General features: G+C 37.2%; 1 protein-coding gene across 1 annotated transcript; it reads left to right on the top strand.

The window, feature by feature from the left end:
- Positions 1-24,413: 24,413 nt before the first annotated feature.
- LOC120530016 (elastase-1-like) lies at positions 24,414-38,283 on the top strand. Its single transcript, XM_039754186.1, has 8 exons — positions 24,414-24,447; positions 27,017-27,126; positions 29,283-29,392; positions 29,678-29,809; positions 30,505-30,641; positions 34,696-34,841; positions 37,446-37,592; positions 38,202-38,283. The coding sequence occupies exons 1-8, from the start codon at positions 24,414-24,416 to the stop codon at positions 38,226-38,228; spliced, it is 843 nt and encodes a 280-aa protein (XP_039610120.1). The 3' UTR covers positions 38,229-38,283.
- Positions 38,284-51,489: the final 13,206 nt, after the last annotated feature.

Genomic DNA, 51,489 nt, shown 5'->3' with positions numbered 1-51,489 from the left:
TAAATCAACTTATTATCTCTCTATTATAAAGGAGACAAGAAAGATAATAAGTTAATTTAATCCTTGCCAAGAGATTTGTTCAAGCCCTGCCCTCCTCTCAACCATTTTCAGCCACACCCATGGTCCTCTCACCTCTCATTCATGTGAATGCTTTTGTCAGACACAGTTCCTGAGCTCTCAGCTCTTATAAATTTTTTACATTTTTCTCACTTTAAGTTCCCAATAAAAGAAGACTTATTATGTCCAAATCTTATTGAAGAAAGTCATCCCGAAGGGTTATTAACAGAAGAAATGAATACACAGGCAAATCTAGCACCGAGAAACGATAAAGTTAAACGAATTAACACGAAAATTGTCAATCGGTTAGACGGCAATGACATGTAAAATTTTAACAGGTGACAAGAAAGGTAATGTAGTACATCTTCCGCAGATAACATTAGACATCTTCATATGCTATTCGTATTAAAACGTTTACAGTTTCCCATTATAAAAGCTTTTGCTGTGACAATTAACATATCACAGGGAAAAACATTAGAAAAAGTCGGTTTATTTATTAGAGAGCCAAACAGAACGAAAATGTATAATGCAACGAATACCCCTAATGCAACATGAAACATAATTTTCTTTCAATTTATTACGTTTTACTATTTTTTTTACTATGGTTAATTACTCACTGTAATGTAAAATATGTAGTCTATTATGCACATGTAACAATTCCCATGAAATGAACAATCTGTTTAAATTGTACATCCGCTTCCCCATACGCGATTGGCAGATTTGTGAACTGGCTAGCGCGTAGCGCCCGCCCTGGGGGTTGGCAAGCGAAGTGAGCAGGGGGCAGAGCCCCCTAGCATTTTTATAACATTATCAAACACCACCACAGATACTGTCTCATGTAATAATGCAGAGACCTGCAGCGATGTCTGCAAACTCCAACCCCCCCTAACCCACTCCACTGAAGATGCTTTACTCTGTCTGTGGTTTTCATTATTCAACAAGCCATCCAATTTATTATAATGGGATTAAACATCCATTTGGGAAACCACACTAAACCAGGAAATACAAAGAACTAGCATTCATGGTTCCAGCCAAGCAAAGAGTTACCACAACTGTGAAATCCAGTCATACATAAAATGAACAAATTGTCCACTCATGAGAGCAGAGGAATTAACACTTATCAGAGAGACAGTGTACATGGCAGATTTCACACTAGCATCTCAATCAGGAATGACAAAACTTTCAACATGTAAAAAACACGTAAATATGTGCTTTCTTACTTTAACCCATTACACAAATATATCTGGACAACAGCAGGTACTTTGGCTAGGTTAATACTTAGACTATGGAAATTGTGATGTCCCCTATTTTAAATCAAAGTACTTAACAGAAATATGTGTAAATAATATTAACTTAATTGCTCAACAAACAGCAAAAAAATAAATAAATGATGCAATGTATTACATCCAGACAACGCATCCTTTACAAAAGCAGTTATTGGCTACCTTTTTCCTTTATCCTGAGAGTTAACATCAGCTCCCTTTTTTAACAAAAATTCTGCCATCTTCTCATCGTCCCTCTTTATTGCTAGATTCAAAGGTGTTTCTCCTTTCTGTTAAGGAAGAGACCAGACAAGTATTTATAAGTGCAATTTTTGGTTATTAACAACACTGTTATGACTTTGAAAATATAATAGACAACTGTCATTTGCTTAAGAAATACATATTGCTATAAAATGTTATACATTTAATTTCTTATATTGATGGAGGCTCATCCAGTAAGTGAAATTTAAAGCTCAGTGATAAACTATACTGAAAATTCATTTATTATTTAAATTTGCTTAATTGAATTTAGGTCATGGGCTGGAGTCTATCACAACAGAATTGGGTGCATGGTGGGAAAACTCCTTGTGCCTATCTATCACAAGGAACATACTTTATGCAAAGAGAAAATTCACCAAATGGGGCAGTGGAAAGGACTTTCATGCAGGTACGTGGAGAACATGCAAATTCCACATAGACGATGACCCGACATGGAACTTGATGCTAGATCAATGACGTAGCATCGCTATGAAACACTGTTACTGCTCCACAATGCATTAATCAATATTCAAAGGCAAAAAAACCTAGATATGTCCATGAGACCAGAAAGGAATTCAAATTTTCAGAAATGGCATAAAGGACATAAATGGGGAAAATACATAAAGTTATGTAATTAAAATCTTAAAATTTACTTCAAAGTATTTGGAGCCTTTCTGTAATTATGTGTTCTATACCTCAGAAATATACTTATTAAGCGTATTTAAAAGAGAGGTGAGATGACCTTTGTAGCAGCATTAATGTTTGCTCCATTTTCTATCAAAAGGTTGACCAGATGGATTTCAGAAGTCAAAGTGGCAAAATGTAAGACCGTTTTCCCGTTGACATCTGCAAGATGCAGATTAGCCTTGTGCTTCAGAAGAGTAACAATGCAGCCCTCATTTTGGCACTGGACAGCCTAGTGAACAAATAAAAAACACATATTAATACATCCGTTGTTTACATGTAATGGATGAACAGCAATTTTAGGCTAGAAATATGAATATGTTGAACGGCATTATATATCAATGTGAATATAGTAATGTTTTCAGAGTAAAATCTTAATAAACAAACTGTTTTGCACTAAAAGATTCATATCTCTCCGCCAGTCAGTTAACAAACCATGCACCATCACAAGGCACTTATTAAACAGAAAATATAAGTATCAGCAATAATAAGTTCTATAACTCAGAACAAAAGTTTGGAGTTGACAAAGTCAAGGAGTAGCTTCCTCATTATCACTATCATCAGTTAGATAATGACTTTTGTTTCTGGGTTTAGCCCAGTTAGCTGATTGACCCCCATTTTACCATTCTTGACGGTTTCAAGCATACTTTGGGGTGAGACCCCATACTTTTCATATCATTCAACACAACCTTTAATCATTTGGCCTCCCTCCCTCTTGGCCTAATCCCCTCTAACTTCATCTTGTTTCAACTCTTCACTCAATCATCCACTGCTTTTCACTCCAGTACCCAACCTACCATAGTCCAAGTTTCTCCTCATCACATTTCCTATCGGCTCCACACCAAGTCCTCTCTCAACTTGTCATTTGTGTTGCTCTCATTATGTGACATACTACACCTAAACATTCTCATGTTTGTTATTCCTAACTTTGCTTCATGTTCTGCTTACATTGGCCATGTCTCACTCTCACAGAGCATACTACTCCCACAAACCTTTCATAAAGCTCTTCCATTCAATGCACAAGGTAGCTCCTTAGAAGCCAGAATAGGGGACAACTGCAAGAATTTACTTCCATTCACCTCTCATCTTCATTATTAATGAACGGCTTGCACCTCCCTGTGCTCAAAATGTCATCTCCATAACAGAACTTCCATAATTTCCCTAAAACAAGTCCATTGCATTCAGCACCTGTCCCACACAGTTTTTATTGTATAAACAAAGGTTGCACTTGACACCGTCAGAGTGCATTTTACACCACAACATCTTTTATACATACTATTTCCAACAAGCATTGAATTCACCATGCACCCACCTCTTCCACACCCTTGCATTTTACCTTTTGAGGTCATTTGATCCCAAAGAAGACTTCTATTTCAGTGTCTTCTTCAATTTCACTTCACTTGTTATCATCAAAACAAGATCATCGACATGTAAGTGCTTCCATTGCAGTCCGTCATGCACTTTTCATTTTACCATCTCCATTATTGTTTTAAGGGTGTTTTTTGTTACTGTCTTGTTTTGTTTATTTAGTGGATATCATTTGACCACATTCCCATTGCACACTGTCACAGGACATGCAATTAGTGATGTCACCAGGGCCTTCCTCTATTAATATGGTGCCAAGCAGCAAGATCAGCATCACAACATTCTCTCTTAAAGGTGGTTGACTTTAAATTCATGTAGGCCTAACCCGAGGATCCAACACTCTCTCCACGAACCTGGTTTTGATTCCTGGCTTACAAAGTTTGCTCTTGCCCTTTTGATTGGTCACTTTTGACTTTTGTGGCTTTGACCTCAGCATACTCCTGACTTCTGGTTCAGCTTCATGTTTTATCTCCTGATTAATCTTGTCTTACATCAATTACTTGTGCCATTATAGTACCCTTAAAACATAGATATGAGATATTCTATGCTTCTCATATATCTCAAAGACATGTTGTGCTAGGTTGATTTGAGCCTCTAAACTGGTCTGGTACTAATTGGAGCCCCATCCAGGACTGGTTCCTACTTTCTTCCACAAGCTTCTTGAATGGGCTGTAGTACTCTACTATTCTTTTGTTTCAGAATTTAGAAGAGTCTTTCGGGGACAGATCTGATATTTTTTTCTTGTATATAAAGTTTTACTATCCTGCCTTTAACTATAGGTGATCATTTTTTAGCTCAGACAAATATTTATGATAATGTCAAGGGGTATCATCTTTTCATTTTATTTTTATTTTTGAGAACTGTGAGCAAAAAAGAAGCTGATAAAGTTAACATTCATTGGAGACTAATATGGACAGAAGTACCTTCATTAAAGGAGTTTGTCCGTCTATGTCAAACACATCAACGTCGGCTTCATTTCTTAGGAGGTACTGAACAACATCAGTGTGTCCCCTAGCACAGGCCAGGTGGAGTGGAGTTCTGAAATAAAGGAAGCATCAAGGAACATGGGTTAGGCAATGAGAAGGAATATAATGTAGAATATGATTAGGTGTTATATTTGACAGAAAGCTGTTGATTTTCAAAATAATGTTTTTTTTTCAGAAAGCTTTTGATATTGTACCATCAGAGAGGCTATTGGTCATACAACAAGAAGTGGGAATCCTAAGTGCAATATGTAAAATGGTACAAAATTTGCTTGAACAAATGGTATTGGTTGCAATAACTTTTATTACTCAAGGGTCCACAGTGCTGAGGCCTTTGCTTATTGAAATATATACAGTGTAAGACACTTGGGGGCACTGTTGCCCCGTTAAACCCAATAGACAGATGTGGACACAGGTAAAAGCACCAAGAAGTATTCTTTTAATTATTTCTTCTTGTACAGTGCTTTCAAAGCATTACAGCCACAATAAACACAATTAAATTGATACCAAAACACAATTCTTCTCTCCACCACACCTCCCAGCAAGCTCCGTCACACACCTCCCGACTCCGGCTCGCCTGCTGGGTTCCCATCAGTCCTTTATATAGTCCTTGACTGCTTCTGATCTTCCTCCCATGTGACTTGCCAGCACTTCCGGGTCAGATGGAGAATTCCAATTCTTTAATCAGCCCGGAAGTATTGTGGGGCTTTCGTCCTCATGACTTCCAAGTACTCCCGGGCTGCAAGGAAAGCATGACTCCCCAGATCCTTTCACAGCTCCCCGTGGCAGCACTCACGGCACCCAACAGGGCTGAGAAACCGGACTCCAAGTCCCAGGATGCCCTGCGTTAGTCTGGGGCACTGCTACACTTCAGGAGAGCTGCCATCTAGCATTTTGGGGGAGGCAGTGTCCTGGAAACGCTGCCTTCCCCCATCCTTCCATTTCAGGGGCATCCCGGCCGGGATAAGCCTCCGGGCCATCTGCCACAACAGTTACATGTTGCACTTCTGTCGCCACTCTCATGTATCTATTCTTACATTTACTAGCTTTTAGGGATATACATGTCACATTTACAATGCATCTGAACGCAGGACTATAGTCTACCAGCTTAAGACTTCAGCAAAGTATAACTGTTTCTGTAGATACTCTATTGGGGATGTTACAGGTATCTTTCCCTCACCTAATTGACCTAGCTGACCTAACCTAACTCTCAGTATTAAAAATAGAACAAATGTACAAGCAGGAAAGTAGGCTTAGTTAGTTCTAATCTTCAAATATTATAAATAGCACCATAAACAAATGTAAACAGAGATGTGGCATTTCATACCATATAACCTGGAGGGTCCAGTAGTTCTAAAAGCAGACGAAGATCAGCGACACATTCAGTATATTTGTATATTTAGTATATATCAGTATATTCAGTATGTGACTCCTACATAGTTTTAATCTTTTTTTTAATCTGGTTTTCTTTTGCCAGCTCATTTCTGGACAAATTGCTAGTCAACTCCCTCTTGTTATTATGTTACTGACATGGATCCCCACCAGGCTGGAGTTTAATTTTATATGTCTGTTTTCATGTTTATGTTACATTTGTTGGTTATTTAGTTTATATGTATCTGCACATTTGTTCAAAAGTACTGTGTAGCTTGAACTTGGCTATTCTATGCAGGCAGGGCTTACAGTCCCCACAGCCCCTCAGAATGAACCCACAGTCCCTTGTGGTTCATTCTAAATGCACTTTGATGGTGGTGAGTTCCTTTAATGATTATTGATGTTGTGCTATTGCAGTGGTCTCAAACTCCAGTCCTAGAGGGCCACAGTGGCTGCAGGTTTTCATTCTAACCCTTTTCTTAATTAGTGAGCTGTTTTTGGTGCTAATTAACTTCTTTTGAATTCATTGTAATTGCCTTGCTCTTGAAGACTCAGAACCCTTAATTGTTTCTTTTTGGTTAATTAGCTGCCAAACAATAGTGAGATACAAAACGAGCCACAACAAGACCAGCAAACTGTGTCAATCATACGGTACCTGAAAATAATGAAAGATGAAAGTCTCAGGAAAGCTGATCTGCTCAGGTCCACAAAACATTTTAACAGTGCTCTTAGAAAAGAGAAAATCAATAATTTAAAAAATTTATGCTATTGCACAATGAGAGCAGCAACAAGCCATGGAATTAAAGAACGGGTTTAATTAATGACAAGAATTGGCACCTAATTAAGCAACTGGTTGGAGTGAAATTGGTTGGAGTTTGAGGCCCTGACTTAGTTGGTCTTCTGCTGGCTCATTTACTTCACATGTCATTTCTGTTTGGGTGCCATTTAAGGAAAGAAATGAAACAATTCAGAGGAATGATGAAGTAATTCAGGGAAACAAATCTTAAAAAACAAGTCAATTAAGATTAATTCAAAAGACGTTAATTAGCAGAAAAAACAGGTCACTAATTAAGAAAAGGGATAGAATGAAACCTGCAGCCACTGCAGTCCAGGGTTTGAGTACCCTGTGCTAATGTGATTTACTGGATTTTTTGTATCTGTAATGTACTGTTTTTCTGACTAAAGCTTACTTTTCTTTATGAGGGAAGATCAACTAATGATAGTTGATTAGCAATGTCAAATAATGAACATGTAGAGTATATTAATAATGTCTTGAGTTAGTGGTGTGTTGGCACAGGCAAAAGAGAGACTGTTGTATTTGAACAAATTTATAATTTATTAAAACTGTAATCCTTTTGATTCCTGTGTAATTGTTCAGTTTAGAACAGAGTAATATCATCACAGGGTTAACAAAGTCTTGGCACTGCCACGTCAGAGTACCCTTTCATGGTCACTTCCTGAAATAGCCAAATACTATTACTCTTCCTGTGCAACAAAGGAGTTGTTTTCTTCCATCTGCTGAGCTGGGCTATTTTTCTTTACCTCCAGTGTGCACTCCAAGGCTTCCAGAATCAAAATGTTGGACTTGGGTGATTTACTTCTGTCATATACGGTACATTATCTGCCAATCTAGTTTGCTCAGGGTGACATACAGAGGTGTTCTTGGCTTAGCAGTGTTAGGTTTCTTGTTTCTTTCTAGGCTCGATTTCCTGCTTTGTTTTGTCTAGGTATTGGGTCAAATCTTGCTTTGTTCTTTTGGCCATAGGAGCAGTCCTCCACATTCTGCATCTCAATGATTTAAAGCAATGAAAGATGTTAGAGCCCCAGGAGTTTCTTACTTTGAATTAAAAATGACCAACTTGTGTAACTTCTAAGTTAACTATCTACAGATAAAAAATGAAGACACTAGTCTTTAGGTGTTTAGTTTTTAAAACAAATCATTTTTGTTATAATATATAACAAATTATTTACTGGGGAAACAGTATGTAAACTACAGCAGTAATAAAAGCAAAAGATACAGTACCTTCAAGAAAAATTACTTTTTGTCTAGTCCATCATTTTATTATTTAACAAGCACAGAAAAGGCCTTCATTACTCCATTACAATATCTGCAGTACTCACAAGGTGAGCAATCAGCCTTGTGAAGACTGAGATTATGATAACTGTGGGCAACAAGGAAAGAAGAACTGCACGTCACCCTTCTTACTGTTGTGAATATTCCAGCTTGCCAGCTTTATAATGATCATTATTCCTATGAATTTAAGATTTCCACAGCTTACAACATCCAAAACATTACAGTATCAAGAGAATAGACGTAATACATGTCTAGCTTATCATTTTCACATGTACGAGTGGCTGATTTATTTGATATTTTGACATTAATTTTCTAGCTGCACAGTAGAATTGCAAGCTTTCATTGCATGGACTTTGACATGATTCCCAGTTGGAGTTACCTAGGAGTCGGTTTGCTTATTTTTCTTAAGTTAACACTACTCCATTTGTGAGTCTTAATGTGTTTGTGTACTATAATGAACTGGTACTCCCAGTTTACTACTGTCATATTGCTACAGTACACATTAAAAAAGGTATGGCGAGATAGAGTGAAGGGCATTATTTTTCATACTGTTTATAATTTAAGGGCATCAGAATGGCTCAATAATCAACACTGCTGTCTCAAGGCTTTGGAGTCCTGAGTCTGAATTCCATCGCAGTTGGTGGTGTTGGCCCTTTGTTGTTTTATTTTTCCAGGTATTCAGGACCTTCTTTCTTAGATCCTAATTAGGTTAAGTAATTATACTGAACTGTCTCAGTGTGAGTGTGTATGTGTGTTTGTGTGCACAGCAATGGACTGACCCGCTGTCTAGGGCTGCTCTAATACCACTGCAGCAGGCAACGGCCTCAAAACTGTGACCTGGATTCTCAGAGTTCAATCATAGATTAAAAATTATCTTCGTGGAGTTGTTAACGCAGCTGTTTCACTGTCGCAGAGAATATAAACCAAACATCAGGATGCTTACTGTCTGTATACATTTTGCATGTTAACACTGGGTCTTCAGAGGTTTCTCTGGTCATTTTAAATTTCCTACCACACTTAAAAGATTTTTGACTCTAAATTGATCTGATATTGGGGGTAAGCGAATGCCTGTACAAGTATGACCTGCAGTTCGACCGTGAGCCCCATCAGAATTGGCTACTGGGGTAGGCTGTAGCTCCTTTCTACCCTGTATCAGAATATAATTAAATATAGCACGTCAATGATCACATTGCTGTCATGCTATGTTACAACAGAATTGTTCAGGATATATTGATTTCTTATTTTTTTCACTATTTGTCACCAATGTATTTACTATCAACAATAATGTCTCTTGACTGTGCCGTTTTATTTGGTTATAACTGAATTTGCAATGATGTACACTAAATTGAGTTTTGCTTTGAAAATGGGAGCTGTACATGTGATCTTCTAAAAGACTCAAAAGTCTTTAAATTAAATAATATTATATATAACTTATTTACCTTTAATATTTCTGTTTTTGTAAATGTTGCAATTTTATTGCATATTAAGAAATAAAACAGAAAAGTAGCTCAGAAATAGCTAGAGCAAACTTGTTAGGAGTCTATAAATGTTTATTGTGTAGAAAATTTTTAATGGAGTACCTAATACTATCCAATGCCACCAAAGGACTCATTTTTGCGAATAGATTTAATGGTGTTTAAATTACAAGTACCTTTTATCTTGGTTCCTCTTGTTAATGTCTATTTCATTCACCATGCTGGTCACCTGGCTCAAGTTTCCTTTTGCAGCTGCTTCATGAAGATAATCACGGCCTTCTGAGCTATTCTCTCTTTTCTTAGCAAAATTAAACCCTTTCATTATAAAGGCTCAATTATGTACTTCATGAAAGAATTAGCATCTTAGATTCAGATAAAAATTAGCAATTGATAATTGAATTCATACCCGTTTTTCTGGCAACAGTTTATTATGAAACATAAGCTGACTGAATGACTTTCATGAGAGTTGCATCATAATAAGCATTCAAACCTGATTGGTTTAGCCCATCTACTCCACTAGCCAATCAGCTGTAGACCTGACAATGAGGTCCTAATGAAAAAAATTCCCTAGGTTTCAAATGGGGATTTTCAGCAAGAAAATATTACAAACTATTGAGATTTGTATTCAAGATCATTTTGCCATAAGTGAATTACAGAATTTTTACTGTGGAGTTTACATATTCTCCTGTATGTCTTTGTAGATTAAAAAAAGCATATATTATTCAAGAAAGTGTTACTGAAGAAGGGACATAAATATCCAGCATATGTGTGCTTTACCTGGGAGTCCTCGAGTTTGTCTTCTGGGTAGAGGGATGGTTGATGACGCTTTTAATTGGAGGGTTCAATGCCAGCATCGCCCATGCACTTTTTTCACATGGCTGTACCCAGCAATATGCCCATTCTCATTGAAACAATGGGCAGACTGCTGAGAACGTGCACATTAAAAATCAAACAGCTGTAAATATGGGGTGTTAATAGAAGGGTGTTAATAGAAGGTAATAGAAGGTCTTTCACTCAATAGTTTAAAAATTACAGTTGCAAGAACGTTGCTTGAAGGTGCAATGTCTATGAGAAGTATTCAGCCCCTTGGAAATTTTCACATTTTATTAATAAAAAAACATTGAATCAGAGTGAATTTAATTTGGCTTTTTTGACACTGTTCATCAGAAAAAAGACTATTTAATGTCAAAGTAAAAACAGATATCTGAAAGTGATCCTAATTTATTCTCTATATATACTGTACAGTCATATGAAAAAGTTTGGGAACTCCACTTAATTCTTTGGATTTTTGTTTAGCATTGGCTGAGCTTTCAAAGTAGCAACTTCCTTTTAATATATGACATGCCTTATTGAAACAGTAGATAAATAGATAGATAGATAGATAGATAGATAGATAGATAGATAGATAGATAGATAGATAGATAGATAGATAGATAGATACTTTATTAGTCCCCAAGGATTTACATCTTGACTGAAGAAGGGGCCTGAGTTGCCTCTAAAGCTTGCATATTGTAATCTTTTCAGTTAGCCAATAAAAGGTGTCATTTTGCTTGGCTTTTCTCTCTAAGACCCAAGGGGAAATTCACATACCCCAGAAGCAGCATACTGATAAAAACAATCTTTTGCTCTTTTGAGAGTTGCTTTGAGAATCCCATGCTGTCACTCTTCAGAGGAGAGTCAAAGGGAAGCACAACTTGCAATTGACCATCTTAAATACCTTTTCTCATGATTGGACACACCTGTTTATGAAGTTCAAGGCTTATTGAGCGAATCCAACCAATTTGGTGTTGCAAGTAATCAGTATTGAGCAGATCTGAAATCAAAGATTGTTCAGTATCGTGGTTTAGGGGAAGGCTACATAAAGCTATCTCAAAGGTTTAAACTGTCAGTTTCAACTGTAAGGAATGTAATCAGGAAATGGAAGGCCACAGGCACAGTTGCTATTAAACCCAGGTCTGGCAGGCAAAGAAAAATACAGGAGCCGCATATGCACAGGATTGTGAGAATGGTTACAGACAACCCACAGATCACCACCAAAGACCGGCAAGAACATCTAATTGCAGATGGTGTATCTGTACATTGTTCTACATTTCAGCGCAATTTTCACAAAGAACATCTGTATGGCAAGGTGATGAGAGAGAAGCCCTTTCTGCACTCACACCACAAACAGAGTTGCTTGTTGTATGCAAATGCTCATTTAGACAAGCCAGATTCATTCTGGAACAAAGTGCTTTGGACTGATGAGACAAAAATTGAGTTATTTGGTCATAACAAAAAGCGCTTTGCATGGCGGAAGAAGAACACAGCATTCCAAGAAAAACACCTGCAACCTACTGTCAAATTTGATGGAGGTTCAATCATGCTGTGGGGCTGTGCGGCTAGTTCAGGGACTGGGGCCCTTGTTAAAGTCGAGGGTCGGATGAATTCAACCCAATATCAACAAATTCTTCAGGATAATGTTCAAGCATCAGTCACAAAGTTGAAGTTACGCAGGGGTTGGATGTTCCAACAAGACAATGACCCAAAACACAGTTTGAAATCTACAAAGGCATTCATGCAGAGGGAGAATTACAATGTTCTGGAATTGCCATCACACTCCCTGACTTGAATATCATCGAAAATCTATGGGATGACTTGAAGCAGGCTGTCCATGTTTAGCAGCCATCAAATTTAACTGAACTGGAGAAATTTTGTATGGAAGAATGGTCAAAAATACCTCCATCCAGAATCCAGACACTCATCAAAGGCTATAGGAGGCATCTAGAGGCTGTTATATTTGCAAAATCTCTGTTGGGGTGCCCACATTTATGCACCTGTCTAATTTTGTTATGATGCATATTACATATTTTCTCTTAATCCAATAAACTTAATGTCACTGCTGAAATACTAGTGTTTTCATAAGGCATGTCATACAGTATATTAAAAGGAAGTTGCTACTTTGAACGCTCAGCCAATGATAAACAAAAATCCAAAGAATTAAGAGGGGTTCCCACACTTTTTCCTATGACTGTATGTTTTCATGCAATGCTCATTTTTCTTTAAAACCTTATGTCATATTGTATACATCTATATATCATTTTTTTTTGTCTTCATTAGGAGAATACAACAATGAACCCAACCACAGGGGATGCACAAACCAGTGTGTTTCTTTGTGCCGGTCCCAAGCCCGGATAAATGGGGAGGGTTACGTCAGGAAGGGCATCCGGTGTAAAATTTTGCCAAATCAATATGCGGACAACAATACAAATTATCATATTGGATCGGTCAAACCGCGGGTTAACAACGACCGCCACCAGTACTGTTAGCCAACAGGGTGCTGGCGGAAATTGGGCTACTGTTGGCCAAAGAAGAAGAAGGAGAAGAAGAGGGGGGAGACTTTTCTGGAGGCAGGAGAAGAGGAGGAAAGTAAAGAGAGTGAAACTGAGGGTAGGAAATTTGAATGTTGGCAGTATGACCTGGAGTCACACACGTGCAAGTAGGAGGCAGTCAAAGAGCCCAGAGGTGAGTGAAATATCGCGAGACAGAGGGCCATCACGTGGTACTTACCCAAATCTCTTTTATCAACAGAAAAATCGAAGACAAATAAAACTTCAACTTCCGGCTTCCAAAATGGCCGCAACGACGTCACTTCTGGTGGACCTGATGACGTCACTTCTGGTTTTCCAGAGCACCTTACTCCAGTCATTTTCTGCCAACCTTTTCCTGTCCCCATAATCCTTTGTGTATATAAACGCCATTTTCATTCAATAAAATTGTTCACTGTAATTCAACTACATTGAATCAATTTATTTCTTTGTTGTCTGCACGACAATATACGGGGACGGTCCCCAAAACATTATGATTGACTGTGTGATATTTTTTATTCACAAAGACTCTTTCACACTGGTAAGGGGAGAGAGTTAGCCGATACGATGGAGAGAAGGAAGGTTGATATATTGTGCATTCAAGAGACTAAATAGAAGGGGAATAAGGCCAGGTGGATCGGAGGTGGATTCAAATTGTTCTACTGTATCATGGTGTGGATGGGAGGAGAAATGGAGTTGAGGTTATTCAGAAGGATCAGTATGTCAAGAGTGTTATGGAGGTGAAAAAAGAGTGTCAGACAGAGTAATGAATATGAAGCTGGATATTGGAGGTGTGATGATAAATGTTGTTAGTGCACATGCGCCACAAGCTGGGTGTGCAATGGATGAGAAAGAAGATTTTTGGAGTGAGTTGGATGAAGTGATGAACAGTGTACCCAAGGGACAGAAAGTGGTGATTGAAGCGGATTTCAATGGACATGTTGGTGAAGGGAACAGTGGAGATGAGGAGGTGATGGGTAGGTATGGTGTCAAGGAGAGGAATGAAGAAGGTCAGAGAATAGTGGATTTTGCCAACAGGATTGACATGGCTGTGGTGAATATGTATTTAAGAAGAGCGAGGAACATAGGGTTACATACAAGAGTGGAGGAAGATGCACGCAGGTAGATTACATCCTATGCAGAAGAGTTGATCTGAAGGAGATTGAAGACTGAAAAGTGGTGGCAGGGGAAAGTGTCATTAAGCAGCATAGGATGATGGTCTTTAGGATGACATTGGAGATCAAGAAGAGGAAGAGAGTGAGGGCAGAACCAAGGATCAAATGGTGGAAGTTGAAGGAAGACTGCAAGGTTGAGTTTAGGGAGGAGATGAGACAGGCACTGGGTGGCAGTAAAGAGTTACCAGACAGCTGGGAAACTACAGGAGATGTAGTAAGGGTGACAGTAAGAAGGGTGCTTGGCGTGAAAAGGAAACCTGGTGGTGGAATGAGGAAATACAGGAGAGTATATAGAGGAAGAGGATGGCAAAGAAGAAGAGGGATAGTAAGAGAGATGCAGAAAGTAGACAAGAGTACAAGGAGATAAGGTGCAAGGTGAAGAGAGAGGCAGCGAAGGCAAAAGAAAAGGCGTATGATGAGTTGTATGACAGGTTGGGCACTAAGGAGTGAGAAAAGGACCTGTACCAATTGGCTAGACAGAGGGACCGAGCTGGGAAAGATGTGCAGCAGGTTAGGGTGATAAAGGATAAAGATGGAAACGTACTCACAAGCAAGGAGAGTGTGTTGAGAAGATGAAAAGAGTACTTTAAGAGGCTGATGAATGAAGAGAACGAGAGAGAAGAGGTTGGATGATGTGGAGATAGTGAATCAGGAAGTGCAACGGATTAGCAAGGAGGAAGTAAGGACAGCTATGAAGAGGATGAAAAATGGAAAGGTCGAGGGTCCAGATGACATACCTATGGAAGCATGGAGGTGCTTAGGAGAGATGGCAGTGGAGTTTTTAACCAGATTGTTTAATGGAATCTTGGAAAGTGAGGGGATGCCTGAGGATTGGAGAAGAAGTGTACTGGTGCCAATATTTAAGAATAAGGGGGATGTGCAGGACTGCAGTAACTACAGGGGAATAAAATCGATGAGCCACAACATGAAGTTATGGGAAAGAGTAGTGGAAGCTAAGTTACGTAGTAAGGTGATGATTAGTGAGCAGCAGTATGGTTTCATGCCAAGAAAGAGCACCTCAGATGCAATGTTTGCTTTGAGAATGTTGATGGAGAAGTTTAGAGAAGGCCAGAAGGAGTTGCATTGCGTCTTTGTGGACCTGGAGAAAGCATATGACAGGGCACCTTGAGAGGATCTGTGGTATTTTATGAGGAAGTCGGGAGTGGCAGAGAAGTATGTAACAGTTGTACAGGATATGTACGAGGAAAGTGTGACAGTGGTGAGGTCTGCGGTAGGAGTGACGGATGCATTCAAGTTGGAGGTGGGATTACATCAGGGATCGGCTCTGAGCTCTTTCTTATTTGCAATGGTGATGGACAGGTTGACAGAAAAGATTAGACAGGAGTCCCCGTGAACTATAATGTTTGCTGATGACATTGTAATCTGTAGCGATAGTAGGGAGCAGGTTGAGGAGACCCTGGAGAGGTGGAGATATGCTCTAGAGGGGAAATGAATGAAGGTCGGTAGGAACAAGACAAAATGTGTGTAAATGAGAGGGAGGTCCTTGGAATGATTAGGATGCAGGGAGTAGAGTTGGCGAAGGTGGATGAGTTTAAATACTTGGGATCAACAGTACAGAGAAGTGGGGATTGTGGAAGAGAGGTGAAAAAGAGAGTGCAGGCAGGGTGGAATGGGTGGAGAAGAGTGTCAGGAGTGATTTGTGACAGACGGGTATCAGCAAGAGTGAAAAGGAAGGTCTACAGGACGGTAGTGAGACCATCTATGTTATATGGGTTGGAGACGGTGGCACTGACCAGAAAGCAGGAGACAGAGTTGGAGGTGGCAGAGTTAAAGATGCTAAGATTTGCATTTGGCTTGACGAGGATGAACAGGATTAGAAATGAGTATATTAGAGGATAAGCTCAAGTTGGACGGTTGGGAGACAAAGTCAGAGAGGCGAGATTGCATTGGTTTGGACATGTGAAGAGGAGAGATGATGGGTATAATAGGAGAAGGATGCTAAGGATAGAGCTGCCAGGCAAGAGAAAAAGAGGAAGGCTTAAGAGAAGGTTTATGGATGTGGTGAAAGAAGACATGCAGGTGATGGGTGTAACAGAACAAGATGCAGAGGACAGAAAGATATGGAACAAGATGATCCGCTGTGGCGACCCTTAATGGAAGCAGCTGAAAGAAGATGAAGGAGAATACAACAATGATACTCTCATCTCAATACAACCAATGAAACATACATACAACAGAAAGAATACATTATATACATCCGCCACGCTAACAATAGTAGTGGTTCAGTTGTGTGTTAGCAATTGACAAGTAACGTGGGTGGTGCAATGGTAGCTTCGCTGTCTCACAATAAAGAGATAATAGGTTTGAGTCCTGGGTTCTCCCGGTGTGAAATATTGTAAAAAGACCATGGACCAGTAGCGAGTGAAACAAACTGTTGAGGATGGTTGGCAGCCGTTGGCGGCCAGGGGGGCTTTGCACGTTTTTCAAATTATTCTTTACAAAGCTGCTCAAGGTTGCATGGGTATAACGAATGAACAGCTTCTTTTTTCCAAGTTCAGCCACAAATTCCCAGTTAGACTGAAAATTGAACTCTGACTCTGCCATTCCGGGAAGTTAACATTGTTGTTTTTAAGTCGTTCCTGTTTAGCTTTGGCTTTATGCTTGAGGTCATTGCTGGAAAACAAATCTTCTCCGAAGGCACAGGTTTCTTGCAGTTTGCATCAGGTTAACACTTAAGTTTAGGTACTGCAAAAATACATCTATTACAAATTTATTCTTATGTAACAAGATCTTAACAGAGGTGTCGTTTGGCGTTTACAATACAAACAAAGCATCAGTTAAGTGGTTACTTTTCTCTGGGTCTACTAAAATAACTTCACTTTGGAATGGTCAGAGATTGCTTAAGTGAGACTTGATATTACATACTTCAATATAAGATTTGTGAATTCACATTTTCTTAGGTAATTTGACCAGCATATCAATATGCTACACTGCACAGGTATGGATGGCTACTTAACTGATGCTATGTAATGGTTATAAACTCTAAAGTATGCCTTTGTTAATGTCTTGTTACATAACAGTTAATGAGTACTATATGCATTTTTGCAGTACCTTAACTAAAGTGTTACTGGTTTTCCTTCAGGATTTCTCTGTATTTTGCTGCACTCATTTTACCCTCTACCCTCACAAGCCTTCCCGGCCCTTCTGCAGAGAAGCATTCCACAGCATGATTCTACCAACACCATGCTTCAAGGTGGGGGTGGTGTGCTTTTCATAATATGAAGTATTCTTTTTAACAGTGGGATCTTCTGTGCCACCCCCACATGAAGCGATGAATGCTGGAGCACTTTGGCCACAGTTTCTCTAAAATTATCCCCTGTAGCTTGTAACTCCTTTAGCGTTCTCATAATTCTCTTGGTGCTCTCGTTGACTAGTCTTCTTGCACAATGACTCAGCTTTTGTGGAAAGACTGCTCTAGGCGGATTTTCAGTTGTGCCATACTCTTTCCATTTCTTAATGGTCGATTTAACTGAACTCCAAGGGATTTCCAGTGACTTGGATATTTTCTTGTCTCCACTTCCTGAGTTGTGCTTTTCAAGTACCTTTTCACAGAGTTGCGTGGATTGTTCTTTGTAGATTAATCAAAGATGCTGACTTACCACAAGTTTAATCATTTAAAAACCCTTGACTATAGACTGCTGGTCTCCACTGAAATAATTATGTTGCTTCTAATCCCAAATGGCTGTACCAGCAATGATTTAGGTGTTTCCTATTATAGGGGATTAATACTTATGTGATCAATTATTTTGTGTTTTAATACTTGAAATGAATGTAGACCACTTTACAGCGATCTGTTTTCACTTTGACATTAAAGAGTATTTTCCTGTTGATCAGTGTTAGAAAAGCCAAATTTGTTTGTGCAGTTTTGTCAATTAATTTCCTTATTTTAATTTGATTAAATTTAACTTTAATACTCATACATTATTTGGTTTTCCAAACAAGTGGCGCAGTTTGTATTTCAAAAGCAAACTTTAAATATAAATATTAACAGAGTGTATATCTGTGAGGAATGTGTAGACATTGTTACACATGTGCGACTAGGAAGGAGCTGAAAGGACCAAGTGGAGGTAATTACCCGCCAGGGGGTGGCAGGGTGCACTAAACCTACTTCTGTTATCTCTGCAGGCCAAATACGGGAAAACCTGCCTGATTTAACATCACTTCCGGTTCCGTTGCCCAGACTGAGGTTGCTTCTGGTTCCGGCCAGATGACTCCACTTCCGGTTCATGGCTTATAAAGCCACCATTTTCCAAAACCTCATCAGTTCAGTCTTGGAATTCAAACCAACCAGATCATTTCTGTGTTCAATACCCTTTTGCAGCCAGGGACAATATACAGGTGGCTGCCCCAAACCTTTTTTTGTGTGTTGAGACTACTTCTTTTACAACATGTCTACACAAGTGAGAGCACATGCAGTGCAGATCCTCAGTGAAGGTCAAATGAAAGCCAAAAGCGAGCTGGTAGGCCTGTATCAAGGTGTGCTGCTCTGTGAAGTATGGCTGACAGCTGATATGCAGAACTGGATCAGCTCAGAAAAAGACATGAATGATATGAACAGGAAAAAAAGACAAAAACAAAACATATTTTGCCTTGCAGTTAGGAGACCCGGGTTCGCTTCCCAGGTCCATCCTGCGTGGAGTTTGCATGTTCTCCCTGTGTCTGCGTGGGTTTCCTCCAGGTGCTCCAGTTTCCTCCCACAGTCCAAAGACATGCAGGTTAGGTGCACTGGCGATCCTAAATTGTCCCTAGTGTGTGCTTGGTGTGTGTGTGTGTGTCCTGCGGTGGGCTGGTGCCCTGCCCAGGATTTGTTCCTGCCTTGCACCCTATGTTGGCTGGGATTGGCTCCAGCAGACCCCCTGTGACCCTGTATTTAGGATATAGCAGGTTGGATAATAGATGGATGGATAAAGGGACTGACAATAAAGGCGTTTTATGGCATCATACTGAAAGGCGTCCTCAAAAGTCCTCATTTTTCGCCCCAAATATCCTCATTTCCAGAGTAAGAGTGTTGGCAGCCCTATGTTACACAATACATTGGAAATAGATATATAACTAAGAGAAGCTACTGTAAAGGCCAAGAGTCACTTCTTTAAAAAAATGACTAGAACAATAGATAGCTTAATGCTCGTGCTAGTTTTCTGCCTAATTTTGGTTATAAATATTCCTTTGTTTTTATCAAGTTGTTGTTTAAAGAATACAAACCAATAGAATAAAAAAGAAAAAAGAATGTCACTTTTAGTGAATGAAAACTTAAAAACTTTTTTGTATGCTGGAAAAACAATTTAAAAGAAAAATTATTTTAGCCAAATAATACAGTTGTATATACTATTAAACACCTTGAATTTCCCCTTAACTTAATATTAAGCTTTATTAAGCTTAATAAATAAATACATTAATCATATTGATAATATAATGACAACGTCTATGCCTCAATAATGCTTAGGTACAAAGGTTTATAATGATTACGCTTACTTTACATGAGTCAAGCCACACATTTTCCATGAATATTCTGCCAAAATCACCATCTGTTCCTTACCCACACTTAATCTGGCCAAAGTGCACACCAACAAATGTTACGACAGGCAAATATTTGTTATAAATGATTGAATCATGGAATAGGTAGGAATAATTACCTTCATGCATTTATAAGATATCTGCTAGAAAATTCTAGAAAATGTATGATGAATAAAAGACAGTTTATTTAAACCATCCATTCAGTTTTTGTTTCTGTAAATTCCGATTCAGGGTGGTTATCCACAAAACACTGGGTGCGTGTCAAAAACCAATTCTGGACCACCAGTCCATCACAGGAGGTTACAACTAGTGCATCATAGTGTGCTAAACTGGAACCAGTCCTGAATGGGGCATCCATCCATGCTGAACCATTTCATCGCATTTAAATATTTTATTAAAATTAAGCAACTGTGATATGAGTCTATGCACTTACAGAAAATGTAAATATCACAAGTCCTTAAAATACAAAGTAAAAGAAATTCTTCCAGAACATGTAATTACATAATTGGGTACCATCGTCACCATTTCTGGAACGATACAAAGCGTGACTTTCAAATTTTGCAATTAACAAAGACTTATGTGTCTATATGTATCCTGTTTATAAATATAAATACAAAACATAAATACTTAAAAAGGAGAATATCTGACAACCACTGAGTTAATTTTATCTGATATTTGGACAGAAAGTGTAATAATTAAAAAAGATTTTTTAAATATTGCAGTGTATTTCATAAAACCATAATAGCCTAATTGAATTAACTTAATTATTCAAACATTTATATTTAATTTTTAAAAATTACTACTTCAGAAAATATTCAGACTAAAATACATACATTTAGATTACCAGCTCTCTATAGCCAGCCCCTGCAAGCTGGCACTCCAATTTACAGGGAAAACTTAGGGGTTGGTGGCAGGATTGGCACTCCAGCCACTGTCAATAACCTGAGGCGTCACCTGCTGCACTCGGGTCCCAGCCCAGGTGGTTCATTGTCTGTTGGTTGCGGCAACGTGCTATCAGCGCATTCTATATATAATTTAATGCCTAAGAAAAGCTTTTAAAAGCACTGAATTGTTAATGTACTATAAAACACTAAAAACAAAAGAGGAAGTGTTAGTTTTTGCAATATAAAGAATGATAAAAAGTCTGCTTTCACTTACATATTAAACCAATTACGATAACGTAATTTCAAACCTGCTCCATCCAATTTAGGATAAGCATTAAACTATCAGAGCCCACACAAACCATACACAAACAAATCATTATAGTTTAATGTCTTTTTTGTTTATTTCTGAGTCTTTGATTTGTGTTAATTTTACTTTATTATTTGCTGTATTATTTACACCTATTAAATTCCTCGTATTTTCTGGATGGTTCCCCCAGAGGCGGGGCCACTTACTTCTCACTGAAAGGGACTGTCCTTAGCCCTGTAAAAACACAGGCAAAACCCACAGTACCTTGCAGTTCATTTGAATACACTTGGAGTGTTGAGTTCTTGGATTTGTGATTATTTGTTGTTCTCTGTGAATTTCTGTCTTTTTTACCTCTTTGCTCTGTATTTAGACTAATCTTTAGATTTGTGATTAGGACTTTGTTTGCTTTTGGCATTGCCTTTTTTTAAGGTATTGCCTTCTGTGTTCTTGTGCTCCTCTGAGCTTATTTTTGGTTCTACAGGGATTTATTTAATAATAAATATTTTACTTATAAAAATTATATAGAGCCCTCTGCGTTACTAGCTGAGGTTTTTGATGGAATTTCCCCCTCTAGTGGGCATTTTTGGAACTGTTTGGGACTTACATGCTTGGGAACGCTTCATAAGAACATTAAACACCTTAACATTTCAATATTATCTAGTAAAGGCCTAACATTATTTTACAATTTAAGCATAGTTATTCTCATACGAAGATGACTCATACGTATTCGCTATTATCTGAATATACCCTTTGCATTAAATAACGTGCCATTCTCTTGCCATTTAAAACTTGGTTGTAAAACATCATTCAATATTTATATTATAAATAACCAATTTACAAATACACGTTGCAAACTTCATTGAATTTTGTTAAAATAACAATAAAATTCCTTAATTTGACTCTTACCGATTATCATTGTGCTTCACTCAGACTTCAGTTACTTACAAAGCTTGTCATAAAACACGGAAAGTACAAACTTTACAATAAGATACGGCAGCTAATGGCGAGTGAGTGAGTTTGTGCAAAAACTGCAACTTGACTCTTTCTTACTTAAACTCTCAGCTAAATGTATTCTTTCAATGTGTTGTAAAACTGAAAAGTTGTTACCTTTCATAATAAAACTTAAAATCTTTAGAGATAGGGATAAAGTTAACATTAGTTCAATCCAAAACAAAATTAACTTTCATGTAACCTTAAAAAAAAAACCACATACACATTGAATATCACTGTGTGGAAACAGTATACATGCACAGTGCCAGTCAGTCAGGGGACACATATTGTATTGGGTAATTACATTCAGTTCCTCAATCATTATAAGAAATGAAATCAGGGCCATTTGTAAGGTTTGGCATCTGTAGGTGAAGCTGTAAATGTCGCAGCCAAACCTGATATACAGTATATATCATTATGCCTATACTATCTGTGCTAGGTGTCTAAGATGAGTTGAAATCAAATGCAGACCATGCAATGCACATGTCTCTGTCATATGCCATTTGGTACGGGATTCATAAAAGCACTGTTAATGTTTGTGATGTGCCACCTTATTAAAAGGACACGTGTCTGTGTATCTGTATACATGACTGGTTTCTGTGTTTGTCTTTTCAAAACATGGCACATCACAAACATTTTTAGTAATAACATTAAAGTGGATAGAGCCTCAGAGTTTTGACGGCAGTGTTATTCAAATTGTTTCAAGTATGCCGATAAACATTTATTGCATTGAATATTATAGGCTGTTATGTTTAAAAAAAATGTTGCACCCGATTTTGCTGCCTCAGGCAACTACCTGGTTCACGTAAATGGCAGAGCTAACCCTGAGTGGAATGACCTGTCATTCTAGATTTTAAGACATTAACATATTATTTGCTTAGAGACATGTAATACAAATAAGTAAAGTTTAGTTAAGTCAGACCCTGTAATATGATTTCAAGAATGGAAAAATGTTAAACATTATACTACTGTTACTGGAAAATGTAAATCAGATTACAGCATTGTATTACTTTGTAACACGTTAGCCCCAACTTGGCCGGCTACGAGCTTCATTAGAGGATGTTTATCTCTAGCTGGGCCTTAAAATTCATCCTCTCGGAGGAATTATCTCACATGGTTTCAAAAGAAGAGTACCCTTTGTAGAAATTCAGGCAGACTCTCATAGCTAGATAGTTTTTGTAGCTATATATTGTTTAACTTGGACAAATGGAAAAAGATGATCTGCTGTGGCAACCCCTAACGGGAGCAGCTGAAATAAGAAGTAGAAGAACATATTGATTTACTTGGCATCAGGCTCTTTGCTATACACTAACAGTATAAGTAAATTGTTGTCAAGCCTTTCTTAAGTCGACCCTCGATATGCGACCAGCCTGACATGCGAACAACTTGGTTTACGACCAAAATTTTTGTTTTGAATTGCGACCAACATGTTGAGTTACAACCCGAATGCGGTCACATGTATCCGCTTGTGCGATTTTATCAAACAGCCAAGAGCATTCGTAAGTGTCAGTTGGAGCCCAGATACTTGTGTTTGTGGACGTAATTTCGGTCAGTGCAGTGATTTATATATTTCGATAATTGATATCAAAATAGCCCCAAAAAAGCTAGAAAAGAAGCTAAAGAAGGAAGAGAAGGTAACAAAGGTAAAGAAAGCAATCACAATCGAAACGAAGAAGGAAATTGTGCGGAAATATGAGAGTGGCGTTTGTGTGACTGATCTCGCTAATATGTACAACATGTCGAAGTCCACCATCTCGACAATTTTACAAAGAAACTATTTGTATAAGGAAGCTCCTTTCAAACAATAACCTCCTTCCATTTCATTCTCCTCCTCCTCCCTTCCTGCAAGCCAAAGATGTCAACTTAAATGGTGAGTACAGTATGAAATTGTTGTTTCTGGTAGGCTAGGCACTTTTTATAACGTTTTGGTTAGTACATTAGAAAAACTATTGGTATTAATTATTGGTATAGCATTATCTTAAAGTAGCGTCATTATTGAATGTCTCCAACAGCAAAGGATAAGAGACAGTAAAGTCAGACTGAGCTCAATAATGAATTGGCAATTACAACATAAAAGAAAAAAAATGTTGTACTTTATCTAATCTTTATCATATTTAGCAATGATTGCTGGGATTACAACCACCTGTCCATCTTACCCTGGATAAAAAGGTTAAGAAAAGTGTCAGATAGATGAATGGTGTTCTTCTTGATAAATATAGGACTAGGACAACAAAAATGCAATCTGTTTAATGTTTCATTAGATTTATTGATTTAGTAGGATTCAAAACATATCAGATCATGATTATTCACACATAACTTTCTGTTCTGTGATACCTGTATAGTGCTCATACAAAATGCTAAAAATTTGCTACCATCTTAAGATTCAAAATGTGTGCTTCTTTGCACAATAAATCTGAAACAATGTGACAACGACCTGACAGGTCCTTTCCAGTTTAATGTTGAAACTCAGCCTTTGTGTGCATAATGAAAACTGGCCAAATTATTTTTATATTTGTAAAACGCTGAAGTTAGTGCGTTGGCTCAGAAGCCAACAATATCAGTTTTTCCATGGTAATTACTTTTCTTATCACTGTGGAAAAATATAAATAGCATGAGTGGGAGAATAAATCCTCATAATTCCCGGGCAAGATGTTCAAGTATATAATACTTTTGGCCTGCTACGGTAAGTAAATATTTTAGAAACACCACAATACTTTGGGCTCCTGTTTAATGAGAATACCAATGCTGAAGAGATCGCAACTGTAAAAATCTAATAAGACAAAACGTGAGAATGTGGCCATGTGGGTAAAAAACTAATGTAGCTTGTATGAATATTATATAAACAATCATTTTTAACTTTTGCTGTGGCTTAGTTATTTTTGAAAAGACAAATAGTTTTTCATTTTATTCCCCTTAGGACATATCATTGATTTTTTAGAGGCATATAGTGGAGTATATCTGTTGTTTTTAATATACAGTATAGCCCGACATGCTGAATATGCGTTAAAGGTGATTTGGAAGAGCAACAGGCAGCCCTACCTTCTTACAGCACTTAAATACCATTTTTAATTGTAGCCGGGCCAGCTTCTGGTTTATTCTGCCTGCTCTCCCATGGTTTTATGTGCGTTTCCCTACCATCTTAAGATTCAAAATGTGTGCTTCTTTGCACAATAAGGAGAATATCTGACAACCACTGAGTTAATTTTATCTGATATTTGGACAGAAAGTGTAATAATTAAAAAAGATGTTTTAAATATTGCAGTGTATTTCATAAAACCATAATAGCCTAATTGAATTAACTTAATTATTCAGAGATTTATATTTAATTTTTAAAAATTACAACTTCAGAAAATTTTTTGCAGCTTTCCAACAACACTCAAAACATATCCTGTTAGGTTATATAATACTGGTTGGGGGTTTAGTAAGCCTTCAGTTAATTAAATCACCTAAATACAAACATTGGTGTTATGAATAGATTTTTTTTTTTTTTATAGTTTGTTCCTGTGAAAGAAAGTTTACTCCATCAAAAATAAAAACCACAACTTTCTTCATATTAAAAACCACAACTGTCTTGATATTTAGTTTATAATTTCAAAATGTAATAAGAATCTGAAAATCTAACAACATCACAGTAAAGTTCGATAAATTCTGAAAAGAATGATAGCAAACATATATATGCAGGTTTTAAAATAAGCCTGATTTAAAGCGTGACAAAAAAGTGACATAAAAACATCACATAAAATTGTTGCACTTTTAGGCTTAGGATTTTATATATATAGAGAGTAGATTCATCTTAAAATTCATGTTGTGTAAATGAGGGGATCCAGACTGGTACACAATCAGTGATGAAATGTTCATATAGTAGGATCAAATATGTTTGAATAGTTGTTAACAGTAACACATTATAAAGTGTATAAAACATTAAGTAAAATACATTGAAAAATTATAATTATTGACAATTTTATCACAATTACTATTTTTTTTGCATGTAGTGTACTTTTAATAACACTTTGTACTTGTTGGGATTCTTAAATCAGGGTCTATTATCTTGGTGGAACTCTTTCAATTTGACACAACAGTTTAATTAAACCTTTAGAAAGAACAAGATGGTGTAGCTATTGGCTAATTTTATCACAGCATGAGGGAATAAGGCTTTGAAAAATTTCCCAATGGCCTAATGTGTCATTTTAAATGATAAGATTTGATCCCTTCTCAACTAACGCATTCTGTACAAAGAATACAAGACATACAGTATAAGCAAGTATTTAGTTGTGCAGTAAGGTTAAGAATGTCTGAACTAAAGTACATAATGCAATTAAATACATTTGATAATGCACTAGCTTCGATACAACATCATATATAATTTATATATATATAATTTTTTTTCAGGGCATGAGGATTTTTTGCTTAATGTAGAACACTTACATTTGAAATTTAGTAAGCACAATCGATACAGATATCTAAGACTTTGAATGAACTGCTTGAAGAGATGACTTTTGGCAAACTGTTCATTGGAGAACTGTAAATGTTAATATCTGAGACCACAGTACATGATTGCACGGCAGAAGTGTATGCGTTTTCTTGAAGAGCCAACTGTTTTCTTTATGTATATGTAAATGTGAATGATTAAAAATACCTATTGAAAACTGGGACATAATGGGAAATAAGGGCACTTGTAGCATCTGTGTTGCAGACGTTAAAGGAACTATGGTAAATTTGCCTTTATGAATGTTTACACAGTGCCTTTAATAATTAGAACAATCTATCGTGTGTCTGTATGTGAGAGAAAAACTGAAATTAGGACATGTTGAGAAAATTTTATTGTTTTTGGAGAAACAGCCCAAATAATGTCTACATTACAAATATCACAAGTAAAAATGTCTCATTGTAAAGTCTTTGTAGGTAGTGGTGAAACTGAAATGTTCTGACTATAATACGTTGTATGTTATTGGGATTTGTGTTCTGAAATATGCAAAATATAGAGTATCTCCTTTTTTATATTTAAATGACACTTTCACTTAAAACTTACAAATCACAAGAGCATAGAGATTGTAATTTCCATATGTCAACTGTTGGAGTGGTGTATTGCACATTAAGTGACTTCTCAGGGTCACAAAGTGAGTCATGTCTGCTCCATTTTATTAAACAAGATATGGAAATCTTGAAAGTTAATTTTGGAAGCTAAAAAATATTATCAACTAAATAAACTTTGCTTAAAATCTTTCAAAATTTGATTTTTTGTTTGCTTTCAGGGGTCATATCTTCAAAATGTGCATCAACTGATTACACTGTCCACAATGAACAGAAAACAGAGAGAGTTATTGGTGGAACAAATGCTTTACCAAAGAAATGGATGTGGCAGGTAAGAGGCATTGTCCAGACTAGTCCTCTCTAATGTAACATAAACTTAAGGAATAATGAAAATGAACTGCAAATTTCAACAACTATAGTCCACGGTGTTGAACCATGTTAGTCAGCCTGAAGAAGGGACCTGAGTTGTCTAGAAAGCTTGCATATTGTCATTTTTCTAGTTAGCCAATAAAAGGTGTCATTTTGCTTGACTTCTCACTTCAACACCTACAGTCAACAGTTATGATGGGCAAACAATTCTTGCCGACATGATTTATATCTGTTGTTTTTCACAGAGAACGTGGCTCAACTCTAGTAAATTAGGAGTGTATTCTCCGATCATAGTTTATTAAGAGTGACTCCTGGTATGATTTAAAAATGAAGTTAGAAGCAAATGTGTTTTATAGTTTTTACTTATTCATTTACTTACAGTAAGTTGACAAATACACTTGTTAGTTGTTGTCAAAATGATCTGATTTAATATAGAATATTTGATAATTGCTTATATCGTCTAAACGCTACACCCAAGTCTTGCCTTTAAGTTTGTGATTTTTTTCAATCGCTCTTATTTTTGTCTTATTTGCAAATTTCTAAATTTTACTCACTGTGCAATAAATATATTTTAAAAACTGCGACAATAAGCGGCTCCACTGAAAAAACATCACAATACCGACCCACTCTAACCTGGATTCTTTGATTTTAATCTGCAATTAACAAGCTATTAATCAGATTCTTTTATTTTACTAGTGGTGCAAACAGATTATATACTAAACATCAATCATTGGTGCAGAAGGCTTTTAGAATGTCTACTTTCACTGTTCACTCATGTCTGTTACTCCACTACTCTATGCAAGTTCCTCGGACAAACCTGTTCTACAGGATCTTCTCCGTCTAAGAACTTTGATTTATAAATGCAGACATCTGCATGTCTCTGTTCTGTGCGCTGTACTCACATTTGCGGAGCTTGTTTTCTACCTAGAGAATAATTTGGCAAGTTAACTACACAACAGGAGAAAGACAAAACATGTACAACTACATGTTTATAGCAATTGCAGATGGAGTATAATTTTTTATGCAATAAGTTAATATGGAAAAAGTTTAAATGTAACACATGCTGCGTGTAATAGACGGCCGGCAGCTAAACCTGGCCGGTATGCCTAGGGACTGGAAGGATGGGGAAGGCAGCTACTGTGAGACACTGCCTCCTCCAAGATGCTAGATTGCGACTTCCCTACATCATAGCGGTACACCAGATTCCTGTAGGGCACCATGGGATATGGAGTTTGGCTTCACAGCCCTGCTGGGTACTGTGGGTGCCACCAGGAGACACTGCCGGAGGACCTAGGAAATTATACTTTTTACATAACCTGGAAGTACTTTCGGATCATGGAGACATCTTGTACTTCTGGGCTAATGAAAAACTGAAATTCTCTATCTTACTTGAAAGTGCTGGCAAGTCACGTGGATAGAAGGACGGAAGCAATTCCAGGTCGGACCATATATAAATGACTGCTATGAACCCAGCAGGCGAGCCAGACTGGGGAGGAGGTGGATGAATCTTGCTGGGAGGTGTGGAGAAGAAAGAAAGAGAGAGAGAAATATTGTGTAGTGGTTATTGCGATTGCTTATTTACGTGGTTATAGTGGCTGTGGTGCTTGGAGGACACTGTATAAGAAGAAAGAAAGGAATAAATAACTTCTTAGTGTTTTTACCCTGTGTCCTGCATGTCTGTCTGTTGGGTTAAAGGGGCAGCAGTGACCCCTAGCGTCCCCAAGTGTAAGAATTTCTAAATGTAATGTTTCACAGTGTGAAAGCTACAATGAATGTTACTTGGACATGCAGGTAAGAATTAACTTTTCATAACAATTCTAATATTTCAATTATATAACTAACATTATAAAGTCAAGCAGATGGTACTGCTGCTTTCTAGAAAAAAGTGCAGCATCTGATCATATAATCGATTTTCAGTTTGTTACTGCATAATTTTCCACCATATGAAGAAAATGCTAACTACGGTATATAAATTTAATACAGTATATACATTTCAATCATAAACCATGTGAATAATTATTGAAATAAAAATAATTTTAGATTAAGACGCGTACTGTGTAATTTGGAGAGAGCTCTCAGAATTGTCGCAAAAAACATTTCTTTTTTTATTTTCAACAGGTTTCACTGCAGTTTGCGTATGAGTCTGACCCATCTTACTACTACCATACATGCGGAGGCAGTCTGATTCACCCATTGTGGGTGATGACAGCAGCTCACTGTGTAGACAGGTAAGTAAGGCCATAAGCCTTCCATCTGATAGGTGCTATGCCTCAGGAATAATGTTATTTAGTTCTGGCAGTTGTACTTGAGATACATTTTATTTTTTGCTTCTGAAAATGCTGTCCGTGTACATTTTTAATCCATTCAATAACTGTTTCTCATACTAAAAAAATATGACTGAGTTATAAAATACATGTTTGCCTTTAATCTTATTGTATGCTAATCAGTTTTTTGAAGTATAAGTTAAAAAGGTAAATTCTGTTTACAAATATAACTTTGCATTGTCTTTACAGTCCTCGAGGAAAAATCTACCGTGCTGCTCTAGGAGATTACAATCTTTTTGAATATGAAGGCAGTGAGTTGTTTATCCCAGCAGATAAAATATTTGTCCATGAGCAGTGGAACCCTTATGATCTGAGCAATGGGTGAGAAATTCTGTACTTTACAAATTAAAATTCATAAATAGTTAGGATTATACTTTGCAATGAACTGGCTACCTTTCCATGTTAGTTTCTGTCTTGCGCTCAGTGCTAACAGGACTGGCTCTAATAAGTTTACAGGGTCAGTATTATTGCCACATGTACAGATTAAAAGTGAAATTATTACTTGCATGTGCTAATCAACATGAAATACATCATTTCATGCAGCAGCTCCATAATTTAGGGTGTCAAATTCAGTTCCTGAAGTGCTGTAGTCATTGTAGAAATTTTGCCTTTTCTTTAAAACACTAGTTTATAGCCCATTACACCAAGCAACACACAGAAATGTAATTTTCTTTAAAGCATTGAATTCTAGCCCATTACACGTACTTTCTTATAAAGGCAATTATTTTACACAGATAACACAGTTTAGAAATGTCTAATTACTACTGTAATACTACTGTATAAAATATATTTAGATATACTTAATTTGCTCTGTGCCTCAGTTTCCAACCTGTTCATCTTCTATCCCGCTTATCTAGTTTAGTATCTTGCGTTTGTGCAAGACAGGAACAAAACCTGAATAGACTTCCAGTCCATTGCAGATTATTGACTAAAATCAATGAGACATTTGCAGTATGCTACCCTAATTTGTTCTTGTATTGCTGTTTTATTAATTTTTCTAATATTTATTTTTTAAGAAATGATATTGCCCTGATACGCCTACAGTACCCAGTTTACAATAACGGCTATGTTGAGTTAGCCAATCTGCCAACATATGATGAAATTGTACCTCATAACCATCCATGCGTTATTACTGGATGGGGTCTGACTCAAGGTAAGTTTAAAATATTAAATATGATTTGTTAATAAGCGTGTACTATACAATAAATGAGTTGAATGACAGGTTTATATAGCCTTCAGTTTATGACGAATGAATGATTAATTTTCTTTTTCAATTTATTGATATAAAGTGATATTTATAAAAGTGTTCATTCTGAGCCTTGCACAGATGGTGAAAATAAAAACTTAATAGAAAAGCGTGTCTCACAGTTAAGTTTACAAAAACAAGAAAGTAGCCAAAGAGAAGAAAACAAAAGCACAAGGCTAAGAGCAATTGACAAAAATAAGAAGCATTTCTTTGTTTCAGTTTAAGTTTTGTGCTGAATGTGGTACTTTTTGGAAAACTACAATATTCACCATTTTCTGTCTTTTAATAACTAAAATATACTCTTGTCATGTGGGAGCTTTGAAAAAAATTGTGGTGTGAAACCATGCAGCTGGTGGTCATATAAATCGCCAGAAAAGAGCGGATCGGGGACATCACTGGTCGAGTAAGGACCTGGGGGAAAGAACTCAGATCCTAAGAATCAGTGTGGTGGTGTGAACTAAATTGTAGAGAGCCAGCCCACCTCCTAGCCATCACATTTGAGTTCTTCTCCTGCCTCAGTACTAGACCAGTGATGACACTGGACTGGTCTTTTCTTCTGATTTATGTTGAAAAAGCTACATTGTTTCACACCATGATTTTTGAAAGTTCCTACAAGAAAGAGTACTTTTTTGTATTAAATAATGAACATTATGACTGTTCCCCTTTCAAAAATGTAGCATTTTTAAAATGTGTGGAAAGACTAGTTGTTTCTGAGACTACTTCAAATGCATAAATACAATTTGGAAATATTTGACATCCATCTTAAACTCACACTTTCATATTAAACAATTGTTGTTTACTGCACCAAAACGTAATCATAATAATAGCATAGACTCAAGTCCCTTTCCAAAGATAGTCAAGATTATACAATACAGTATAATAAAATATCAAAATTGTTAATAACACAGATTATAAAGCAATTATTATTTTAAAGTTGAACTGATGAGTAAAGACTGTCAGGTTTGAATAAAGAAATGGTCATGTTGAGGAAAAAGATGTGTTTTGGACTTAAAGGAAGATAAATTTGTGTATTTACAGAGATATATATACGAGGGGAAGTCAAAAAATAAAGGGGCATTTGAGAAAAGGGACATTTATTCTAATGATAGATATGTGAAATGTACCTTATTTTTCTACATAACCTCCCTGGACTTCAATGCACTTTTCCCAACGTTTCACAAGTTTTTGATTCCGTCGGAAAAAAGTTTTTCGATTACATCTGCAACCAATTTTGCAATCAACGACTATCACATTGTCCTCAGTGGTTGACGTTGATGGCCTGCCCGATCTTTCTTCGTCACATAAAGAAGTTCTTCCCTGTTTGAAGCGCTCTATCCATTCGTAGATCTTGCTTCACGATAAACAGTTGTCACCATACTGTGCTTGCATTCGACGAATAATGTCCGCAGGTTTAACACCTTCCGCAAACAAAAAGCGAATCACTACCCTCATTTCCTCCTTGGTGCAGATCGACAATGGAGCTGTCATGTTTAATGGTCTGCTTCACTCCAACGAATAACGCGGGAATAAGAGTTACACGTTGTATAGAAGTGTTGGCGACTACACTCATTCAGCGATGGATACGAGCAGTGTTACCAAACTCTGAAAAGACAAATTAAAAAAATCCCTTTACTTTTTGACTTCCCCTCGTATATATAAAAATGTTGAGGTGGGGTAAGACAGATCACAAAATATACAATTTGGGATGTCAACCAAATCATCCCATTTAATTAACAAAAAAATAAATCCAATAAAAGAAACACTTCTTGGTGTTTTGTTTATATTTTTGTCTAACGGCTAGAAACATATCTCATTCAAATCTCAGCCACAGAATTAGGGCTCAATTACAGGAACGGGTTGCTCGCGTAATAAAAGACGCCTCCCTCTGGGCAGCCGGATTTCTTACTGCTGAGGAACTGGAAGGGGCGGGGCTAAGTCCCCCCACTGGGCAGGGAACTACAGGGAGCAAAGGAGAAGAGAATGTTAGTAACAGCACCCCCTCTCGCCCTGGCATGTTATTACATACCTCGATCATGCAGGCGTGACTGTTTATATTTTCTAACCACTTTACTCTCTTATTACTCTTGCTAATTCCAATGGAAGAGCACAAAAAAGTAAAAAACAATCCAAATGGAAAAATCTGAACACATTGTAAAAAGCTAGCAATGGTTACAGAAATGTCAAAAGTGTAAGAAATTTTTTTATATTACATGTCATATTATTAAAATTACAGTCTTTTTTTACAGTCATTCAGAACAAGATTAATATTACTTTTTTAATTATTATGTTTTTAATTATCAATAATCATTCTGCTACAGCTTCACACCTTGAAAGTTCTAGGCTGAAATCTTAGCTCAGTCCCTGACTGTGTGGTGTTGCAGGTTTCATTGTGTCACCATATTTTTATTTTTTCCTGGTACTCCATTTTGAATGATGATGCCCTGCAGTGGGTCAGTGTTTTGTTCAGTACTTGCTTGTGCTTTGCTTCCCTGGAATCAGGGCTAAAGCTTTAAATAAAGCTGCCAGAGACAAATCATTTTTTTGCTGCCTTCTGTGCCCCCCTCCATATATTCTTACCACAAACATATACCCTAAATCCACAAAAAATATTGTGATATAGGCCTCACAATACAATACTCTGATGACACATTGCATCCTCATAAAAATGGACATAATAATAAATAACATATATTTAAAATCATTGAAAACATTTATTTTTATAAGAATGAAACATACAAAATAGGCATTCAAACCAATAAAAATTTATAAATTAATCACCCTTCAAAAATAATTTTCAGTTTTCCAATTGCAAAATTAAATGTAAAATAAAACATTTCTCTTCCTTGGCCCTTTAAACTCTGTTCTGCCTTTTTTAATTAAACACACATGTTACCAACTTGAGTTTTATTTGTTAACGTTCATTGTACACATCATTTGACCCCTTAATAACATTCCAGAAATTAACAACATTTTACAAATTAATATACAGTATTCCCAATATGATACCCGAAAATCTTAAAAACAGACACCGATATCAGGCACTAATATGGATATTCAAAACGCACATTCACCATTTTGATTTTTGCAAGCTTACTGTACAGTGATGCTATGTGAACTGTGCTGTGTGAAATTTGAAGCTTTTAAAATTTAAACATTCCTCACAATTTTTAAAGATGGTATATACATAAGGAGCCAGGTGTGTTTGCAATTCTTAAGGCTCAGAATGTTTTGTATCATTATTTTGTACTGTTAACAAATGCATGAAAATGTCGTTAACAAAGTGCCACATGAGGCGAGCGCCTCTACACCTCACCCCACGTGCCGGCCCTGGCATTAAAGTATGTCACACAGCTGGAAACTGTAGCAAACCATAAAGACTTGCAGCAGTATTGCTTCATGTTTTAAAGTGTTACTTGCCACATTATCTCAAGTTATAGGAAAACATCAAATGAGATTTCCAAAACCACATGAAAAATGACATAATGATCAAGACAGTACCATTTAGACACAAGACTGCAATCTACAAATAATGAATGACAAAAGTAGTAAGTTAGTGACAGTCAGGACACGTAAAAGCTATCATAAACCAGAATGGCAATGTATTATTTTGGAGGAATTATTCATTGTATAGTCAGGTTTCTTATATTATTTGGATCTACTCATGTGTGAATATACCAGATAGATGTTGGTATGGAATGAAAAGAAAAAACAGGGAGATGACTGATGAAAGCATAAAGAACAATAAGCTTTTTTAGGAAGCTAGGTCAGCAGAGCAGCCTAGCAGTTCAAGGTTTTTCACATCTCTTCCCTAAGTGCAAAGGTTCAAACTAAATCTGACTTTAGTGAAAGGTGCACCCATGCTTAACAAATCATGGATGATTTTGTGAAAATGTATTTTTATTCATTGTGGATTTGTTTCTGTACATTTTATTTCACCTCTTGCTTTCATTAACTTTGGCAGCTGGTGGCAGCATTCCTGCAATCCTACAAGAAGCCGTTATTCCAGTGGTGGAATATCCTCTGTGTTCAATGAATAACTGGTGGGGAGACACTGTGAAAAACACAATGGTGTGCGCTGGTGGAGATGGGATTATTTCAGGATGTCAGGTAGAAGTTCTGCATTGTACTTGCTGATTTTTACTGCATAGGTGGAGCGTAAGGAATGTCCCAGGGACCTACCCCCTTAAAAAGTGCTTTTTTCCTCAACATTTTTTTTCTTTTTTATTTTGAGGCCACAGCAAATGTAAATATCTTAATAATCAACATATACAATAATTAAATCCATCCTCTCCCTCTTGCATGTTGGTTATAAAACAAAGAGTAAAACATTCTGTATGACTTCGATCCAAGTTAGTCTATTATTTCAAATTTAACTTATGAGGGGTTATTTCAACTTATATATATACATATTTTTTTATACAAAATCTTCCTATTTTAAACGTCAGATAACTGCTCCTGTTTGTGAACAGATCCTCAGTAGTCAGTCCAAGTTATTTATACGGCTGTAGAGTCGCACGCATGTGCCCACCTTTAAGACACGTCACACACCATTGTTAAAAAATATTTAGTAAACAAAAATTTCTTCTCCATGAAGTAAATAAAAACATTATAAACATTCTACCAGTCAAAACAAGTAAACCAATCCCAGCATGCACCCAACTTTTATGTCATGCATACATTTTCTAATGGGCTTAAACAATAAGAAAGTGCTTATTTTGCCATAATTACAATAAGAAGTGAAAAAACTAAAAAAAAATTAAAAATTCTGTGATTTACATATCATAGTATGTGTGCGCTTTTTCGCAACTTCAAAGTTTTAAATTTGTTAATGTAAGTGAGATTTGGCTTATATTATATCTTTATATTTGTAAGAGCCATTTTCCTAGTTCTATAACAGTCATAAATATTTTGACTAGATGACAATGCATAAACAATGGGAGGTTCCTATAACCCCCATAAGTACAATTGTATTGGTATATTCTTGCCATTTCTAACAGCTTTGAGTAAACATTATTGTTCATTTAGTGACAGCCTTGCCACATGTAAGGTGTAGAGGCATACGGTTTTTAACCATGCTTGTGATCGTGCTTGCACACGTGACCTTGCCTGATGGCCTACGGGCTCTTTGAATGTGTGAAGTAACACATAAAAAAAACTTGTTTATTTAAATGCTGTTCTGTACACTTAAAGCATATAGAAGAAGAAATTAAGAACCTTTAAGTATAGAAATAACTAAAGTTTCTCAAGAAAAGCTAAGTTTATAGAAGATACATTTTTCCTTTTTTTTGCCGTTTATTCTACGTGTGTAACTATTTTTTCTTTTATTCTTGTGTGGATTATTTGCTTTTAATTTTCACTAAATATTTTAAAAGAAACTTTTGGACTGTGAGATTTCTTTCAACACACATTTCACCCGTGCTTGACAATGCCTTACCCTGTGGCGGCTACAATATTATTAAAAAATCATGATGTTTCAATTGGGATATTTTTTTAGGGTTTGCCTGGCTCCCCAGCCAAAATGTCATATTACACCCATAATTTATTGTATCACTGTACTCCCCACTGTACAGTAAGTGTATTGTTAATATTTAATGGAATGGAATGTAGGTATTAATAAAACACATTGTGGACAGTGCTCTATGATTCTATGTAAGGTAAGGCTACATGATATACTGTATATAGATATGTGTGTTTAGTGCATTTAGATAAAAAAGTGACAAATGCTGAATATATCAGCAGGTTATTCATATCCCAGCCTGATGTAAAGTACAGTCCATCACATTAATAAATGAAGATAGGCAGAAGTCAATCCCAATTTTGAATATTTTATGTCTTGCAAACACAGGTTGTAATGTAACACACTTCGTTCCAAACATTAATTGCTTTACATTTAGTAAACTCTGTATCCAAATGCTGTAATAAAAGAATTTTTGGCTGTTAATCATTTCCACAATCTTAAACTGCTATTCAAAAATGCATTTGAAGGAAATGGATGATATTTTTTCTCGCACAAATGGCTTTTAAATCAATGCATGCAGAAGTGCAGAATAAAGACAAACAATGAAGCAACATTTATTGCCACAAAGCATAGGAATGAACATCCTTGGGAGCATTTCATGAATAATCAGAACAGCTTTTGGAACCTGGTTCATTGGACAGTGCCAAAAATGTACAAATTCTGTTGCATTATGAATTCCTAACATCTTTTTAGTGACATTTAGGTAAATGTTTATAGCAACTATTATTTGAAAAAAATGAAAGGATTTAGCATGTGATGATCATAAATTAACTGATAAAGTGTGTAACAAGTAATTAAGAAGCAGTGCTAATCTACATGTATTATGAATATTACATGGCTTGCTTGGAGTTCTTATTAGCAATTTGAACATTTCTTTGAAAATGTTAACACAGTAATCACACATTTTCATTTCATTTGATTTCTATATTTCTGACTAAAATGTGGCTGTCCATAAAGGTTTTTGTTCTCTGGCTTTGGCTCATAAGATGCACGTTCCCAAATTATGTTTGTTTTATTTAGACAGGCTTTTATCTTTGTGTATTAAGTGTTTTATTATGTGATATCAGCACTGCACAGGTTCTCCACTGTAATACACTATAGAATTTTCCTAATTAAAGAAGAAACAATAAATCATTGCTGTAATAATTAAGTCTTTTGGAGTATGTGCATACTAATCCTGACATCTGTTAAAGGGTGATTCTGGAGGTCCGCTGAATTGCATGACAAATGGAGCCTGGTCTGTTCAAGGCATTGTGAGTTTTGGTCCTGTTGGATGCAACTACTTTCAGAAGCCAACTGTTTTCACACGGGTGTCAGCTTTCTTGGACTGGATATTTAACGTGAGTATTAGCATTATGGTTTCCATCTTCAGAGAGGAAGGCAATGTATTGTAATGTGATAATAACATTTATTGGGCCTCAGGTTTTTGCAGCTTCATTGTGGCTGTGGCTGTGCAATGAAGACATTTGAAAGTTAAGGCACTGAACGTGTTCCCTGTCACATATTCAGGACTGGCATACTTAGTGTGAGTGGGTGTGCAATGGACTGGCACTGTTCAGGGCTGCTTCCTGTCTTGCTCTCAGACTACGGCCACCTTTTACCCTCAACTGGGTTTAGCAGACTTGAGAAGGTTGCATTATGTTGTGCACCTCTAAGCTGGCCTTGTATGAACAAGCTGTACCATTAGTGGATTGGTCCATCCATTACGGTAGTAAAGGCTACTGGAAAATAAATGAATGGATCAATGAGTGGGTGAAGGGGATGGCAGACTGGCATCCTATCTAAGGTTGTCTTTTGCCCATGCACCTTTTGTCCTGTGATGACTCTGTAATTGAAAAAACAAGGTGAAAAAGTACAGGGAAGAATATTAAAAAATATAAACAACAAAGGTCTTAAATATTTAGTACTTTTTCCACTTACTCAAATTTTTGCTTTTTTATATTTTTCAGATAATTGATGTCAACACAAAGATGTGAAGTGCAGCAGTTCTTCTGTATGCAATAAATTAAAAATCATTTAACTGAACTGCAATAGTGGTGTGCGTGTATTTACTATTATCATTTTCTATGTTCTCTGTGGTGGTAAACAGTTTGTTTAAGATGATAGCAAATACCACAAAAAGCCTCACTCCCTTTAGAAGACAACCTATCCCAGCACCTCAATAAAAATAAAAATAAACGGATGTAAAGAAATTTCATAAATGTTATTCCTATAAGAATGTTATGGATGTCAGCTGCAAACTGTTAATAAGAAAGGCCAGAGGATTATGGTCAGACATTAGTCTCAAGGTAAAAGAAAGGGCAATGATACTCAAAACAGTAAATGGGGGTCTTGGAACACACAACATGTCAGAATTTGTAGTGGATAGAAGGCCACCCAGGTCTACTCCTGACAGCTAAGAACAGGAAGATGTGCCTGAGGTGTGGAGGTGATTATCAAAATTGAATAACTGAAAACTGGAAAAAGTGTCGCCTGATTTGCTTAAACTTGAACTCTTCAGTGACATGCAGATGGTAGGTTTAGAACTCATCTTAAACACTGTGAATCCATGGATCCATCCTGTCTTGTGTCAGCAATACAAGCTGGTGGTGATGGTATAATGGTGTAGGCCCTTGAAATAGCCATATTGTATTTTATAGAATAGTATGTTACTTACACCAAACAATTCCCATTTGCAAATTCAAAGAATGGTCAAAGAAATAGAGCACAGAGATAAAAAGACCAGATATACAGCAAAAGAAATTACAAGAATAGCTTACCAATGCCCAAGCACATTTCAATGAACCGCAAAGGACTACAGGTTGTCCCAACCTTTATAGGGCAGAGGGCAGTCCCTTGATTTGAAGGGCAGGTGGTCCTACCTCTTAGGGAACCACCCACGAAACACAAAGAAATAACACAGGCATTGGGAACAGCACGTCAGAGGTAACATAAATAAAAGACTCAGATTATCAAAAAAAACACATCACACAAGAATATGAGCCCCAGCCAGGCAGGGAACCCTGGCTGAAATGTAACAACCCATACTAAACCATAACAATGCAGTTTGAGCAAATGCTGAAGATGAACTGGAATATTTAATTAAGAATGACATTCTTGAACCTGAGAGTGTGTGATATAGAGGGTCCGCAGCTCAGCGATTTGTGATCAGTTTGTAAATAAATAAATATCTAAATAAATAGCCGGCTCGATCTCTGTGGGTGTGCTTGTGTGGCTGTGGGAGGTTGGTGGAGTGATCGAGACAGGGCACACCTGCAGGTGAGGGATTGGGCTGTCTTGATTGGTTTATTAGTTTCCTGCAGTTCACGATTGAGGGGCTGGACCCATGAAGGTATTTAAGGTGAAACTGAATTAGAGAGAAGGCGAAAAAAGAGAGAAGCCTAAAAGGAAGTAGCCAAACAGAAGGTGAAGGTAGTACTCTGTCAGCCCGTACAGAGGAGCAGAGGCAAGCACTCGGGGCCCACAGAGGAACGAGTGATTATCATTCTTGGGGCGGATCATTTCCCTGCTGAACAGCTAAGGGGTAGCGGAGGATGATACAGATCTCCCTAAGGATCCAGTATCCACCAAGTTGTTGAGTTTTGTGTGAATAAGACGGGAGAAGGCAGCTGGGGAGTCAAGGCAGATGCGCCGAAGGAGGCAATCGTGATGAAAGCCGTAGCTGGAAGCGATCATAGGGTGCTCTTTTGAAATCAGTGGTTCTTACTCATTTTGATGCAGCAGTTGGTCTGTGATTCTTCTCTATATGGAACAGGTGCAATAGTTTTTTAAAATCTTGTTGTTTGGTAAGAAGGTTACTGATTTGCATATTCTAGACAAAGAATTGTAGAGAGAAAGTGAGAGATTTGTTGTTTCTGTTCAATAAAATGAAATTGTATACAAGTATGTATTCTAAAATATTGCTTATCAGTGGTGACATGTTGTACATTGCTCGGAGATGCAGGACAGAATTCCAGAGTACTCTGTACATGTAACAATTCTATCACCACTATTACCAGTACTATTACCACTAATACTACGACTACCACTACCACTACTACCACTACTGGGATTTACTGCACAGTTCTTTTTTGTCATTTTTATTATAAAAAGTTCTATATGAAATAGTCACCCTGATATAGATCTTTAGACACTGCTTTCCTGCAACCATAAGCAAGTTAAATTAAAAATGAATTGAACGACTGTGATTTCTAAGAAAATCATGAAGGCCATTCTATTTTCCTTTTACAATCCACCGTGATAAAGGTATATATTAAAGGCGCTGTATCAGGGGTATAATCTTGGACCTCTTTAAAGCAGCCCACTTCAACTAAATTCAAAACATGTTACACACAGCCCACAATAACTCTTAGCTTCTTCATAGACCTCCTTTATAATCCACTTCATTTATAGATTGTATCTATATATATTGCTCAAAAAAATTAAGGAACACTTTAAAAACACATCAGATCTCAATCGGAAAAAATCCTCCTGGATATCTATACTGATATGGACTGGGTAATGTGTTAGGAACGAAAAGATGCCACATTGTTTGATGGAAATGAAAATTATCAACCTACAGAGGGCTGAATTCAACGACACCCATGAAAATCAAAGTGAAAAAATGATGCGGCAGACCCTTTAATTTCTGTCACATGTGCTAATGGTGAACCTGTTCTTATCTGTGAAAAGCACGAGGGCGCCAGTGGTGGACCTGCCAATTCTGGTATTCTAAGGCAAATGCCAATCGAGCTCTACAGTGCCGGACAGTGAGCACAGGGCCCACTAGAGGACGTTGGGTCCTCAGGACACCCTCATGAAGTCTGTTTCTGATTGTTTGGTCAGTGACATTCACACCAGTGGCCTGCTGGATGTCATTTTGTTGGGTTCTGACAGTGCTCATCCTATTCGTCTTTGCCCAAAGGAGCAGATACTGGTCCTGCTGATGGGTTAAGGACCTTCTACAGCCATATCCAGCTCTCCTAGAATAACTGCCCGTCTCCTGTAATCTCCTCCATGCCCTTGAGACGGTGTTGGGAGACACAGCAAACCTTCTGGCAATGGCACGTATTGATGTGCCATCCTGGAGAAGTTGGACTACCTGTGCAACCTCTGTAGGGTCCAGGTATTGCCTCATGCTACCAGTAGTGACAAAGTCTTGTCCATTGCGAGAAATGGACGTCTGAAGCGGAGCTCCGTTAGCAGTGGTGTTATTTTTTATATTATTTCTTTATTATCCTGAGATATCCTGTATTTATCCAACCCAAGGGTTTCTACTACAGTATATGCAAGCATATATAAACATTGTCGGCAAGAAAGCTACAACTAAGCCCAGACCGACAAGTCCAAGTTCAAGCTCAAGGTACGGCCTTTCAGAGACTGACCTGGAACAGACGGGTGAAAGCCCAGACTCCTCGGGACCACGGTCCGCTGCATCGTCTCCAGTTGAGAGCGAAATGGGGAGTGAATGTGTAAGCGACGCAGGTCACGATAGATCGCCGATTGGAGAAGATCATTTGAAACTAGAAAAGGCCTTGCAGTCCGCGCTTTCATGTACTCCATGTGAGCTGGGAACATTGGCTGTAATAGAGCCCGCCACTTCGCCTACGGTGCATGAAAGCAGAAATGATCTATCTGAACTGAAGGTGATGATCGCTGAGTTCAAGCAAGAGATAAAGAATGATATAAAGAAAGAAATAAATTGTATGCTCAAGACAAACGAGAGGATAAGCGAGAAGATAAGCGAGAAGGCAAGTGAGAAGCTGCGGCAAGAACTATGGCAGGATAATAAAGACTCAGAGAAACACGTACAGTATATACTCACTTTGAGGCGGCCTTTAAATGTATGCTGGAAAAAATTGAGGAGCACATTCAGGAAAACGCGTCTAAACTGAGCACACTTGCTGATCAGCTGGAGGATACTAAGCAGAAATTCACAACTCAAATTGAAACAGCCGAAAATCTAGCATCCACTATTGATGGAAAAGCAACAGCTGCCAATTCCGAATGCAAAAAACTCGGAGACAGATTGCTGCTCTGGAAGATGGAAGCAGAAGGAATAATATTAGAATTAAAGGTCTACCTGGGAATCGCGAAAGTCCAAACCCAGTGAAATTCACAGTTGAACTATTCTCTAAAATAATTGGAAAGTACTTTAAATCAGATACTGAGATAGAAGCAGCTTATCGTATACACGGATCAAATACATTTAGACCTAGGTCTTGTATTGTCCGCTTTGAGAGATTACTATGTAAGCTAGATCTGATGGCACTCCTCAGACACAAGCAAGAGATTATATTTGAAAATAACCACATTCGTATTTTCCCTGATTTCTCTCCCACAACAGCTGCTAAACGTGCAGCCTTCTACAACATTAAACAGTGGTTATGGCAAGCCGATATCAAATATAGCCTCTTGTATCATGCCAAACTGAAAGTAGATGTTCAAGGCCAATACTACGTCTTCTCCAGCAAGGAGGAAGCAGAAAAGGAATTAAGAAAGCTGATCCCGGCACTATTCTGAAACACAATAGTGAGTCGCATCCTGTCATGGTATGGCAAGGAGATATCACTTGCTGTCTGATCCACTTGTAATGATAAGGGTATTATAATATTTCATCCTTTTCATTACTCGGACGCTTTCTGTTTATGTCTTAATTACAGTTATAGACGTGTGTGTGAAAGAAATTAATTTTTTTTTTTAACTACCCTAAAGGGGACATTATACCCTTGGTTTATTGTTATTGTTGCATTAGGATTTACTATGCATATCCTGGACCACTTTCTAACACCATTCCCTGGGTTTATTATCTTAATACTTTAAGATTGCTGAAGATTATATTTTATGCTTATAGTTTGTTAATGATTATACTTTAGGCATATAGTATTTAGATTATATTGGCAATAGATATCTCTACTTTTTAATCCTCAAATGCTGCTGCGTGGGGGCTTGTTTTGCTTTGGACGTGCTCTGTCTCTAGGTATGTCAGCGGACCAGGACTTTGTGAAGTGGGGTCCAGCCTCACGTGGGGAGGCAAAATGGGGAGTTGGGGAGCTAAGGGGGGAGAGAAAGACAGCAGGCTATATCTAATAATATATACTGTATAATTATAACTACCAATGGAACAATAGGCTGCATGGCAATAACTCATGGGAAAATAAGAAATTAAGGTTAAAGCTGCCTCACTTCCAGTTAAGACCATAAAATGACATCAAAAATTCAGAATCAATGTCTCCATGATGGGACAGTTAACTTTGTGAGCTGGAATGTTAAAGGCCCGAGTCACGAATTAAAGAGAAAGAAAGTATTCTCTCACCTAACAGGTTTAAACGCTAAAATAGTATTTTTGCAGGAGACCCACTTACTAAGCAAGGATCAGTTCCGGCTGCAAAAGGACTGGACTGGCCAAATGTTCCATTCTAGCTTTACAAAGAAAACTAGAGGTGTGGGAATTCTCATACATAGAACAGTCTCATTTGTAGCATCAGATGTAGTATCTGATCCTGAAGGGAGATATGTGATGGTCATGGGCAATTTATTTAACTGTAAAATGATTTTAATAAATGTTTATGCACTTAATTTCGATGTTAAGGAATTCATGCAAAATGTATTTACATCCATTCCCAATTGAACACTCATAAATTTATAATGGCTGGGGACTTTAATTGTGTTTTAAATCCACTCTTAGATAGGACTCCTGTCACAGGGGGATGACATCTAACACTACAAAGACAATTACACAGTTTGTAACTGACCACAACTTATCAGACACCTGGAGGTTTCTAAACCTAAACTCAAGAACATATTCTTTCTACTCACCAGTACATCATTGCTACTCAAGAATTGATTATTTCTTTATAGATAATAATTTCTTGCCTATGATTAAATCTTGCAAGTACATTGCTATTCTTATTTCCGACCATGCACCTCTGATCTTGGAGCTAAAGTCGCTATCCCCCACACACTCACCTCGCAGATGGCGTCTTTACCCGCCTCTATTAGCAGATGAGAACTGTCCTGAATTTATATCCAAACAAATCAGTTTCATCTTAGAGACAAATACATCCTCAGATGTTTCTGCAGGAATACTCTAGGAAACTCTAAAGGCCTTCATAAGAGGACAGATTATTTCATATCTTTCCCACAGGAAAAGCTAATAAGCTGTTAGCTCAACAAATCCACAAGCAAGAAGTTCGCATTGCAATCCTAGTAATCACCAACACGAACAGAGATAAAATCATTGACCATAAAAATATAATGCACAAATTTAGAGACTACTATAAATCCTTATATTCTACTGAGTTTAAAGAAGACAACACACAATCTAATACATTTCTGGATACATTACAGATACCACAAATAGATACTTTTAGTGCAGAGGAACTGGATAAACCTGTGGCGCTATCAGAATTACTAGATGCTATAAAGTCACTTCAAGGTGGGAAAGCAGCAGGCCCTGATGGCTACCCTGCAGAATTTTATAAGAAATTCTCAGCTCTGCTAGCTCCTCTCTTATTAGCAACATTTACAGAAGCTAGAGACAATCAAATTCTACCTCAAACTTTTCGCCAAGCATTAATCACCATCTTTCTGAAACAAAACAAGGACTTATTACAATGTGCATCATAGAGACCAATTTCACTTCTGAATAATGATGTTAAGATACTCTCAAAAATCATAGCTAGAAGGATGGAGAAATTGCTGCCTTCAGTAATATCACAAGATCAAACTGGATTTATCAAGGGTCGACACTTATCTTCCAATCTTCGGCGCCTGTTTAATGTAATTTACTCATCAACAAAGTCAAACACCCCAGAAATATTATTATCATTGGATGCAGAAAAAGCATTTGACATGATTGAATGGAAATACCTTTTCACTACATTAGAGAAATTCGGGTTTGGCCCAAACATTTGTGGATCAAATTACTGTATACCAACCCAGAAGATTCAGTTTGTATTAACAACATTTGTTCAGACTACTTTAAACTAGAACGTGGTACTAGACAAAGATGCCCCTTGTCACCACTGCTATTTGCAATCGCCATTGAACCGCTGGCGGTTCACTGTTGAAATTCTTATCATTATTCTTATTTTCTCAAACTAAATAAAGAGAAAACTGAAATTTTAGTAATTGGCAATAATGGATTCAATGAGGTTATCAGAAATAAACTTGATGCATTAGGATTAAAAGTTAAGACGGAAGTAAAAAACTTAAGGGTAACTGTTGACTGTAACCTGAATTTTAAATTGCATATTCATCAGACCACTAGGACAGCATTTTTTCACTTAAGAAACATAGCAAAAGTTAGACCTCTTATATCATTGAAAGATGCTGAGAAATTAATTCACGCTTTTGTTTTCAGTCAACTAGATTACTGTAACGCACTCCTCTCAGGACTACCCAAAAAAGACATAAATCATTTGCAACGAGTGCAGAATGCAGCTGCTAGAATCCTAACTAGGAAAAGAAAATCCGAGCACAATTTTCTAGTTTTGATGTCACTACACTGGTTACCTGTGTCATTCAGGATTGACTTTAAAATTCTGCTTATGGTTTATAAAGCCTTAAATAATCTCACTCCACCTTATATATCGGAATGTCTGACACTCTATATTCCAAATCGTAACCTTAGATCCTCAAATGAGTGTCTCCTTAGAATTCCAAAAGCTAAACTTAAAAGAAGTGGTGAGGCGGCCTTCTGCTGTTATGCACCTAAAATCTGGAATAGGCTGCCAATAGAAATTTGCCAGGCTAATACAGTAGAGCACTTTAAAACACTGCTGAAAACACATTATAGTAATCCCTCCTCGATCGCGGGGGTTGCGTTCCAGAACCCCCCGCGATAGAAGAAAATCCGCAAAGTAGAAACCATATGTTTGTGTAGTTATTTTTATATATTTTAAGCCCTTATAAACTCTCCCACACTGTTAACATTATTAGAGCCCTCTAGAAATGAAATAACACCCTTTAGTCAAAGGTTTAAACTGTCCTCCATGACAAGACAGAGATGACAGTTCTTTCTCACAATTAAAAGAATGCAAATAGATCTTCTTCTCTTCAGGAGCAGAGAATTTCAGAGGGAGAGAGAGAGAGAGCTCGCAAAGAAAAGCAAACAATCAAAAAATCAATATGTGCTTTTAAGTTTGCTGCGGCATTTTTTGAAGGAGCGTTAGTATCTTCTAAGCAAACAGCCTCTGTGCAAACAGCCCCTCTGATCACATCTCCTCCGTCAGGCGCAGAGAACGTCAGAGAGAGAGAGCGAGATTAAAGCAACAATCAAAAAATCAATAAGTGGGCTTTTGTGCTTTTAAATATGCCGAGCACCGCAATAAAGCGGCATTTTTTTAGAGGAGCATCAGTATCTTTTAAGCAAACAGCACCTCTGCTCACAGCCCCTCCGTCAGGCGCAGAGAATATCAGAGAAGGTGAGAGAGAGGCAGAGACAAGCAAACAATCAAGCTCCGCGCGGGATGCATATCTTATAGCATTGAGGAGTTTTAGTTAATATGTAATACATGCTCTGATTGGGTAGCTTCTAAGCCATCCGCCAATAGCGTCCCTTGTATGAAATCAACAGGGCAAACAAAGTGAGGAAGCGTGTAGCATAAATTAAAAGACCCACTGTCTGCAGAAATCCGCGAACCAGCGAAAAATCTGTGATATATATTTAGATGTGCTTACATTTAAAATTCGCGATAGAGTGAAACCGCGAAAGTCAAAGCGCGATATAGTGAGGGATTACTGTACTTTAACATGGCTTTCTCCTAACTTCACTTTAACTTAATCCTGATACTCTGTATGTTCAATTCATCATAATAACTATTCATGGTGGCTCTAAAATCTGTACTGACCCCAACTCTCTCTTCTGTTTCTTTTTCCGGTTTCTTTTTGGTGGTGGCCTGCGCCACCACCACCTACTCAAAGCATCATGATGCTCCAACATTGATGGACTGAAAGTCAGAAGTCTACGTGACCATCATCATCAAATCCTTCCATGAGAACCCTAAATACAAAGAGGACTGTTTCATTTATGTTAGGTAGAATGCCCAATGGGGACTGGGTGGTCTCATGGTCTGGAATCCCTGCAGATTTTTTTTTTCTCCAGCCGTCTGGAGTTTTTTTTGTTTTTTCTGTCCACCCTGGCCATCGGACCTTACTTATTCTATGTTAATTAATGTTGACTTATTTTTATTTTTTACTGTGTCTTCTATTTTTCTATTCTTCATTTTGTAAAGCACTTTGAGCTACATTTTTTTGTATGAAAATGTGCTATATAAATAAATGTTGTTGTTGTTATCAGATAAAAAAGGATTTTCAGAGAAGGACTGGAACAGAACATTTTTCTATATGCAGATGATATGGTACTGTATATATCAGACCCACAAAATTCTGTGTGTGCAGTCTTAACAGCACTTACAGAATTTCAAAAGATCTCTGGTCTCAGAATTAATTTAAATAAAAGTGTACTCTTTCCAGTGAATTCTCAAGCATATAATAATAGATTGGACACCCTACCTTTTATGATTGCAGATCAGTTTAAATACCTAGGGGTAAATATCACAAGTAAACACAAAGCTCTTTATCAACAAAATTTCGCTGTCTGTATGGAAAAAATTAAGCAAGACTTGCATAGATGGTCAACCCTTCATCTCACTCTAGCTGGAAGAATTAATGTTGTTAAGATGAGTATTCTTCCTAAACTTTTTTTATTTCAAAACATTCCATTATACATCAATAAATCATTTTTTAAGCAATTACATTCAACAATGACCTTATTTATTTGGAATTTAAAACATCCATGTATCCAAAGAGTGACCCTACAAAGACCTAAGGAAGAAGGTGGCACGGCTCTACCTAACTTTCAGTTTTATTACTGGGCAGCAAACATACAAGCGAAAAAAACCTGGACACAAATAGATGAACATACACTGGCTTGGTCTGCAATGGAAGTAAAATCCTGCAGTACTTCTTTATATTCCCTGCTATTCGCCAATATACTAACAACCTAATTGTGCTTCACTCACTCAGAATATGGAACCAATGTAGAAAGCATTTTAAGATGGAGAATTTTTTATCTGTTGCACCTCTGCAAGAGAACCACCTCTTTCAACCATCGCAAACATATGCAGTTTTTAATATCTGGAAAAGATTTGGGATTAAATTGCTTAGAGCTCTTTATATAGACAACATCTTTGCATCTTATGAACAATTACATTCCAAATTTAACTTTCCAGCCACACATTTCTTTCACTATCTTCAAATTAGGAACTTTGTTAAACAGAACCTGCCCGATTTTCCACATCTTGTACCCTCCTCCATGCTGGAAAAGATATTGCTCAATTTCAAGGACTTAGACAACATTTCTCTGCAATATATAAAATTATTTTACAGTCCCTCCCTTTCAAAGATCCAAGAAGACACTGGGAAAAAGATCTCTTAATCAATATATCAGAAAAGGAGTGGAAGGTAGCAATGCAGAGAATTCACTCGAGCTTCATATGTGCAAAGCATACAATTATTCAACTCAAAATTATATATCGAGCACATCTGTCTTGCCTAAAACTGTCCAAAATGTTTCCAGGGCAGGATCCAACCTGTGAACGTTGCAATCAAGTCCCAGCCTCACTGGGTCACATGTTCTGGGCCTGCACCAAATTAACATCATTCTGGACCAAAATTTTTAAGTGCCTTTCAGACAACCTTGGTGTCACAATTCCTCCTTACCCATTAACAGCTGTGTTTGGGGTTCTTCCAGTTGGGCTTAAAGTGGAGAAGGACAAACAAACTGTGATTGCATTCACTATACTTTTGGCACGCAGACTTATTTTGCTAAACTGGAAGAATCCTAACTCTCCTCTTTTAAGTCAATGGGAAACCGATGTCTTATACTATTTGAAATTGGAAAAAATCAAATATTCAGTTAGAGGATCTGTACAGATTTTTTTCAAAACCTGGCAGGATCTAATCAATATTATTTTAGAATAAGCTCTTAAAGCACAGAGGAAGCAATTTTCTCCGCATTTCTTTTTCTTCTCCATTCATCTCTATTGCCCTATTAAACTTATCAATTTAGGTATGTTTACAAGCCTTAAGTTTTACTCCATTGGCCATGCTCTCTCTCTCAGTTGACTTGTTTTTTAATCCTATTTTTTTGTAAAAATGTATCTATTTGTATGGAATGATTACAATAAAATAATAATAAAAAAAAACTAGTGAAAAAACAGTCAGAAAAGATGAGGAGGGAAAAATGTCAGTGGCCTCCAGATGTTAAACCATTCCTGTTTTGGGGGTCGTCTCATTGTTGCCCCTCTAGTGTACCTGTTGTTAATTTCATTAACACCAAAGCAGCTGAAACTGATTAACAGCCCCATCTGCTACTTAACTGACCAGATCAATAACCTAGATGTTTCATTGATTTAATGCTATACTTTGATTAAAAAGTGTTCCTTTAATTTTTTTGAGCAGTATATAATTTAGCGGACTACATTTACACTTGGCATTAAAATTCTTCAGCAGTGCCAGCTCATGCTTATCTGCACAGCACAGCTCACCGTAGCTACTAACCTGTAGTTAGAATGGAAACTAGCTGCTGATAATGACCCTACAAGGAAAAGAGGGTGTAATGCCACACTGCCATAAAGAATTTTTATGTTTTAGCATAATGGCACTGATATTACAGTCTCATGAATGAGATGGTAGCTCAGCTTCACATCCACTGCTTCTAGGACTGCACTCACCTTTTTAAAGCTTCACAGGTTCAGGGTTGGCCACCCTTTGGTGATTTACCTGACTGCTGCCACCACCGTACTTGATTGCTATGTTTTTTCTGCTAACTTAATCATATATATTACATTTCCACTCAAATTAATTGTGATCACTATTTGTTTCTGACCAACTCAGAATGTGGTCTGTATGATCCATCACTAGTGCGTTAATACCTTGTTTTTAATGTGATCAAGTGTAATCTGATCAGGACATATGCTAATGCAGGTATAATCTGGTGTACTTTGTGTAGATACAAATTATCACTTGTGTACAGACTGTCGTTTGATGCAGTGAAGTAATGTTTTCACTCAATGAGGATTTCAGTCTTATGGCTGCTGGTAGCTCTTCTGGCCCTCTATAATATCTAAGACGACAAAGATGAAAGACAGGATAAATTGAGATATATGGCAGTAGAAAATGTGGCAGAATTGAATTTGGCACCTTTGAACTTTAAGAAACAACAATTTACTGTCATATATCTTTTGACTCTTTCAACTGAGCACTAATTTATATGCATGAATTACTTAAACTTCATTCAATTGCACAGTGTCCAGTTAATCTTCCTACTAAATAACAACGTCCCTGCTTAAAGTTGCTTTATTTTTCCCTGACAAACATTTCACAATCATTTTATTTAAGTACCTATTTGAGGTTTATTTGCTATGTCATTAGTTTTTCCTGGTGGAGTCTAATCTTTTTAATCGGTTTGCTTCAAGCTGCTGCAATAAGAGAACCATGATGATAAAACACTGCCAAAAATGACAGGACTACATGTATAAAGTATATGGAAAGATTTTTTTCTAAAAATAAATGATTTCTTCTCTTGTGCTAAATATCTCTTGTATGAGAAGTGTCAAGGTTCATGGAAAAGAAAACAGAGCTATGAGAAATGTTTCATCATGAAGCACTTGATTGAAAACTTTTGAGAAGTCACCAGCTGCACTAACATGGATGGATGAGCAATCACGTGAGCTCTGTGATGTTTAGGAAAGTAAAGCAAATATACTTTACTTTATACTGCATTCTGTTTTAAAATATCTTTTAAATTTTGAAATAACATTGAAGAACTGGAAGAGATGTTTTATACTAGGTAGAGACAACCATCCTTATTATGTTAATGGGAGATCAAACTAGCTGTAGATTTTACTCAAATAAATGATAGATAGATAGATAGATAGATATGTGGTGCTCCAGCGTTTCTGACATCCATAACAGAAACACAGTCCTTGAGCCTCACAAACTGCAGTCTGCACAACAGATAGTATGATGCTGAAAGCACTAGAGAAATCAAACAGAATTATTATCACAGTGCTGCCAGCTTTGTCCAGGTGAGAGTAAGCCTTGTGGAGCAGATAGATAATTGCATCCTCCACTCCAGTCACCAAACTGCAGTGAGTCCAGGAGGTCTACCACAAGACGACTCATATAGTCCAGTAACTGCCTCTCAAAGGTCTTCATGATGTGAGAAGTACGTGCCGCTGGTCTGTAGTG

The sequence above is a fragment of the Polypterus senegalus genome, chromosome 5, assembly GCF_016835505.1.
Source record: "Polypterus senegalus isolate Bchr_013 chromosome 5, ASM1683550v1, whole genome shotgun sequence".
In the NCBI taxonomy this organism is placed as follows: Eukaryota; Metazoa; Chordata; class Cladistia; order Polypteriformes; family Polypteridae; genus Polypterus; species Polypterus senegalus.
This window is presented reverse-complemented; position numbering and strand designations above follow the sequence as displayed.

What these genes read in the sequence shown, in the direction of transcription:
- LOC120530016 (XM_039754186.1), top strand. Translation starts at nt 24,414, where the DNA reads ATGTTCAAGTATATAATACTTTTGGCCTGCTACG. An exon ending in AATACTTTTGGCCTGCTACG is followed by an intron (nt 24,448 to 27,016) that starts GTAAGTAAATAT and finishes GTTTGCTTTCAG; the next exon opens with GGGTCATATCTTCAAAATGT. An exon ending in TCTTGGACTGGATATTTAAC is followed by an intron (nt 37,593 to 38,201) that starts GTGAGTATTAGC and finishes TATATTTTTCAG; the next exon opens with ATAATTGATGTCAACACAAA.